General features: G+C 34.5%; 5 protein-coding genes and 1 pseudogene across 11 annotated transcripts in view; 2 read left to right on the top strand and 4 right to left on the bottom strand.

The window, feature by feature from the left end:
- Positions 1-4,574, bottom strand: part of LOC132045457 (mediator of RNA polymerase II transcription subunit 16) — a 17,100-nt gene extending 12,526 nt beyond the window's left edge. For 3 of the 4 annotated variants that reach the window (XM_059436077.1, XM_059436072.1, XM_059436065.1), the window contains exons 1-3: positions 4,097-4,574; positions 749-817; positions 441-529 (exon numbers count right to left, since the gene is read on the bottom strand). In XM_059436077.1, the coding sequence (XP_059292060.1) occupies positions 441-529; positions 749-817; positions 4,097-4,404 (466 nt within the window). In that variant the 5' untranslated portion in view covers positions 4,405-4,574. The remainder of the gene's footprint in view (positions 1-440; positions 530-748; positions 818-4,096) is intronic. The other variant, XM_059436049.1, reaches the window with a different exon arrangement.
- Positions 4,575-17,649: 13,075 nt separating this feature from the next.
- LOC132045499 (cold-responsive protein kinase 1-like) lies at positions 17,650-25,332 on the top strand. Of its 4 annotated transcripts, none has more exons than XM_059436091.1 (8): positions 17,650-17,688; positions 18,533-18,696; positions 19,443-19,555; positions 19,913-20,123; positions 20,204-20,438; positions 21,555-21,705; positions 22,613-22,915; positions 25,055-25,331. In XM_059436091.1, exons 2-8 carry the CDS (start codon positions 18,624-18,626, stop codon positions 25,073-25,075), a joined length of 1,107 nt encoding a protein of 368 aa, XP_059292074.1. In that variant the 5' UTR covers positions 17,650-17,688; positions 18,533-18,623; the 3' UTR covers positions 25,076-25,331. The 4 variants fall into 4 exon arrangements, with proteins under 4 accessions (XP_059292074.1, XP_059292081.1, XP_059292071.1 ...); XM_059436098.1 differs by lacking the exon at positions 17,650-17,688 and adding an exon at positions 17,787-17,807; XM_059436088.1 differs by lacking the exon at positions 17,650-17,688 and adding an exon at positions 17,901-18,159.
- A 338-nt stretch (positions 25,333-25,670) lies between these two features.
- Positions 25,671-29,845, bottom strand: LOC132045522 (clathrin light chain 1-like). Its single transcript, XM_059436112.1, has 3 exons — positions 29,396-29,845; positions 26,449-26,602; positions 25,671-26,317 (listed from the first exon to the last, which is right to left on the bottom strand). The coding sequence occupies exons 1-3, from the start codon at positions 29,779-29,781 to the stop codon at positions 25,886-25,888; spliced, it is 972 nt and encodes a 323-aa protein (XP_059292095.1). The 5' UTR covers positions 29,782-29,845; the 3' UTR covers positions 25,671-25,885.
- A 3,772-nt stretch (positions 29,846-33,617) lies between these two features.
- LOC132045592 (RNA polymerase II C-terminal domain phosphatase-like 1) lies at positions 33,618-44,906 on the bottom strand. Its single transcript, XM_059436181.1, has 17 exons — positions 44,145-44,906; positions 42,699-43,175; positions 42,228-42,438; positions 41,987-42,144; positions 41,827-41,897; positions 41,558-41,663; positions 41,323-41,406; positions 40,542-41,129; positions 40,377-40,440; positions 39,356-39,486; positions 39,202-39,255; positions 38,327-38,423; positions 36,901-37,136; positions 36,719-36,805; positions 34,948-35,013; positions 34,783-34,856; positions 33,618-34,426 (listed from the first exon to the last, which is right to left on the bottom strand). The coding sequence occupies exons 1-17, from the start codon at positions 44,421-44,423 to the stop codon at positions 34,315-34,317; spliced, it is 2,895 nt and encodes a 964-aa protein (XP_059292164.1). The 5' UTR covers positions 44,424-44,906; the 3' UTR covers positions 33,618-34,314.
- A 12,301-nt stretch (positions 44,907-57,207) lies between these two features.
- On the top strand, positions 57,208-67,914 carry LOC132045529 (wings apart-like protein 2). Its single transcript, XM_059436115.1, has 13 exons — positions 57,208-58,068; positions 60,032-60,131; positions 60,758-61,094; positions 61,714-61,826; positions 62,338-62,466; positions 62,565-62,658; positions 62,762-62,872; positions 63,740-64,344; positions 64,614-64,864; positions 65,332-65,485; positions 66,585-66,682; positions 66,768-66,849; positions 67,416-67,914. The coding sequence occupies exons 1-13, from the start codon at positions 57,395-57,397 to the stop codon at positions 67,497-67,499; spliced, it is 2,832 nt and encodes a 943-aa protein (XP_059292098.1). The 5' UTR covers positions 57,208-57,394; the 3' UTR covers positions 67,500-67,914.
- Positions 67,915-68,444: 530 nt separating this feature from the next.
- LOC132045567 (uncharacterized) lies at positions 68,445-71,403 on the bottom strand (annotated as a pseudogene).
- Between the last annotated feature and the right edge of the window lie 686 nt (positions 71,404-72,089).

Here is a 72,089-nt window from a genome sequence, read left to right on the forward strand (position 1 = left end):
CAAATATTTATGATCATTAGACAATTCAAATGCGAACTTCATTTTGGAAACTCCCAAGATATCTTAGTATGAGCACTGATTAGCAATCTAGCACACTTTCCATAGATGATGGTGGAAAAAATAAAATTTGAAAAGAAACATTAAGAATTCTTTAATACTCTGAAGGTCCAATCCACTTCTGAAATACTCTGATTTTCCTCCTAGTTGCAAGAAAACCAAAGGAGGAAAAGAAAATCTCATTCATAAAAGACTGCTGGGCCTAAAGCAGAGGGCCTCGTTTTTTAGGTTCTAAACCCATTTGCAAAAGGAAGACAAGTCCTTGGCCATTATAAAAGAAACAAGGAATGAGTAAACAAAGTTGGCCCCAAAAGAACTCCAAAAGAAGGCACACAATGATATTATCCCAGTAACCAAAACACTGTCAAGTCATTCTACAATACCTGCTATAACATTGAACACGGTGCACTCAGTTGGTCGCTCTGGAATGACTATATGTATAGGGATCCAGAAAGGTAGATTTGCATTTGAACTACAAAAAAAGTTACAAGTAATAAGAATAAAATAGTACATGCAAAGATATAAAGTGATATCTCGAAAATTTGAGAATTTAACCCCATCGACTTTGACATTGAAAATTTGTACATCCTCTGCATCTTTTAGCGGAAGCACTGGACATTTCGTGATATCTAAGCGCAGTAAATCACAGTGTGCTGAAATAATTAACCATGATGGAATTCAAAGCTCTAACCTTGGAATCCTTGCACATGTTTCGGACGCACAAGCTATTGCATTTAGCTTTCCACACCATGCAACAGCACTGAGAAAACAATTCAAAAACAAAAGACAACATATTTACCCATTCGAAATGAAAGCAACTGCCAGAGTAACAGAGAAAAGGGGAGGGGGGGAAGAAGATAAACATATGACTGTTGAAGAATGAGAAATAACATCAAAAGCATGCTCTTGATAGCGAAAGTATAATAAATGTGTGACAGATCATGAAAACTTTTAAGCATCGGTCTAATTTCAGCATCAATCGTATGATACAGATAATATTAATACAACTGTAGAAAACCATGTTTTGTTGTGAGGATTTCTACTTTTTTGTATACTTCTTGTGTACGGGCACTTTTTATGTCCTCTTTTTATGAAAATTATTACTTGACCAAAACAAAATATTAACACAACTTCTAGTATCAAAAATAACTATATCAGATTGAACTTACTAATTTCAGCACATCAAATTGAATTGAACTTACTAATTTCAGCATCTATTGTATGATAAAGACCCCAGACACCACTTGTGGGATTACACTGGTGTATGTTGTTGTATTGTGTGATAAAGACAATATTAACACAACTTCTAGTATTGAAAATAATTAGACTATCAAATTGAATTGAACTTACAAATTTCAGCATTTATTGTATGATATTGACAATATCATCACAGCTTCTAGCATTAAAAAAATTCAAAATGTAGTTTCAACAAGGTCAAGAAACGATAACTTCAATTTGCAAAATTTAAAATTCAATTTTGGATTAACCAATGATTGAGAAATAACTACTTTGCAGCATTCAATCTCATATTTAAATGGATCAGCAACTGTACCTAAAGAGTTTTGGTTTTGGGGGGTTGTTTTGGGTGGGGGCTGGTGTTGGATAAGGAAAGGGAAATCCCGAATTTGAAGTGCATCACTCCACACATGAGGTAATAACCCCTGTCTTTGAATCATTTTGTTGCCTGGATTTGCTGATAATCTTATGCCGCTGTATGCATTTTCTACTGCTACCAATGACTGGTTGAAGTCAATTTGCATTGCGTAATAAAATTCTTATTAATAATCATAGAATAGATCTAATTGTCAATCAAATAAAGACCAAACAAGTGAAAAAACCCCAACCCAACACCAAAAAAGATGATGAGTGAGCAGAAGAATTATTGTTCATGATTGATCTAGCAACCATAGTTAGTTGGTTCACTCATCAGGTAAACTTTCATTATGTGTTCCCTGGTTGCACCCTAAGACACTGACTTGATTGAGTCTCTGTCTACTAAACAGTTCCCTGGTTGAAGAAGATATAAGAATTTTAATAAGTTTCGGATTAGGATCGGTAAACTCTTCTTTTCTTATACGTAAAGACAGCAACCGTTTTGTCACCACTCAACTTCCCCAATCGTCCAGGAATTCTTGTCTTTCACTTTCATGTTCTTTTACAAGAACCTCTATGATTAGCCACAATCACCCTTCATATTCTTGGTTTTTCCATAACAAACTAAGACACTGATACAAAAGGAAGGATGTGTTCTTTCCCTGTTCTCTGAGTCAAGAACAGTCTACACCATCATAGTAAGCATAGTCACAGCACAGGAGTTGGAAATTTCAAATGAACATTCCTATGGGCAGCCAATACACTCATTTCATAATGAACATAAGGAGATAAAAGTTCCTTTTGAAATTGGTAGCTTGCTACAAAATTTTGGACTTGCTGGAATCTTTATCAAAAAAAAAAATATAAAAAATAAAAATAAGACACATCCGGAAGGTTTTTGACAAAAAGTATGTCTTAAACATTATACTATGGATATGCAGGGGAATGTTAAACCAGGAATCTTCACCACCTTATGCAATGTAGCAAGATAGTGACTTGGTCGACTGCGAAACACATCAGGGTTCCAAAATTGTATACTATTACGATGCCCTCAATCGGCGATCGTTCAGCGGACTACTTTTGTGATGTTTGTCACATGAAGAAACTCCAGTCTTATTCTCTCTAAGTTCCCTCCATTGAATGGATAAAAATTAACTCCTTTTAGGAATAAATAACAAGAAAAATAGAGGTACTTCAATATCGAAGATATTGAGAACTCCTCTGATCTCTTGTTAAAATCACTTGACCTATTGTCTTATGGAACTGCTGAGAAAGGAAAAATGAATACCTATTGAAGACATAAGACGTAACGGTAAAGAAAATTTGAAACTTCCCAGACTAGCATGCAACTACATTTGCCAGGATCTGTCCAGAAAATGAAAGAACTCTAGGAACAAAAATACTGATAGTAATTAAAAAAAAAAAAAAAAAGCATCGAACTTTCCCTTTGTCGTTCTGTAAGACCATAATGAAATCATTTCTTCCATATTACAGTGAAAAAAAAATTCAAACATAACGATTTTTTGTCTAATTTCGTTTTGCATAGATGAATTACTGCATATATGAACAAACTATAGGGTCCAATTCCTTTATGATACATCTGGACATTAAACTTCAGTGATGAATACAAGGGGAGCATAATGTCTTAGTAGTTTTGGTCTAGGTGAGCTGCAAATGGTTAACACTTTGATTAGCACCTAGCTATCACTGAAGCAGTGAGTTCGACCAGCTGCAACATAGAACTCCATTGAGAAACTTTCACCACTTCAACAGTTCAACTGAGACATTCCAACAAGTTTTCCATTTTCAACATAACTAACCCCTTTTAACTAAGTAAATGACTAAAGTCAACTTTTTCTGCTTTTCTCAAAGTCGATCATTTCCTTGCTTCATTACACAGTTCCAAGCTAAATTTCATATAAGAGAAGCATTCTAATCAAGCGAAAAATATTGTTATCCTCTTATAATTAAATTCTCCGAGATGTATTTGTTATTGTTCCAACAAGTTTCCCTTTTTCAACATCACTAACCAATTCTAACTAAGTAATCCTAAATAAATGACTACAGTCCATTTTTTCTGCTTTTCTCAAATTCGATCATTTCGTCGTTAGCTTCACTACAAAGTTCCAAGCTAAACTTCATATAAGAGAACCATTCTAATACAGCCAAAAACACTGTTATCCTCTTCTAATTAACTTCTCCAGTACGAGCTTCGCATCCTAAGCAAACTAGTCCGTTTTTTCTGCTTTTCTGATATTCTATCATTTCCTTGCTTTGTTAGCTTCACTACAAAGTTTCAAGCTAAAATTAATATAAGAGAACTATTCCAATCGAGCTAAAAAGATCATTATCCTCTTCTAATTTAACTTCTCCAGTACAAGCTCCGCATCCTATTATTGTTATTGTTGTAGAATTACGAAATTCAGGATCAGAAAGAAAAGATCACCTGAAATTGCGGCAAAGTTCGGGAACACTCATTTTATGAAGCAAATTAGACCTAGGTTGTTTAAGCCTGATACAAAATACAGTAGCTGGATTAACAGAATCCTCCTCCATCGGATCATCATCGATAGACGAAACCTCCTTCTCTGTCATCGTCGCCACAATTGCAGCCGTATGATCGTCTTCTTCCGGTTCCTTATTAGAAGGTTCTAGAGAATTAGTAGTAGTAGTAGTAGTAATAACAGAAGAAGAATCTGCCTCTTCAGAGTCTTTTATAACAACAGGTGGTTGTTGTTGATTGTTCATTTGCATATAACACCCTAAAAAGGTCCAAAATATACCCGAATATAAAATTGTATACGTATTATAGTGAGAGAGAGAGAGAGAGAAAGTGGGTGGGCGAAAGAAAGTCTTCACAATTGAAGGCGACAGGAATCACTATGTTGTGTGTCACTGTGTGTGTGTGTGGGGTTAGGGTTTGGAATTGGGGGGAATGTGATTCTGAATGTGAATGTCACTACAAGTGAGGATATTCCATTTGTTTTACAAGAAAGTGGGGGTGTCAGCGTTTTTATTACTGTTATCTTTTTAAGGCCAAACACGCCCAATTGCTTCGCTGCTACGGTTTCTAAAATGTTTTTGGGTTCAGTTGGTTGAGTGGGGCGTTGGTGCTGCTCTACTGATTCCTTAGTTGGCGGAATAAGGAGATTTTTTTGGAGTATTATTTAGTTATGTCGGATTTAAAAAATAAAATTAGATTATTTTGGGAATTTGGGTATTTTCGTTAAGAAAAGGTATATTTAAAAATTTTAATAACGGAATGAATATTTTTGACTCAAATTTATAAAGAATGATATTTTTAATCATTTTTTCAAAGTAGAGGGATAGTTTTGACCCTTTTCCCTTTAATTATATTAACAGACAGAGGTACTTCTCTCATAAAGGTTTGCTTTCTCCTTATTTTACTGCATAAAGAATCGCAAATTTATGCTAATTCTTTTTTTATTTTTATTGGATGTTTGGCCATAAGAATTGTGAAATTTGGGAAAAAGTAGTAGTATTTATTTTCAAGTTGGAAATGATATTTGGAAATTTGAGTTGTGTTTTGGACATGAATACAAATTAGAGTTATTTTTGTGAGCGATTTGGAGTGAAAATAGCTTTTTGTAGTTTTTCGAATTTCTAAAAGTCTTAAAAATTATATGTCCAAACAATTTTCTAAAATAATATTTCGGAAAAAAGTGAAAACTATTCATGTCCAAACAGGCATTTTGTGCGGTATTCATTTTGGAACCTAATTAGTTCGAATTCACATTAGAATTTTTTCATTATCATTTCAAACCCAAAATATTTGATTAAAGGTAAAGAAATTTTATTCATCCTGTCATAATGGTAATTCATCCTAATTTTTTCTCATGTCCGTCTTCATGCTAAACTATTTTAATCTGACTTCCTCGTGCATTTATCTTACATCTAAAGGACAGTTCGATGCACAAAGCATTCCGAGTTAGCAGAGTCCGAAGAATGACCGCACTTTAAGGGGTGTGATGTAGACAGCCTACCCTAATGTCTGATGTCAATGGCTTTGCTAGATCACTTTCTTTTGGTTTAAACTTGTCTTTATAAAATGGTCACTACCCTCTCAAAAGAAATTGCAAATGGCATGGTCTAAATTGTACTATATAAAGATTGCAATTATATATGTTGTGCTAAACACGTGGTTGGCACTCAGCCTGAGCCGCTCGCTTTTGATATTGCGGCTGATCAGTTGTTCTTGACAGGGTCCTCTCTTACTGTAAAACTTTAAACTTATAAATTATATTAACTATTTTAATTGCTCTATAGGTTTGCCCTCGTTCAAGTAAGTTTTGCGAAAATGATCTTGGTGTCGCACATCCCAAAGAATAGAAAAATTACGTTTGTTCAATTTGTTCAGAGTTATGACCGGGCGGAGCATAATTAAGGTACTATCTTCATTCTATCTATCATGATAATTGTTCACAAATACTAGGATTGACAAAACTTGCATATGTTGTACAATTGTTGGTAGAAGTTTGTATGTATTTAGGATACATATTTGGTGTACAAATGGATGAAAAGAGAGACGTTATTTTCTCACTTCAACTCTTGTCTTCTTTACCTGCATGTTCAACCCAGCTTGATTTTGTTGGATAAAGAAGCAAGATGAGCAAGGATCAATCAATGGGAAAATCCAACTGGTAGCATTGTATCCATTTAGTGTGAAGCCCAATTGTATACTTGACCCATTTTATAACTAAACTTTTTGTGAACCAAATTGAGATGATCTTCAAAGTAACAGTTAAAAAACGAAGAACGTCGAATATCCATTATCAAAATGGTGTGGAAGTCAAAATCAACACTCAAATATTTTATATCATTCTTTTTCACCAAGAAAACTGTAAGATTTTTTTATTGTGATTATTTAAGGATAAGTAAATTCATAAGTTCCCACAAAGATAGGAGTAAGGTTTGTGTATATTCTACCTCTCCAGACACCACTTGTGAAATTACACTGGGTATGTTGTTGTAGTTAAGTAAATTCATAAGTTCATAATTTATGTTTTAGAGAATGCTTAAAATGATATAAACATCTTGGATGAGTTTGAAATTTCTTTTTATCGTGTTGGGCGTAATTCATCTCCAAATAAAAGTTGTGTTGTTGTGGTCAAGCAATAAATACCTCTTTCTTTGTTCTTTTTCGGAAAAAAACTTGTGGAAACTATTGCTCCGGTGCAATCTAACATTAAAAGCTATATTATGGGAGATGGACTACTGCTTGGGTACGGGGGTGCACAATACTGAATAGACAGTTGTAGAAAACCTCATCTCCAGAAAGAAGACACAAGTTTTGTTAATCATATTCAAACCCCTTTAATTTAGTTCTTTAATTGTGCAATTGAATTTACCCGTGTAACTATTTTAGAGTTTATCAATGAAATATTTAGCTCTTTTTAGCTTAATTTAATTTTTAGCTAGATTTCTCCTCAAACTCCATTTTGTATCATACTCCTACTAGTTAGTTCAAGTAAAACTATGATAGTTTGTTTCACAAATAGATAGGGCCAATGATGAATCTAGCTTATCAGTTACACGTTTACGTGAATTCAGTAACTTTTGCCCATATTCTGTATGTTTATTAAAAAGTTTACTAAATATTTATAAGTATTTAACCGTGATATATTATGGTACTTTATAATACGTAAATTTCAAATTCTAACACCGTATAAAAGCTTTTTAAATCTTACAGATTAGATCAGATTTGAGGTCCAAATTATATTTTATATCTAAAAATTGCAGTGAGAACTAAGCCCGTTTCGGGCTAACCCTGTTTTTTTAACTTGGGGCCAGGATTGCTTAAATCGAACCTAAGCCGAACCTAACGATAATTGGTTACGTAATCCCCGATATTTTAGGAACCGAACCGGTTCCAAACAAGAAAAATTTCAAATTCTAAATTGGCAACGGTCCATTTGCAAAAATGGCGGTTCAAACGGCCATTTTGTTAATTTTTGGCCCCCAAATTTTTTTTTTAACACTTTAACCCATCCCCCACCCCTATATAAACCCTTCTTCATTTTCATTTTAATTCACACCAATTCACTCTTCTTCATCTTTTCTCTAAATCAATCTCTCAATTATAATTATTTTGCAATAACTAGCCACAAAGTCTTATTATAGTTTCAACTTTTAATTATTAATTTTGCAATTATAATCTAAAAATTGCAGAATTTGAGAACTATTAGCAATTTAATTTACGCAATTTAATTTACGTAATTTAATTTGTTGTAATTTATTTTCTTGTGATTTATTTGATTGTGATTTAAATTAATTCTATTTAATAATGTCAAAGAGATTTATGAGACATGTTAGGGGTGCGCTTAAGTGGAAGAAAGATTAAATGGTGGGTAGGCAATGCAACAACATTTTACCGACACTTTTAATGAAGACTTAAAAATGATGAAACCAACCCCCCGAAAAATGGATAAACATAAAATTTGGAAATTTATCTAAATTATGGTCACCCATGAGAACCAAACATATGGATGCTTACCAACGGTGAAATTTTTCGTAGAAATAGCTAAAATGGTAGCTTATGATTGGTATGGGGTTTGTTACTTACATTGGGGAATCGGGAATGTATTGAACTCTTAGAAAATTTTAATAATGCAAAGACAATTTTATCTAGAATTTTAGCCTACTTCGAAATAGCTAGAGTTTTACAAGAGTATAAACATAAAGAATTATTTTTGAAAAACTGAAAAACTTTATTTATATTGGGTTCCCTTTTAAATCCTTGCCAAACACATGTCAAATTTATACATTTTTAGAAATTGAAGCGGGAAGCCATTTGGAGAGTAATTGAAAATAAGATTAGGGAAGAAAAAAGTTCTTTAAAAGTTTTACATTGAAATAAGACGTGAATATAACTTTTATTTGATGCACCCAAATGTAGATAACCGGGATGAGGTGGACGTCTTAGCAGTCAAGAAGTGATGGATCTTATTTGAAATCGGAGACCATAGACATTCATTATCCCATTTTTTAGCTTAAGTACTAGTTTTCGAGATGGATTAGATATTGCATTAAAAGTGGACGGACCAAATGGAAGACTAGATATTTATTGACGGGGGAAATTAACGAAATGGTTCAAAATGGTGATTTTATTTCTACTATTTTTTACAACTCATGTATTATTTGCAAGTTAAAAAAATACAACTTGCAAATAAATGTTATCCAAGAATGAATAAAAATAGTAACTTCTATTTACTTGTGTTCATATTTTTACTTTTATTAAGTTAGGAATATACCTAAAATATACTAAGAATATACTTATAAGTATATTAAGTTATATAGTATACTTAAACATATATAATATATATAGTATATACTTATAGTAAGTATATATAGTATATATATTAAGTTATACATATATTTAGGTATATATGTATATATAGTATATATATTAAGTTATATATATATTTAGTATATATATTAAGTATATATAGACAAGTATATATAGTATATATATATATATGTATATATATTAAGTTATACATATATTTAGTATATATATTAAGCATATATATAGTATATATATTGTTATACATATATATAAGTATATGTAAGTTATACATATATATGTATAACTTAATATATATATAGTATATATATTAGTTATCATATATTTAGTATATATATTAAGTATATAATATATATAGTATATATGTATATATGTATATATATTAAGTTATACCAGTATATATAGTATATAAATATATATCTATATAAGTCATATTTAGTATATATAGGTATATATATTGTTATACATATATTTAGTATATATATATTAAGTTATACATATATATAGTATATATATTGTTATACATATATATAAGTATATGTAGTATAAAGTATATATACTATATATAAAGTATAGAACATATATATAAGTATATGTAAGTTATACATATATAAACGAAAAAAAGGTTATACAAACTTTAATTATAAAGAACAAGTAAATATACCTACAATAACAAATAAAACAACAAAAAATAAAAAAAAACAACAACAACATACCCGACCGGTTAAACCGGAACCGGTTAAGCGGTTCGTTTTTTTCCTGGAATCTAATAGGTTCCATAACCTGGTTCCGTTGGAAACTTATTAACAGGCTTAGTGAGAACTATTAGAGATTGGGTTAGGTAAATGTCAATTATGAGACATGTTAAAGTGAAGATTAAATGGTTAATACGTACAAAATTCCCAAAATGGATAAACATAATCTAAATTATGGTCACCCACGGCGCTTACCAACGGTGAAATTTTTCACTAGGTGGGGAATCATTAATGAGAAGATTCTAGATCGCTAACGACAAAAGAATTATTAAAACTGAAAAATAAAGGCCAAACAATGGATTTAAAGAAAATAAGAAGAAAAAATCTTTTAATAGTTTTCAGTGTGGATCTTATTGAAGTCATTTAATTTTTAAAAACTAAATTTATTTTAATGAAAAATCATTCAATTTTACCTAAGTGGAGTACCAAAGTAACTAAATAATTTTTTATAACAAAAAATCATCTAAATTTGCCTCGATATCAAGGAAAGTACTTGGAGGAAACAAAAAATACGCGGTGACAATGAACATAATATTATTGTTATGATATTTAAGCAAAATTAAATGACTTTTTCGTTGCAAAAACAAAAGTTTAATCTAATAATTTGGTAAAATAAAATAAAAATTGAGTAACCATCCTTAAAATAATCTCTCTAAGTCATCTTTTTAGGATTTGTGAATTTTTCATAAAATAGAAATTTTGGAATAAACAAAAAATTCTTATACAAACTTAAAGAACAAGAAAACAACAACAACAACAACAACATAACGTGCCCGGGGAGGGTTAAGTGTACCTTACCCCACCTTGAAAAAAAATGATTCGACTCAAAAGAAAACAAGGGAAAACAATGGATTAAAGAACAAGAAAACATTTTTAATAGTTTTCCGGCAAGATTTAAAAAAAGAATACACAAACGAACACATTTTTAGCTCTGTTTGCAGATCATAAGATGAATATTGGATCTGATGCAATCATATTTTTGTAATCTAATAATGAAAATGATTTGCAGTAAACGTAATTCTACTTAACTTTTGTTTCGGTATATATCGCAGTTTAGTCGAGTTATAGCTTCATCCTTGTCTGACTGACATAAATATGAAATTTACATTAATTTCTTGAAAGGCTTGCGTGTAAGCGTTATGTATACTACTACATAGAATTAAGATGCTTTAACATAGTATAAATATTACATATGCATTCGTCCATATAGTATAATAAAATATCCAATATGTATGAAGGAGTTTGAATCTGGACTGAGTTCCCACAAGGTGCAAAATAAGGATCTTTTTAGATGAAAGTTGATTGGGAAGAAAAATCTTAAATTATGTTAAACCAAAGCCACAGGACTTGAATCAACTTTGATTCCATTGATTTTTGAAGAAATAGCCAACAGTTTTGGCTTGACTGAGTCGTAGGTTTTGGTTAGTCATTGTCCATTTATTTCTTTTCAGTTATTTAAGCATGACAACCATCATTATTACAAATGTTATTTTTTCTTATAAGGAAATATATAGACGCTATATCAAACTATAGTTCTGTCATTCCTTGAAAAACAATTAAAGATAGTTTAGTAGAATTGTCAAATTGGGATAAGTTATGTACTTTATCGGTATAAAAGATTTATACAATTAAATTGCTTAAAAGGTTATTAAATGTAACTCTCGGTAACTATATTGATTGATAATCAGGAATGATGGTAAACTAGCCATCATATATTCTTTTACTAAATATAACATGTTAAACTACAATGATTATGTAAAAAATTATTTAAACTTAATCTATATTAAATCGTAGACTATAGTTCTGTCATTCATTGAAAAATAATTAAAGAGAGTTTAGTAGAATTGTGAAATTGGGATAAGTTATGTACTTTATCGGTATAAAAGATTTATACAATTAAATTGCTTAAAAGGTTATTAAATGTAACTCTTTGTAACTATATTCTAACTATATAGAAGCACGGATGGATCGTCGTCCGTCCCCACCCCCCCCCCTCCCCTCCTCCTCCCAAAAAAAAAAAAAGGCTGGGCCCCACACAAAACACCAACCAATTTAAGAAAAAAAAAGTGGATCCCATATTAAAAAAAAAATGTCAAAAAAAAAGTGCATCCCATATTAAAAAATCAAACAATATTCATGTAATTTTCAAAGTATTTCATTAAGTCAATAATGATGGATTTATTGTCACATGCGTATCAACCCATTAGTGGGAGCAAATGAAATTATTGTACAGCAAAAAATATAGATCCCATATTATTGCTTTTCTTCAAAAGGTTAAGTAGCCAAACCATATAATTTTTTTTTTTAATTAGCCTAAAATCTAATCTAGATATTGAACTGTTGTATTTGCTATTCCGTCATGTCATTTATTTGTTATGTTTACTAAAATAAATATACTTAAAATATTTATATTTTAAAATAAGATAGAATTTGATTACTTTTTCATTTTTATTCTTACTCTAATAAATGTGAAAAGAGGTTAATGTCGTAAAAGAAAAAATAATATCAAATGGAGATCAAATAATGAATAAGGTAAATTAGTCAAATTATAATTCTACAATTCTAATTGACGTTTCCTTAAAAAGCCATGCAAAAGACAATATGACAAGTAAAATGAGCTAAATCGAGAATATTTACCAAAAATAAAAAAATAGTAGTTCTTCGTTTAAATAGAAAATCAAATTTCTACTTTGTTTCGTTTTAAACATATAAAATTAATTTAACAATTTGAATCAGAATCATCCAAATGAAAAATTGAAAAAATAATAATAAGTATTTTACACCTTTAAATTAATCAAATTATAACTAAAAGTATCAACTGATGCTTAAATATTGCCATTGTTTTATCTCAAAGAGAGGAAAATAATTTCCTTTTAAACAAATCTTCTCTTTTAAAAAGTATTAATAAATTTTTGCAGACTTTGTATTCATAGCAAATACTAATATAATAAAGTTTTTGATACGGAGCAAAAACTACAATGTTATATTAATCGTGTTTATTAAATTTTTACTTTGTTTCGTTTTAAACATGTAAAATTAATTTAACAATTTGAATTAGAATTATCCAAATCAAAATTTGATAAAAAATAATAAGTATTTTACACCTTTAAATTAATCGAATTAAAATTAAAAGTATCAACTGATGCTTAAATATTGCTATTGTTTTATCTCAAAGAGAGGAAAATAGTTTCCTTTTAAACATGTCTTCTCTTTTAACAAGTATTAATAAATTTTTGCAGACTTTGTATTCATAGCAAACACTAATATAATAAAGTTTTTGATTTGATACGGAGCACAGACTGCAATCTTATATTAATCGTGTTTTGAACATAGTGTGTGTATATATATATATATGCATAAAAACAGTGTAAAGTAATAATGTCAAAAAAAAAGTACATCTCGTATTAAAAAATCAAACAGTATTCGTGTAATTTTCAAAGTATCTCATTAAGTCAATAATGATGGATTCATCACACATGCGTATCAACCCATTAGTGGGAGTAAATGAAATTATTGTACAACAAAAAATATAGACCCCATATTATTGTTTTTCTTCAAAAGGTTAAGTAGCCAAATCATACAATTTTTCTTTATTTTTTTATATTAGCCTAAGATCTAATCTAGATATTGAACTATTGTATTTGCTATTTCGCCATGTCATTTATTTGTTATGTTTACTAAAATAAATATACTTAAAATATTTATATTTTAAAATAAGATAGAATTTAATTATTTTTTCATTTTTATTATTACTCTAATAAATGTGAAAAGAGATTAATGTCGTAAAAGAAAAAATAATATCAAATGAAGATCAAATAATGAATAAGGTAAATTAGTCAAATTATAATTTTAATTGACATTTCCTTAAAAAACCATGCAAAAGACAACATGACAAGTAAAATGAGCTAAACCGAGAATATTTATCAAAAATAAAAAAATAGTATTTCTTCGGTTAAATAGAAAATCAAATTTCTACTTTATTTCGTTTTAAACATGTAAAATTAATTTAATAATTTGAATTAGAATTATCCAAATCAAAATTTGATAAAAAATAATAAGTATTTTACACCTTTAAATTAATCGAATTAAAATTTAAAGTATCAACTGATGCTTAAACATTGCTATTATTTTATCTCAAAGAGAGGAAAATAGTTTCCTTTTAAACAAGTCTTCTCTTTTAAAAAGTATTAATAAATTTTTGCCGACTTTGTATTCATAGCAAACACTAATATAATAAAAATTTAGATACGGAACACAAACTAAAATGTTATATTAATCGTGTTTTGAGCATAGTATATATATATATATATATATATATATATATATACAAACTTATGTATGTTTATTAGCAATATAAAATATATATATATTATCACTATCCTAACACAACTATATATATATAAATACACTATAATTTAAAATGTTGGGCCTGTGCGCAGCACGGGCATACGCCGTCTAGTTGATTGATAATCAGGAATAATGGTAAACTAGCCACCATATATTCTTTTACTAAATATAACATGTTAAACTACAATGATTATGTAAAAAATTATTTAAACTTAAAGTTAAAGTTAAATTATTTTAAAAGATTTTGAAAGGTGAAAATCATACTTTTAAAGTCAAGGAAAGACGAATCACACTTGAGACGTGTGTAGCTTGGTAAAATTCCCCAACTTCAAATTAGAATCACACTATGCCCCATTTTATAATTATACTAAAGCCTAATTGCACTTGAGGCGTGTGTAGCTTGATAAAACTTTATAAGAAATTGACATAAAATTAGAAAAATTGTAAGTTGACGTTGGTACATTTATGAAAATAGGCTAATGTTTTGACTATTCCCCTTTGGTTTTGGAAGTCTTACTTGACGTTCTAGATTGCTCAACCAATTCATTCATATGAAAATTGACCTAGTTGTTTATTTCCATTCGGTTCATAATTAAAAGAATATGCAAATCGCTGTCTATGTATTCAAGAATTATGAAACTCTAATTAATGCGACTTTAACTAACGATTAATAAAATAAATGAGGCGCTCTTAATTAAACAGATGCATTGAATTTTGGGCAACTTACACTTTGATTTTCTTTTTTAGGCATAATTACACTTTTGCTAATTACATTTCGTAGCTACAGTAACGTGTATTCAAATTCAGCTGTATTTTGCTTTATTCAATTCGGATGTATTTAATTTGGTTATATTCATTCGTAATAATTTTTGCACTGTATTTAACTTATTGTGTTTAAATTCGGTTGTATTCAAACAATATAAATGCAAACAAATACAGGGATATTCAGCTGTATTCAAAATTCATTGTATTCATTTGTATACAAGCGAAAAATACATAAAGAAACACACTATTTTACACTAGAAAAATAACGAATACACTAAGATTTGAGATACAAGAAAAAAATGTACTCAAATTTAAAATACAAGAAATAAAATACACTCACGTCATAAAATACATCGCCGAAGATTTTCTCATCTCCGGCAACGGGTCGTCTGGTAAGGATCCAACAAGAAACCATTTCTTTCTATGTATTCAACAAAAAAACAAATACATCTCAAGCAACAACAATGATAAATACTCATTTATGAGAAATACATTCAGATATGAGCAAAATACACTTTTATCTTCCCTCCTCTTCTACGGCCATAAAGACGTCTAAATACCTTTTTCCAATGTCAAACGCTTCTTGAACCATATATATCCAAACAACTACTTGATGTGGAATAGCATGGAGCAACAGGCATTTAGGTAGCAATAAGCTGATGAAGCTCAATTTCTCATCAAAAAACAGGAAGAACGTGCATAAGCCATAGTCAGATCTGGCCACGGCGAAGTCCAAATGACTGGCTGCGGCTGGCCAATGGAGAAGAGAGAGTGAAAAAGGAGAGAGAGTTGAGGGAAAAGAGAGAGAGGGATTTGAGGAAAACGATTGATACAATGAAATAAGAGGAGATGGTTTTGAATTAATTATCTTGTGTAATTTAAATACAATATTTAGCTATAAAATATAATTAAACTAAAGTGTAATTACTAAATATAAATATCTTTATATGTTCTCGACACTATGTTAAATTTACTAAACTTTAGCGTCATCATTTGAATGCCAAAGTCAACCTCGGCAGCCAATGAATCAATTGAGTGTTAAATGACGAGTCCTTGTTTGCTAGACTAATACCTTGTTTAATTAAATTTTCGAAATTTGTTTATTTTAAAATAAAAATGTCTTTTATTAAAAATATTTTTCGCCATAAGTATTTTCCGAAAAATACTTTGAAAGAGTGACAATGTATTTGACTAATTAGTTTAAAAAACACTTTCGTTAATATTATAATTATAACAATTACTTATACTCGATCATAATCTAAAAGTGCTTGGGGAGAGAATCTATTTTCAACTTCTAAAAACAATTTTTGTTACTACTTAAAATGCTTATGTTTTGCCCTATAAACTTGGTCAAACACTTTAACTCTCATATAACTATTTTAAAAAAACTACTTTTGACTTCCTAAAAAGTTGACCAAATAGAATAAAAAATATTCTTCATCAATTGTTGAATTTTGAATTCTTAAACTGAAGAACTGAATAATTTCTCGAGTACTTCTTATTTTTACATCAAATAACGGGCTGAGAATTAAAATTTGGTAAATATTTTAAGTCAAAACTTTTGACGGGTTAGTGCTACCTACTCTTAAAAGTATCACTTACCTACTCTTAACAAATTTTGGTTAGTTTGATCTAAGCACAATTTGACTAATAGTCTGTTTGGCTAAATTTTTGGGGGGCCAAAAATGTTTATTTTTAAAAAAAATGCTTATATTAACAACCATGGCTACATTGTTCAATTATAAATCGAAATTTTGTAAACTTATTGTAATTTCACACCACTGTTTCTTTTTAATTTTTAATTGTTTACTTTTTCTATATAGGAGTATTTGTGGTCTACAAATAAGAAGAGTAAAGAAAGAAAAAGTAAAAAGGAAAGGTGTTTAGAAGGACTTTTATTTTTCCAATTTTGAACGGAGGGGTTAATGAAAGGAGCCTAAAATCACATGGAGAAAAAATATTGATTTTTTAAATTCTTTAATGTAAAACTAGGAAAAAGCAAGAATGAAATAAAAATCTATGTAGACTTTCGAGTGACGGGTCAATGATAGAGTTACAAGTCAATAAAGAACTTTAGCAATAGAGAAAATACTTTAGGGAGTAATGTTGATACAAGAATGGCTTAACACAGTAGTTCAAATAGGAAGTTACATGAAAGTTTATCTGCATTAAATATTTATATCAAATCATATTGACTTATTATGATTAAGGTTTAATAAAAATGATAAGGGTACGTGTTAGCAGGGTCCGGGAGAGGGCCACACTCTAAGGGTGTGATGTGACATTTTAATCTAACGCATTACTTCTATGCTCGAAATACGATAAGAGAAGTCGACATACAAATACTCGTTATTTTGAAAATAAAAATCCGTAAGAATAAGATTTAACTAAATTATATAATCTACCTCAACTAGTTTGAAACATTTTATGTTACTATCACTAAAAAGATTAAGGTGATCATTTGAGCTTAAAAAATGAAAAAAATTGTGATAAGAAACGCTTCTCTTTTTAAAATTGAATAGGCCGTACGGGCCCCTTGGCTCTGAATAAGATAATGAGAATCCAAAAAAGTAAACAAAGGACAGATTTGTTGTGATTGGAATGGTGGTTGAGGAAATAGCGTACGAGTGAAAGGGTGGGAAAAGGCAGAAAGTGGAAGGAGTCACTTTCATTGTCATAGTTTCAAAATTTTCCTTTAACGTGAGAACGCGCTGATAAACAAATCATCCATACAGAAAGAAATAGCCAACTATGACTCTTCTAGTTTTCTTCTTCACCACCTATTCCATCAACACTGCTTTTTCTTCTTATGCCATTCTTCTTTCTCACTGCTCTTCCAATTTTAAGGTAAGCAACAACTATTCTTATTTATTACTATTTACTATTCATGAGAAGCTTCAAGTTGTTTATCATTTTAATTTTCTCTTGTAATGGAGCTAAATTCTATAGTAAGCTTAAGGCATTAAGTGATCAAACTCCTTGCCTTTTGACTTTCTGTTTTTTTATTATAGAAATTATGTAAGCAACCTTAGCCAAATACTATCAATGATTTTGCAGTGATGGAGCTGAATCTATAAGTCATCAAGCAATCAAATTCCTTGCCTTTTGACTCTGTGTTACATTTTTGATAGAAAATATGTAGATAGTCTTATTTCAGCTGCAGCCACAGAATTGTGCTTTCAACCTCATGCAATTTTACTGAGTTCCTGATACAAAATGAAAACAATTTTTGGGATCCCATATTAACTTTTGTTGAATTGAAATTTTTTTATAACTGCGGTGTCCGGGCCAGCTTAATTCCACGACCACCGACAACAGGTGCCAAGAAATTCTGTCCACCAAGGTCAGGACAGATGGGAAGATATCACCTAGTGATTTTGTCTCTGTTGGGATTCGGAACTGAGACCTCATGGTTCTCAACCACTTCATTGACCATCAGGCCACACCCTTGGGTGCTTGATAATCATATTTATTTTGATTATTTCTAAAGTTCTAGACAATTGTTTACAGTACTTTTGCTATGCACGTTTGATTTATCTGCACATGTTTTTGTGCTGCTTCTGCTGTTCTTGGAGCAGGAAGCCAGGAAATATACATCTGAGAAAAAAAAATGTTCTGCTTTAATAATTAGTTTGACAAGCTGAAGAAGGAAAACTTTTTGTGAAAAAATAGTTCTTTCTTTGTTTTACAGGGTATTAGTGGGGAAGGATAGCATGTAATTTACTCCTCAAGAGGCAATATCAATTGATTCAGAATATTTATCCAGCAAAACACAAATTGACATGGGTTGTTGCTTCTTTGGTGCCGGGAAAAAGGGTGGTGATCTTGTTAATCATGATACAAGAGATACAGGAGGTTAGTGCCTATTTGAAACTGGGATGCTAGCTTATGAGTTGTTTTCTGGTTTTATGAATTTATTGAGGAATTGTTTGCAATTTTATGCCCTTGACATTGACACTAAGATACTCATGTTTGGACTGACCCTATTATGAACTTGCCTAGGCCCAAAATTCCAAAGTTAACTTGATTTATGTATTAATCAGAATAATGGAAGACAACATAAGAGTAGTTTTGAAAAGTTAGTTTTATTTAAATATAGGAAATATGTTCAAAAATGCCCTTCTACAATCCAGAATTGAGCAACTTTCTCATCCATGACGCTTTTGGATCTAAAGGCGAGGTAAGATTGGACCAAACCTCAAAGGGAGGGTAAAGTGGCACCTTTTCAAATACTACATGGGCAATCCCTTTTCCCTATAATATACTATATTTTGTAAATATTTTAAACTCCATACATAGTCAATACCGTCACATAAAAATATGTCGCAATACCATCAATTTCTTCTATGCTGCAATAATATTGATCACATTCTTTAGAGGATGGCAAATTCCATTTGGCTGTTTTCTGGGGAAGCAATAAAATTTCTATTCTAACTCTTACAGGAAAATTTGTTAGCTTACATTGTGTTCGTGGTACTAATTAGGGGCCTTAAATGCTGCTGCTTAAAGTTTCTTATTATCTCATTTTATGCAGAGCAAATAAGATAATTAGCCTCTATTATGCATTTTCATATACCATAAGTATCTTTTATTTTTCGCAGGCAACTCCATTGCGAGGACAAGGACCTTTTCATTTAGTGAATTACAATTAGCAACCAACAACTTCCAACAAACTAATAAAATAGGACGAGGCGGTTTTGGCACAGTATACAAGGTACAACTCTACTCTAAGAATATGTCTTGTGCTCTTTGATGCCTGCGTTTTATACATGGATAACTTTTTTTGTGTCTTTTGCATAGTGCTGTTTACAGTGTTACATTCTTGGATGTTAAGGTTCGTTTTAAGTTACAGGAGCAGACAGATATCTGAAATTCTCAGGAATTCTGCATTACTGGCTTCTTATTCTGTTATTTGATTCTCATAATTATCTCCCCTCTTCAAAAGAGTTGTGTAATACAGTAACTGGCTTTGCTTCTGAGATAAAGACTTTAGTAAATAACAAATTTATTTGTCTTAAATTAAAATGATATGGTTTTTGGTGTTGGTTATTAACTCCACTGCAATTTGTAGGGAACTCTAAAAAATGGAAAAGAAATCGCTGTGAAGACACTTGCGGCGGAATCAAGGCAGGGTTTGCGGGAGTTTTTGAATGAAATCGAGACAATATCAAATGTCAGACATCCAAATCTAGTTGAGATAGTTGGATGCTGTGCTGATGGAAATAACCGGATTTTGGTCTACGAATATTTAGAAAATAGGAGCCTTGATCGAGCACTGTTTGGTAATTGCAGAACTTCTGGTGAAGTAAACGATTGACTTCTGAATTGTGGAATGGCTGATAATGGTTGTTTTCCTTTGCAGGTTCCAGGACTAGTATTAACTTAGAATGGGACAAAAGAGCTACTATTTGCTTGGGTACTGCTCAAGGTCTTGCATATCTACACGAAGAACTAGTGCCACATATAGTGCACAGGGACATAAAAGCTAGTAATATTCTGCTTGACAAGGATTATACACCAAAAATTGGAGATTTTGGGCTTGCCAAACTTTTCCCAGATAGCATCACTCATATCAGCACAAAGATAGCAGGAACAACGTATGTCATTTTCTGGAACTGTAGTTGACTATCTCTATATTTTGCGTAGCTGAAATGGGACCTTTTGGCTTCATTGGGATTTGGGTTTAGGATGTAATCAATAGTTAAAGATACCATGAGATGCTGTGGGTTTCTGTATCTGTATCTGAAATAAAAAGGAGTGGGAGACATACCAAAAAAATAAAAAGGAGTGGGAAACAGTATCTGGAAATGGACCATGAAGTAAAAAAGTAAAAATGAAGCTTTGACAGATGACATTCATATAACTAGAGTGCTTTGTCGTTTTTTTTTTTTTTTGGTTTATGATTGCCCCTTGTTGTGGTCACTGTTTAAACATGGGTGAAGAGTCCACATATATGTGCTTCCAGAGAACTTTAGTATATGAAACACATCCATAGATAGAATCAAACTCAGGAAAACAAACTAAGTTGTTTAGGCTCGAAAGCAATATTTGCCCCCGCTATGCCTGATGATCATTTGAAATTTCCAATTTCCTGATGATCTGCATTGAATTTAGAGATAGAACTTTTAGATTTCAAAATGAACATATTATAAGAACACAAAGAATGAGATAACTTTTCATTTACAAAAATAAAAATGCAATAACTTTAGTTATATATGGAAAATGTAGAAGTATTTCTGAGTAGTTATTAAAAAAAAATGCAATAACATGCTATGCACATGTGTACGGTTAGTGATAAACAAAAGAACTAGCTGAGGAGAATTTGTTTCAAATTAGCCATGATCATTGGAGCTAGGATATTGGTTCTATTTGCAACTATCTTCTAGCACTGATGCTACTAAATAGAGCATAAAATGATTAGCCATACTTGCATAGAAGCAATTGAATGTACCTTATATTACTTTTTTCTTCTTTAAACTTTATGGCGTTTTGCGTCTTACCTTGAAAAGCGCTCAACCATCAACAGGCTATGTTGAAACTCACAACTTACCGAGAACTTGCTTTTTTCCCTACTATTGTATCCATTTTTTGTCAAGTAGGATCAATAGCAGATTCAAACAGACATGCTTTAAATTATTGAAGCACCAATGATCTCCAACAGATTTACTGGAAGCGAATTTCTGACTTCTAAACTTTTTCTCTCTTCCAAGCAGTGGCTATCTGGCACCTGAATATGTATTAGGAGGACAATTAACGATGAAGGCTGATGTTTACAGTTTTGGGGTCCTAATACTGGAAACAGTAAGTGGCAGGAGCAGCAGCAGCAGTATTTGGCAGAGCGATAAGATGTCACTTCTTGAATGGGTGGGTCAGAGTTTTCTAAGTTCCTTACTTTCCTTTGTAGGATTACATTCGTTTCCTGGTGTAGCATCAAGAGTTTGTTGCATGATTCATTTTGTATTTCCAACTAATAACCATATATTCTGGTCCGTGTTATTGAATCTCTGAACACTGCAAGGACAATTAGAGATGAGTGCATTTTATGAAGGCAAAGTGAACAGAGGTGAATCCATCTCTAATTATTGTGTGATTAAGCTTTTACTCCCCACAATACAACTGTTGAGAATTATAGAAGTCCGATAAGTTGATAAAATTCTTTTCTAAATGGAGAAAAATGATATAAAAACTACTGTTTGAGTGAAGGGAAGCTATGGAAATTTTGAGCTGCTCCAACATTGTGTTCATTAGGTAAAAAATGCTAGTACCTTGTATCTGCTGGAGCTTGTATTCAGTACCAAAAGTTCATATTTATCTGGGATAAGGAGATATAAAATTCCAAATGAGCTTAGGATTATGTCATTGTTCAGAAATTGTGGGCTTTCCTTTGTGGATTGTGTTTGGTTGAGGCAGGAGGGGAGGGTTAAGGAAGGCCATAGAGAGGGATTCCTTGATCAAGTCTTTTTCTAAGAAGTTAAATGATGACTATTTGCTTTCCAATCTCTCTTTCATTGGATGGTGTTCTGATGCTACTGTTGTTTCCAAAGTTATTGACAAGCCAGTGTTTCAATTGAAGGAAGATATATCAGCAGTAAGATAAATTCCAAAATGGATTGATTTTTTCAGATCTGTTAGCTGAATCTGACAAATTTATGGCTAAATAGTTACCAACCTTCACCGCTGATTAGCTATTTGTACATGCAATTTTCTCCCTTACCTTTTCTTTCTCCATACTGAGTGATCAAAATGACCTAAGTACAAATTATTGCATCAGGCCTGGCAGCTCTATCAAGATGGAAAGCTATTGGAGTTGGTGGATGAAGAATTAGTTGATTTCCCGGAAAAAGAAGTCGTCAGGTACATGAAGGTAGCTCTTTTTTGCACCCAAGCAAATGCAAACAGAAGACCAATGATGAGCCAGGTTATTGAGATGCTTTCAAGAAATATCCGACTAAATGAGAAAGAACTTACACCACCTGGTTTCTTCCAAGATTCTGGAGAAAGCATGCAATCAAAATCGAAGTTGTCTGAATGCAGTACTAGTCAACAGAGTTCTGTACCCCCCCCAATCACTCAGGTGACCCCTAGATAATCATCCTTGGTGACCCCGGCACTTGAATCATTCTTCCTGTAAGATTATTTGCAGCTTAAGGTGACGTTTGTTTGATAGTTTCTAAGATTGAGTTTGCAAACTTGTTTAGTTTGGATAACTTTTCTACTATGAAGATTTCCGATTTAGTTTTTCAATCCTTCAAAAAGTCAAAACTAATTTTTCGAGTTTCTGAAATAGTTGGAAAACTGAATTTGAAAATATTGAAAGAAAAAAACTTTTTTCGTGAATGTAGTTCAAACACTTTCAAACGTTGAGTTTGCAAACTCAAATTTTAGAAAATGTCAAACAAACGCTACCTAAGTTTACAGAAGATTGACAATGCAGAATTAGTGACATAGGAAGGCATTGCCAATGTTCCTTGACAAAATTCCATAAATTCATGTGTTCTATTTTTGCTAAAAAGGTTTGTCCTTCAGTGCTGTAGTTTTTTGGGAGTTTCCCCACCCTTTTTCCCCCTTTACCTTTCTGTTTCCTTTGTGACTGCTACTATAGGTGATTATGATTGCAGTTAACAAACGCTACACAAGTCAACGAAAAATTAAGTTGTATACAGATAGATTGTTATTACAAATAATAAAACGTTGATCCACGTTTTACCTCTAAAGTTTTTTTTTTTTTTTTTTGCCACTAAAAAAAAAAAAATTTAATAAACTTTTTTTTTTTGTAACACTTAGTGTGTTTAGTGACATGATTAATCGTGTGTGAAGACTCCGAAACGGAAGGCATTGCGGATCGTCATTTTAGGGGTTGAAAAGGTGCCGTAAGTTTTGTAGGTTATTTTAGTCAACTTTATATGTTGACAAAATTCCATAAATTCATGTGTTCTATTTTTGCGTAAAAAGGTTTGTATCCATCATCTTATAAGTGCTGTAGTTAAAAGGCGTCTGGCGTTTTCATAGATCCCCGAAAAATACGCAAGTTCAAAAAACTTATAAACGGACATAGCTTACTAAAATAATTCCTTTTTCCTTTTTTGGAATTATATTTATATTCAAACTAATGTTTTAGTTAACAAAATAAAACCTTAAAAAATAAACCCTTTTCCGAACGTCTACGTATCCCCAGTGCTCTATATAAAATATTACCTTTCTGTTTCCTTTGTGACTGCTACTATAGGTGATTATGATTGCAGTTATTGAGCCCATAACTTAAATTGTATAGTGATCCTTATGTACAAATTTTGTTTTGGGGGAGGGGGTTGCTATTTGGTAATTGATACTTCATTAATTTTTGATTGACAATGTAATTGCACTCAACACATTGGACATCAACTTATGTGACTTTAGTTTTTCAATCAACATGTTAATTGATATATTTAAATGTCTGATACAACAATTCATTGATAAAACCAACAGAATATTAGAATGATCCTAATTGAAATGCTAACAATTTATAAGACACATATAAACGGGACAAGCTACCTTTCCATTTTTTTTTTTTGGGCCAATTCTCGTATCCAACTTAAGTGTAGACATGACTCCAGAAATTACACAACATCGTATTTTCACCACTCAGAAGCAAACGTCACTACTCACTATGAATGGTAGTTTACACCATATCAAGGAATTTAATTTTATTACTCCATTAAGGTGAGAATACCTATCACATTATTATAGTTAGATGATAAACACTTCCTGCATGTGTTCTCCAGAAGCGTATACTTCATTATGGATCACATATTTTAACTATTTGATAAGAATTATTGACAGGAGTGTTAGCAAGTGAAAGAATACCCAATAAATAACACGTAGTAAGGGATTCTAGCCCTTGAAGTGGTCTGTTAATAGCGACATAAAATTTGATCCATATCCAGTTAACTCAGACACGTGCGTGCTTCTGTTCATTTTTGCCTTCTTTCTTGCCCCTTCTGAGTTTTGGGAGGGGGAATGAGAGAGAACAGTGATTTTCTACCCCTTTTGTTTCCAGTTTATGTCATAACATTTTCTATTTAGCCCGTTCTGAAAAAAAAAGACAGTTTTCTAAGGTTGAAAATAATTTGGCTCAAACTTCCTTCTTTACACTTAATGGGATGTTTCTATAACCACATAAATGTTATGGAATATTTACAGTGATTTTGACCTGGAGTGGAGCTTTGGCTTTCAGCGGCTATTAGACACAGATTGACGAGTTGACCTAAACGAGTAAGAACAATTGTTGGAACGAGATTGATCACTGAAGAAATGCTAGCTCCTTCTTCAACTTCTGGCCTGGCAAACTCCAATCACTCACTTGTCCTCTTCCTACTATGGATGCCCCCGCAGGATGGAGAAGTACTCAGTCAAACAACTAACACGAAGCATTTGACAACCGCAAGTTTATTTTGTACCACACAAATGCTACGACATATTTATGATTACATCAAAAGCGATTCTTTTCTTTTTCAATTTTTGTATCTATTCTATCTTTACCACATTAATTAAAACGGAAGAAATATTAAATTTTTCCGTTTTTATTGTTTATTACTCCTATATTTTGATACATGACTACCCAGTCTTGCCCTAAGCCCACCCCCACAAGAAGAACGTAACAAAGAACGAAAATAGACGCACTATCCAATAAGACCATTGTCGTCTGTAGATGGAAGGCAGCTCGAAGGTAGAGGTCTATAATACACTAGGCACATATCCAAGACCACTAAAGAAGCCCACGCTACAAAAGAATCGGATCGACACACCACAAAATCAACTTTCAAAAAATATAAGTTTCTGTAACAAGAAAATAGTGAATTCACCTCCACTAAAGAAATTCCTAAATGGTACAATAAACAAACTCAAAGACATTCAATGCAACAAAATGCAGCTACTGTCTGTGAATAAAATAGTAGCAAAATGGCACAGAATATAGTAAGTGATACAAAATTCATAAACAAAACAGTATTCTGTAAAGGACAACACATTACACATAAAAGATTAATGAAATTAGGCAGAATATTGATCATTCCACAGCAGTAGGTTCTTCTGATGTCTGAGTAACTTTGGCTTCACTGGGAGGTGCATCTGAAGTTGCAGTTGGTGCTGCATCTTTAGCATTCTTGGCGTCTTTTCCATCCTTCCCAGCTTTGGCATCCTTGGTGTCCTTTCCATCCTTTCCAACTTTGGCGTCCTTGGCAGGAGTGGGAGGGGGTGGTATCATATGAGGTGGTGGAGTGTGCTTAAGCTTCAACAGTATGTGGCGCATCCTTGAAAGATCGGTAGGTTTCCCAGGTTTAGGCCCTTGGACCACTGTGATGGATGGCTTCTTATCTTGATCCTTCTTTCTTCCCTTCTTCTCAATGCTGGGCACCTCCTTGGGAATGAGCTCCGCTATGGCTTTCCAATATTGCTTGTCAGCTTCTTTATGGAACTTTTCTTGAGTAGTCAAGTACATCTGTTAGAGGGGAGGCGAGGGGCAGGAAAGAACTAGTTAGAGATTCAGAAAAGCTTGTAAGCAAGAGCGGGAGGATCAAATATAACTCCAGTTTGTAAGAGAGACTATGGTGGAGATCCCTAAAGCTTCACCTTCTCTTTCTCGCGGTTAGTTGTCTTGTTGGTCTCAATATTGAGATTTCTTTTCTCATAGAATGCTTTCTTATATTCTTCACCTTCCTCAATAATTTGGTTTCTGATTTCCTTTTCCTGCTTCTCCTTCTCCTCAAGACGGATAGCATTAAGCCTGCATCCCAAACCAACAAACAAATGAAAACGGAATTTAACAACACACATATATATGAGCACGCCTCCAATATTCCTACAAAAAATTGCACAAACGAATCTTAACTTGTTCTAGTATATGCAAAGCAATAAACCTCAAAAATGTGTCAAAGACTCATGTGGCTACATGTGTATGACAGCTCACTATTCGTCCTCTCAACTATCAGAGTTCGAAAAAATCCGGCCAAAAAGAGTCATGTGCTGCTGCAAGGAGATTCCTTTCCTTCTTTTTCTTTTTTTTCCCGAGAAAAGCAAAAAGAAACATCGTTTAGATTGTTAGAATCCCCTTGAGGATATCCTCTGCTCCAGTGACAAAGTCATTCTTTGTCTTTTGTTCAAAACTCACCTCCTAATACAAGTCATTAAAGGGATCCAAAACGCACAGCGGAATAAAGTGCATGCTCGCACGGGACTCAGTGTACTTCTACAAGATGGTTCTTTGTCCATCAATATGACAGCAATTTTTTGCCTTATTTTCCAAAAATACCCCTCACATGAACTACATGTTTTTGGTGTAATTTTGACAGCTGGTGATAAAAAAGGACGGACAGCTTGCAGTTCCAGATACATGAAGGACTTAATATGAACATAAGAATACTTGGGAATGTTATATTGTATTTGTTGGAATACAGGATGAATTTTTTGTATAATTTACCTCTAAGCCTCTCTATCACGATATAGATGAACTGCTATGGAATACAAATGCAAGGCTGGTTTTAATCCTGCAAATAGCACCACTAGAATGCTATGCATCAGCCCATGTCAGCCCTACTTTTTTTTTTTTTTAAGAGGTAAAATTTTATTAGCTCTACCTGTTATAACCTAAGTTGTGCGGACTCTTCATTTTTGATGCCGCACCCATCTCGACACGGTACGGGTGCGGGATACGTCTCGGATACGGTCAACCAACTTCAGATACTTTGATGGGAGTCCATGGAATTTGGGGGGAACATTGAGATTTTGATTTCTCAAAATGAAAGATAAAATAGATTTAAGACATGGGAAATGACATGCCTTCAATATTATGCCTTCAATATTATAGTCTTTTTGTCTCATATTCATTGCTTCATGTTTCAAGCCAAACAGAGAGAAACCAAGAGTTCTAGGGGTCATGTTCTTTATAGCTCTATTTTTATAATTTTGAATTTTCTTAGCCGAATCCCCGCACCCGTATCCATCCATACCTGGATCCGCACCCCCGAATCTTAAGTTTTAGATTTTGCCGAATCCGACACTTTGGATCTGTACTAGTATCGGATACCCGCACCCGAGTCCGAGCAACTTAGGTTATAACCCCCAATTTCTTTTTTTATCCTCTCCACTAAATCCCTCAAACCCAAAAAAAAATAAAAAAATGACGAAATACCAAAAGGTAAAAGAGTTAATACATAACCAATTACTCTCAATAAAGAATTAATCAACGAAACATGGCATGATATTTTCATAAACGAATATTCCAGAATATGCTCTCTTAGAACTAACAGTAGAAAACAAAGTCGAATCAACTTTAGATCTCAATAAACGATGAGGTCCAACCACTAATTCTGAACTCTATATCATCTCATCCAAGAACCAGTCAAATGTGCGACTGGGTTCCTATTTACACATACAGCTCCTTCAATTAAATAAATTGATCTTTTCTTAAACATCACAATCCAAAAGATTGAGTAAATATGAGTTGTGATGTCAAGTAATGAAATAGTTCAGAAATGTGAACAACTTTTAAGAGTGGTAACGATGAGGAAAGAGAAAATCATGAAAATCTAAGGGAGAACAATTAGTAAAGACGTGCAAACTTTTAAACCTTTTCCTAACTTACGCATATCTCATTTCAAATTTGTGCAGGTTCTCGCTCTATGCACACCGATCCATACACCAATTCTAGAGACCGGAGGAATCAGTCTAGCTCTAACAATGTCTAGTTAGATCTAAAGATACCTAATTAGTTATACCCAAAAAAACACTTACGAATGCTCTTGACACAAGCTTTACTTAATTTAGCACTAAAAATTCACTAGCTTATTGGGGAAAAATAAAAACCCACTACAAACTTATTAGTTTGCTATGGCAAAAAGTGGAAGTTTTGACACCATTCAATGCAACAGAAATTCAACACCAATAACGTTCTCACAAATTTATCTCAATTGATGAGTAGCAATGAAATACTCAAAAGGTAAGACCTACAAAATTGATGATTACTCTCACACCCCTGAAAGCTCATAAAAATGAACACAGAGGAAAATTAACAGATCTATAAGTATCAACAACAGATCTGCTAATTTAACCGTAATATAAAAAATTTACAATCACAGTTTGATGTCAAAAATTTCACTACAGAGCTTACAAACTTTAAAATAGAACTGATCTTATCGATAATCGGACATTTCAGTAATTAACAATAAGCAATAGATCCGTCACTATTAGTTAAAACCTTAAGGAACAGCTTAATTTCGATATATATTTTCACTACAGAGCTCACGAACTTCAAAATAGAACTGATCTTATCGATAATCGGGCATTTCACTTAACAATAAGCAATAGATCTGTCAATTTTAGTTATAATCTTAACGAACAGCTTAATTCTCTATATTTTCATTTTGCTAATATAGTAAATCAAAATAAATTCGCAAAATTAAGCAATAGATCTGTCAATTTCAGTTAAAATCTTAAGAAACACCTTAATTTCGCTATATTTTTGCATTTCAGTAACAACATTAAATCAAAATAAATTCAAAAAAAAAAAAAAGGAACAAACCTTCGCCATTCACGTAGCGCAAAACCTTCTTCACGCATTTCATTAGGAGGAGGAAGAACAGGTCCATCAGAGCTAAAAATTCCTTCAGTATCATCACCTAGATCATAGGGTTTACCATTCCCATTAGAGATCGGAGCTCCAAATGGATCGGTTTGGTTATCCGACCCGAACCCGTATGGATCCGGACTGTCAACTGTATGAGACACGTGTTCCACCGTCACTTCTTCTTCTTCCTCCTCATAGTCTCCTACACCACCAGAGCCGCCGTGGTACGGCGGCGCGTATGAGCCGCCGTCGTAGTCGGCGTCGTCGAATGGAGTTGATGTAGCCGGCGCCGGTGATGGTGATGAGTCGCCGTCCATACTGAACGCATCAAATGAAGCCATTTTTTTCTCTTCGTTTCTTTCTCTCTCTAGATATGTAAAATTAATGGCGTTTTACTTCTCTCTCTACATGTATATATAGTGTAAAAAATGTTGATGTATGTTTCTAGTGTTTAGTTTACAGACTTTTTGTGGAGTAAAGACTGATTTTCTTTTTTTATTCAAATTTGATCAAAAGGGGGAAATTGATGAATTTACTATAGACAAGGGTAAATTATTCCAAGAATAAAAAAAAATCTAGATATAGTCAAGTTTAAGTAGTTGGATGGACATACTGTTGAGTAGAGAAGAATTTATTTGTGGTTATATATTTTACTTAAAATATAGGATAATCTTTTTATAAATATATGAAATTTATTCGATTTTACAGGGAATTGAAAGGAAAAGATAAAAAAGAAAGACCGTTAACTTCATGTTCTAATGAAATTGAGGCGCGAATTCGAAAGCGGAAATCGCTAGACTTGGATCTCGTCGAACGAGAAGTTAGAAAATAGAAATCAAATCCGGCACATCCTAAAAATTGGAGTGAGACTGTTTTTCTTTTTTCTTCATTTTTGGTCAAAATGAATTTACTATAGACAAGGGTAAATTAATGCGAGGAAAAAAAATTCTAAATATAATCAATTTTAAGTAGCTGGGCGCAGATACTGTTGACTAGAGAATATTTTATTTTTGGTTATATATTTTTACTTAAAATATATTATATAGTGTTAGTTTTTGACAAATATATGAATTTTGTTGGATTTTATGGTTAAGTTCCTACTGTTTAGTGCCCTTTTTTCTTTTCTTTTTTCTGTTTATGGAGTGAGACTATTTTTCTTTTTTCTTCATTTTTGGTCAAAGGTGAATTTACTATAAACAAGGGTGAATAATTACAAGAATAAAAAAATCTAGATATAGTCAATTTTAAGTAGTTGGGTGGAGATACTTTTGACTAGACAAGATTTTATTTGTGGGTAAATATATCCACCTTAAATATAGGGTTAGTTTTTATAAATATATGAATTTTGTTCGATTTTACAGGTGCTTGAATTGAAAGAAAATAATTGAAAAAGAAGGATAGTCAATTTTGCCTTTTTAATAAGGTTAAAGCACCATCTAGAAAATGGAAACAATGAGATCTAGAGTTTCTTCAAATGAGAAGTGTTCAGATGGCACAAAATCTTAAAGGTTTAATTATTTGAATACTAATTATGTAAAGGGTGAAAAATAGAAGAAAATACTGGGTTAACTTCTTTGGTTTCGGACCATTACTTATGTAAGAGAAATAAATACTGATTGCCATGAAACACTGATATATCATTAATGATAGTCACTTTGTTACAAATCTATAGATTTCACTCTTTCAATCAAGTAATGTCTTTTACTACCCATAATATAATTGAGTAACTAAGTATTTTCTATAATTGAAAAACATTATAATTGATTTATTTTGCACATTCATTAAGAGCCTCTATTAAGAATATGTTTCAAGCTACTCAGTAGATTTTTATGCATTAATAATATGACAAATTTACCATGTAGTACGTTTTATTATGATGAAACCTTTTTTAAAATTTGTTATTAGATATTTACCTTTTTGAATATGCGGTTAGTTTTATTTTCCATTTTCATCCACCTTTCAATAAGAATGAATCTTTGACATTTTAATATAATCTTATTAGTTAATCTTATTATTTCCCTAGAAAGCCAATCCGAAAGAAGAAAAAAGGAACTATCCATCACCTACCCTACCCTCTCCTTTCCTTTAATCTAAAAGATAAAACATTAAAGACTCTCAACTTGTATAATTTTACTTTTAACTAACTACGCCATCTCTTATTTATCAAAACTTAAAAGTTGTTATATCACAAACGTGTTATTGTGTTTCGTGATCTTTAATTCATTCTATTTGACGATCAAAAAGTAATTATGAAACATTCTTTTGTGTCGGTAGAATCATAAAAAAATTAAGGTGATATAAAAAGAATGAGCTTAAACCAAGGAGTTAATGTATTTACAATTGAATTTAAAAGGTTTCGAAATAAGTACGAAAGCAAAGTGATTTAACAAGTAATGTTGTAGCTATTCTATCTTCTTCTCTCTGGTTTCGTTTTTCTTTCCTTAATTTGTTTGTGCATGTTTTCAATTACTTGTTTATCTTTCTAGATCACCCCAATTTCTCAATAAGCACGAAAGCGAAAGAAACAACAAGAAGACAAACGAAAGAACATAATATGAGTGAATGCGAGATAATTTAATATGGAAGACAGTATATATAAACAAATTATACAATATGACGTCTCCAAATTTTTCACGTCCTTTCCCTTTCGCCGTTATTCCACATATTTATATCCTTGCACTTCTCCAAGTTAAGGGAAGAATTAAAGAAAAATAAAAGTTCAAGACCAACCTCCAATACTTTGTTTTTGTATGGACAATACAAAGAGATCACTCAAAACTACTTCTTCTTTTTTTTCCTATTCAGTTGGGATCAAGAAAAGAGATGATGAAAATTGAACTAACACACAGGTAGTGCTGCACTTCCAGCGACCCTACTAGAGATTATAAATTTTTGAACCAAAATCCAACTTTGACCGCTAATTTACTTACTTAATAGGCTGAAAGAAAGATATCCGAAAAAGAAAGGGTGAATTACGTATATATACATATTAAGAAGAAATATTTACGAAACGTGACGATAGTTTTCTATTTACAAAACATAACATTACAAACCCTATAACAAACATACTTTTAAAAAAAAAAAAAAAAATATTTTTTATTTATTTTTAAATTTTTTTTTGGATTAAAAATTTATGTATGAAATGTGTATATCTGGCTCAAGGCTTAAAAAGTTCGCTCAAAATTTAGTGTATGAAAACTGTATTTAAATGTGTATATCTCGTTCAAGGCTTAAAAAATCACCTCAAAATTGTGTGTATGAAAACGGTATGAAATTTGTATCTCGCTTTCAAGCTTTAGAATTTCGCTCACATTTTCGTGTATAAAGTTCATGTTAGATTTCTCTAAAATTAATACAACTACAACAACATTGTATACAATTTTGATACAACATTCAAGACTTAAAATAATCGCTTAAATTTTTTGTATGAAATGTGTATATCTTGCTCAGCCTCAAAAAATTCGCTCAAATTTTGTGTATGAAAAACGTATGAAATGTGTATATCTCGATTAAGGCTTAAACATTTCGCTCAAAATTTTATGTATGAGAATGGTATGAAATGTGTATATCTCGCTCAAGACTTAGAATTTCATTCACATTTTGTGTATGAAAAACTATATTAAAAATTTCGCTTACACATACACATTTTCCATACAGCTTTCATACACAAAAATTTAAGGTAATTTTCTTAGGCCTTTGAGCAATTTTTTTTTTAAAAAAAATATAAATTCTTTTAAAAAGTTCAAAACAATTTTTAAAATTTTTTTTTTAAAAAAAATTAGTTTTTAAAAAATATTTTCTGAAAATAAATAAAAAATATATGAAAATCCGTCATGTTTTGTAAAATATCATTATATTTTATAAATAAGAAAAACTATCATCACAATTCGTAAATATTTCTTATAACATGTATATATACGTATTTTACCGGATTAGAAGATATCTCACTTGCTTTTAATCCAAAACAACCTTCAGTTTAAGTTCCTTTCCCAGTTTATATATTTCCTCTTCACTTTTCATCATTTATTTCCTTTTCCTCTACATATAGAATGTCTCCAGAAGTCTGAACTCACAATATTCAAAAATAAGTCTGCTTCGATTTTCTCAGTTTCATTTGACTTGCTATCGTTCAAGTTTTCACCTCTCTGTACCCCGAAGAAAATCACAATTGGGTAGATTGTGTGCAAAAAATTAAAAGTTGCATTCATCAATTGGCGAAGGTTACACTGGACAGTAATTTGTACTTCGGGAGTACTAAAAAAATGCAAAAATTAGACTACAAAAAGCTAATAACAGCCTAACAAAATTTTCCGCTCATCCTATTTTGGAATCCAAACAAGGAGAGAGGAAGCCCCAAAAAAAGGTCAATCATATACTCAACTAGCTATGAAATCGTCAAAATTGAAGTATCCTCAAGAACCAATTGGACATAGCCAAACAACTTTACATTCCACCGCCATTTTGCCTATCAAAATACAGGTTTAAAAAGGGAATTCAATGCATGCAAGAACTCCCCAAGTATGTAGCTTATTGACGGCATCTCGAATAAAGAAGTGAACATCATTCCAAGCTCACAAAACCATGTGAAAAATAGCAGGACATCCACAGTTTACAGATTTGAGCTGCCTGCAAATGGCAAAGAATCCCCACCTACGCTCCCAAAGGGTGATTCAATTTTTCTCTATCAGTCCAGAGACTTGCTTCTATTGTGGGAGCGTATACTGGATATCGTCGAGCTGGAACAGCAAGGACAGCGATTCGTAGCAAAGATCCCAATTGGCTTCACAAATCACGGTGGCGGATATTCCGATGTATGTTACAATCTCTATGCGGTTGATGTACAAGCAGAGGTAAAGAATCTTTATATATACAGTTCATGGCATAGCGGAAGGGTTCTTCAGGAATCTACCAGAAGATGGTACTCGCTGCACACCCCGAGAATACTCAGGTCTCAATCTTTTGTTGGAAAATCCCTGCTGCAATGACCTGGATCAAAGAGCAACATTAAATGCATGTAAAGAAACAATCAGAAGCTAATACTGGTGTGGCTAAACAAAGCCATGGAGAACATGACTCCAAAACATAGAAAAACTTTTCACCAGAAAACCTCCTGCCCTTAAACAAAAAGATCCTAAGGGGATTAGGAACAGATGGCAGCAAAAAGACAAATTTCAGAAGAATCTGACTATAACACCTCCCCTTCCCACCCCCACACCCCAAAACCTGACAAAAAACATTTCCACTTATAGGTTTGCTCTGGATGGCCACAGGAAAATTCACCTTCCAAATAGAGGACATTAAATTAGTCTAGTATCAAAAGTGAAATGGCTGAAATCACTTGCCTCGGAGAACCCTGACGCTTGTTAGAAAACTGACCCAGCTCTGACTTTAAAGCAACAAGAGCCCTTTCAGCAGCCTAGAGAAACAAATGTGCAGCCCAAATTTTTAACTCAAAAGAGAGAATCAATCAAAGAAATTAAAAACGTAGTCTCTAAAAACTAAGGCACCTGTGCTTTAGCATCATCCCATGTTGAACCAATTCCTTTGCCAAATACTTGTCCATCTATTTCCACCTGCAACGTGATTACCAATAAACAAAAGTAAGCAAGCAGAATGTCAGCAAGGTAAAAATAGTTACTCCATAGACATGATAACTCTGCCATCTTAAGTGCAGACTTGTCTCTTTAAACTATGAGAATCACTACTTTGCCAACAAAAATTATAAACCTAACCTCCACTCACCAACCATCAACATATGAATTTCTAATATCAAAGAATTTCTAATATCAAACTTGATATTTAGCAAAAATTGCTTTCCAGAAAATGTCATTTAACCTACATGAGAGAGCACCAAATGCGAAGTTTTTCTCTTGTTGCAGGACAAGAAAAGTGAATTTACAGTAACATCCTGCTACAGAGCTCTAACAGTAGAGAAGTACCAGAACAGTAAGCCACAGAGAAATATTGAAGTGGTACACAGCACAAGGTAGATAGTTTTATTTTTAGCTGGCAGCGCATGGATATTTGCTTGATACAGGACAAGTTGCAAAAGCTAGGCTATTCATCATCAATAGATGCATCTATGAGAGGAGGAAATAGAGGGAAAACAGTCAAATTCAAGTGTGACACAGTTTCAAAAATGTTTCCAAGGTCAAATGGACAATGCCAAGATCGACCAAGGAGCTATTTAAAAGCTGGAGATTAAGACTTCTTAGTAAGGGGTCAAGGCCTAACTCCCTCTCGACCACAATGGTGGCTTTCAATATATAAAAAAAAAAAAAAAAAAAAAAAGGGCTGCTGGTGGGAGGCTCAGAGTTTTTTTTTTTTTTTTTTTTTTTTTTTTGATGACGTGGGAACCCAGAGCCGCTACCCTTCGGGTGCGCACAGGGTAAACCCAGCTTCTGTGCAGTAGCTTGCAAACCACACAGAAGAGGTCACCCGTACTAGGCAAGCCCGGTGCGACGAGCTCGACCCAGAAGGCAAATCCCCTACTGTCGTAGGTAGGGGGTTTCGAACCTGAGACCTCCATTATGAAAGCCCCATGCTCAACCAACTGAGCCACCCTTGCAGGTAGGAGGCTCAGAGTATGTAGAGAAAGAGGATATAGAAAACATTACATGCTCATATTCTCTGGACGATATGGAAAGAAAGAAATAGCAGATTTTGGAGAACAAACCAGAAGCCATCAGCAAATTTAAGTTCAATAGTTATGTTTACTAGCATCCTCGTGTAAATTTGAATAAATACAGAAAGCATGCTAGTGGGAGACTGTCTCTTGAACTTCTGCTTCACGTATTCAAGCGTGAAGCTTACACTTGATGCCGTCCTTAATTAATAAAATATTTTGCTTAGTGATTATTAAAAAGGGAGAGAGAGAAAACTAAATGCAAAGGATAAAAGATGACCCAGATCCATTACGCGAATGAAGCACAAGGTAGCAGTAAATAATGCAAAATAATAAATGGTATATCGCCTCTAAATCATGAGTCAGAAAAGATGTAAAGAATTCGAAAGCCATAGGAGAAATTTACATAGGCTTAAACAAAGATGTATTATTTTGCTAGCGTTCTGGTGCAACCTGGTTATTGTACAGGACGTTGATGCAACTTTAGATACAATAGAGTATCTGCCAAGTTGTAGTTATGTTTTCTCGCCCTGGCTTCGTTGAAAACATTTATAAAATCTTTGATTACTAATCAAAAAAAGAAAAAAAACTACAGCTAGGCATTTGTTCAATTAATCAGCAATAGCAAAGAAGAAAGGGAAGTAAATAGCAACCTGGGCATATATTTCACTTTTCTGGCCCGGAATAGTTGAGAGTTGAGGCTGAGTTTGGAATGCCAAACCAAGTCCTTCAATCGCACACTGAAGAATCAAAAAAATCAATGGGATAATCCAAGACCTCAAAGGAAAACTGAGGTAAATAAGGCACAGTAAATAGCAAGTTTATAGAATCTTACTAGTTCTCTTAGGGCGCCAACTGAACCCACTGACTTCTTAAAAACCTCAAGCCTTGGATCCAACACTCTGGGGGGCTCTGATGCAAAAGAATGTGAGACACGATCCTCCCTCGGATATGATGGATACCCAAAAGAACTCATGTTGTCAATAAACCCATTATCACTTGCATTTGGAAACCTAAATCCATCACCCAGTGTGGAACTGGAATCAGGTTTGAGACGTGACAAGTATTTGTCTGTAAAAGCAACATGAAAATGTCAGAATCATCACACTTATTTGGCAACATAACATCTGACCACGATGAACATCAGAATCCATGGTTATTGCATATGGCCTGCTAATAAAGAAACATCCCTCTGCTTTGCCACTAAGCACCCAATAAGACTAGTAGAGTGCTTATTCAGCATGAGCAAAGATAGTTCGTTATCCCTTCGTTATCCCCCCTCCCCCCAATCCTCTCCAACCACAGTATCTTGTGGCTAATTTATATCTATACCAAATTAGGCAACAGTTAGATAACTATGATCTCTCTTAAAAGTCAACACAAGGATTCAACAGTTAATATCAACATAATCAACATAAAAATGTCTTGAGTACAAAATGAAGCAATGTGATCACTAACTATTCTGTCAAAGAAAGAAACTTTCTCCTCTTTCTGAGTCCTCTTTCGGGGAAGGGACTGGTCACCAAAAACCACAGACGTTGTTTATACAATAATTACTGAAGCGTTATGCACACCATTAGAAGGATGACTCGTTGAGAGAAGGAAAAAGCAGAACCTATGCAAATACTGCAAAACCTCCTTTGTTTACATTATTTAATTAGGAGGGGAAGATGATGTGAGGCCCATTTACAAGTGATAAAGGTCAACACCAGCTGGATAATAAAGTATATAAATGGCAGTGCTTACATTGGAGTAACAACCCAACAAACAACTTTTTTTTGTTTTTGTTTTTTATATAGCCTAACGAAGAACTAAGTAGCAGGAAAAGTTGAACTTTACAGCAACATGAAAACATTTAGCATGACTCTTTTTATTCCCACCAGAGCTTTTCAAGCTTACTCTCAAAGTTCAAAAAGTTCAAATAATTTTCACAATAGACCAAACGAAATTCACCACAGCAAAATGTCACAGTTAAGTGGCATCATTTACTGAGAAATCTTATAGACAAACTCAAATTCAGCATAAAATGATAAATCCCAATCCTCTGAAAGACTGCACAGGGGTACTCATAATTCCAAGTAATAACAGCATCGGTTCAGACTTTACTCTATCATCAGGTTGCTCAAAGTACACTCTATAACTGTGGAAGTACATATTGGTTAGCTAATACAAGATGATGGAATCTAATCACGTAATGCCAACTTTTGAACAAGTCAAATCATTTCCTACTGTCAATTATGATACACAACAACACAACTTACCAGCCAGATTCATAAGAGATTCCTCAGCAGCCTGTCGTTGTGCTTCCTTTCTCGTCCGGCCAAATCCTTCTCCAATTTTTTCTCCTGCAAACGACACCTATACAAGCAATAACCATGACTCAATAAGATGGTTAGAACTTAGCAAAAAAATTGCAGGAAATCATATAGGAAGCTCGTCCAACAATACTGATGGTTTCAGAAGAGGTAAGGGTAGGCTGAAGAAGTTTTGGGGAGAGGTGATTAGACATGACATGGCCCAGTTACAGCTTACCGAGGACATGACCTTAGATAGGAGGGTATGGAGGACGCAGATTAGGGTAAAAGGCTAGTAGATAGTCTCGTTTATCCTTGCATATTAGTAGTCGCATTATCGCGCTATAATTTCTTGTGCTTTGATTTCTGCTACTGTTATTTCTTGTACTTTGATTATCTTATTTTATCTGTGATAGCTAACTATTCCTTTGCAAACTGCTTCATCATGGCTTAGTCGCTTTCGTTATTTTCATTTCAATATCGCTTTGAATTTCTTGGCCTTATCTGACCTCTTTTTATGCTTTCTATTGAGTCGAGGGTCTTTTGGAAACAGCCGTCCTACCTTGGTAGGAGTAAGGTCTGCGTACACTCTAACCTCCCCAGACCCCACGTTGTGGGATTTCACTGGGTTGTTGTTGTTGTCCAACAATACTGATGGTGAGAAATTACAAGCACAAGAAGCGTCGACATTCATGCAACTGAAAAATGGCTTTACAGAGCTCACAAGCGAGACACAACAAGGTTCATAGAGACTTGCAGATTGTGGTCCATGCTTCATTAAGTAGAGGGGAGACATAAAGCTCATTGGAATAGTAGATAGGGGATATATGTGCTCAACATACCTCCAAGGAGAACTGCAGTTCCGGACTTGAAAGTACACCTGATTTGAAATCGACCTGCATGTATTTGCCATAAGCATTCAGAGACCTCACTAAGAGGAGGGGTGAGAACTTCATGTTAGTGCTGCCTGCTGACTGGGCATAGGGGAAGAAGTACCTTTGTTCCACACTTGAATGCAATATCCTGTAAAGCTCCAGCAGGTGTTTCTAAATATGGATCACAATGTCCAGGTTCAAGGTCAAGATCCCTGTTGCTGGAAGATGACCGACCCAAGGAGATTTCCTCACCTGTGAAACTAGAATTGTCAACAACATGATTTTCTGAATAGAGATTAAGCTCGTCTCATATTTTCGTCCAATGACATCACAGAGTTGCATCAACAGTCTGTTATCTGCCTTTTTTTTCAATTGTCCTGTGTTTGTTTTATTAGAAAACAAAGTGCAGTTAATTAGCTTGTACACATTAAAAACAGTATTATTAGATCAGCACTGACGATATTATCTACATCACCTATTCATGGGCATGTAGAATTTCAAGCCTGATAAACCTAAACATCATCCGCGAGGATTCATAAAATTGACCCCAACTTGCTCGGGATTGAGGCATAGTTGTTTTTCTCATAACCGTTGTATCCAGGCCAGCTTGCACGCATCACAACTAATTCCACGGAATAATGGCTACCTCCCACCCCATCATAGGTACCAGGTAACTCTGCCCACCAGGGCTTGGGCGAGGCTTAGTTGTTGTATAAACCTATGCAGAAAGATGCACCCTAAAACCAAATCATATTTCCTTTCCATTAAGGAAGAAATATGGGAGGAGGCTAAGGTTAAACCAAAGTACTCAGCACGAGCCCATACTGCTTAGTTTTGTTTCTCTGGTGTTATAAGAGGTCATACTCCACAAACTTTGTAATCTCGTGTAGAGCAGCCACCCATTTTGTATTTTTCTCAACTGTTTCCACTTCTGAGTTTGACGAGGATTATTGAATTACAGAATCTATTACTACAAAATTTCCAGTACTTGACAAGCTTTCAGATAGCAACTTGAAGGAAAAGTGAAAAACTAAGACAGTCTTAATCCAACATATATAACAATTACAAACTGTCAAGTTAAAGATTCAAAATGCTTAGGAAAGTTTTACATGACGGTTCTCAAGCATGGTTCATGACTATACCTGGCATGGGATGAAAGCTAGGTTGTGACTGGTTAAATCTCATCCTGTCATCCCGAGGGATTACCTGGAAAAAGAACAGCAACAAATCAAAATACAGTTCAGCCATAAGTTCCTCATGATAAATGAATTTTCAAAGCTGTAGGCACTAACGAAAAGATAACTTACCTCTTTTGGCAGCCTCTGGCTCTCGAAAAGAACTCTATCAGATGGCACAGAGCTCTCCATTTTGGGAAGAAATGGCGGATGAGGAGGCCGATGTTTGTTAATATGCATAGACTCTGAATTTAAAGGAAATTCCTTGGGAGGTAAGGCTCGATTAAGTTGCCTAGGGCTCATCTCTTCCTCAACTGGAAACCAACCATGTGGCTGCACCCGAGGTGGTACAGACACTTGTAATGGAGGAGTCCCCATAGAAAACTTTGGTTCACTTGCTACTTGATCTCTCGTGTCTTGACCATGTTGCAATATAAGTAATCTCCTCCTTGTATCAGGATCTAATTCAGATTCTGGCACCTCACCCTCTTCCCTAGCAGGAGAACTTTGCAAACTTGTATCCTGAGGACTTATATGAGTCACTGATGATTTAATTACAGAAGTCACTTGAGGGAGATGCTGAGCAGGAAAAGACACCACTGGCCCTTGAATGGTTGGTTGTGAAATAACAGGTGGGACAGGGTGCTGGAGAGCTGGTGCAAGTCTTGGATCCAAATTTGTCACTTGAGACGGAACACTTGCTGAAGCCAACATTGTTTCCTGAAAGGTCAATATAACTAAATATTACACTACAGCATTTGTCACTACATGCTAGAAGCAAAATAAACTGTCCACGGGAATGAACTATCAAGAGAGAGCAGAATAACCACATCCAGCGCTTCTGAACTTCAAGAAAAATGTGGATACACATACCTAAACTGAGTATAAGAACTCAAACATAACAATATTGTACCTTTAGTCTCCTTTCGACCTCATTATCAGCCATTCCATCAAATCCAAGTGAATCTTTATTCCCATTTGCAGCTGAAGGATCATCCTGCCCAGCAAATAATATATTCTCATACAATATTCATAAATTTTTTGTTAAACGGGCGCAAAATTTTATCATCCATATTGGAGATAATCATAAAAAGCTAAGATCAGTCCTTGAAGAGAAATGGAAACTTTTAGATATCATTCTCACAAACCTCCGAAATCAAATAGTTGCTAACATCAGGCGCAGAAGGAACTTGCTTAATTTCATCTTCATATGCAACTTCAGATATTCGCTGTAATAGGCCTTCATCAAAATCTCTGCACAAAGTCAGGCCAAGTAAGTGAAACTAATTTAGCTACAATCAGATAAAAGAAACTGACCCAGACAGACAAAACCAAATCTAAATAAAATCAGATAAAATAAGTTGGACAACAAAGATTATTGACACCAGGTAATCTCTAGGATCTCCTAAAATCTTACTTGAAGAAACCACCTCTGACATTGCAGGCTACATTTCTGGCAACACAAAGGACAGGAACAGAATTGTTGCCCTACAGTATAATTTTTCAAGTGCTTCAGAATGTTAACATACAATATAGATCAACACCTCAGGAAAACACAAAAAGAATGCGGTACATACTTCAGCTTGAGGTGCAAAATATGGAGCAAATGCAGGAACAACGTGCACTCGTGGTTGATCCTTCTCATCCCACACTTTCAAGCGATCATCAATCACCAATGCCATCTTAGGATGACAATTTCCACTTTGGAATACATTGAACAAAGATTTCCTCAAGCCTACAACACAATCACGGGAAATGAGTGATTAAAGAGAAAAAGAATGATGGCCCTGGTGAAAGCTAGGTAGTTTAGAAACTTGCCAGACTTGACACAGACAATACGATCCAAGAGTTCTTTTGAGTTAATCAAGTTTGAATCTGGATCAAGAAGCCGCCACATTTCTAAAGCATAATCTCTTTCAGCCATTGTGCATACATAAACTTCAAAGCGCTTCCGACCCCTTGCAGTGAGATAGCTTCGGAGATCCTCCCATGCAGGTCTCAATCTCACGAGAACACTAGTATCGCGGATCTGCCATGGAACAGAATTTGTCATGCATCCCCCAAAAAGGGAAGATAAAGCTTCAGACCATAAAACAGTTTAATGCAAAAGAAAAAGGGAAGAGAGAAATCGGCAGTCGAATCGCTGGACCCTTTCAGTGGTAAAGGTAGGATTAGAAATGACTTGCATTGCACATCTGGTAGTCAGCTAGTCATCAGAGAACCATAGACGACACAATTAATAATATAACGATAACAAGGTATAGACGACAGAACACAACATACACATACCATTGGATTAATACGAGTAAGAATAATGTTTCTATCTTGCAACCTAATCAGGGGTCTGACAATAGGTTGGTGATTATCAGACAGCGCCGGGAAAACCTCAGACTGAGATTTGATCACCTTTCCATTGTCAACAACCTGATCATTTTCGGCATATTGCTTTAAAATAATTTTATCCTCCTGATAACGCTTGACCTCAGCCAGCATAGCAGAGGCACGCTGCGGATCTGACTCTGAATTTATTTTCCGCTGCAAGGCCTCTATTCTATCCTCAAATGAACGCATTGTGTTGGCAACTATGAGTGTCTCATCAAGATCAAATACAATGCCAAGACACCTGAGGTTTAGCATTGTTAGACAAGAATCATAAAGCCCTGATGCAACCTTAAATCCCCAAAAGCAAGGACACTGTCCGCCAATATTTCTAGACTGCATGGCAACTAAATGAAGCTCCTCTCTTCCAAGTGACATCACTGCAGTCTGCATAAACAGAACGTAAGCAGTAATAACTTTGATAAGCAAGCAATTGATTTAAAAGAGAGACAAAGAAAAAGAGCCCAAATAAATACCACGTTTAAAAGGAAAGATGTCTCACAAAATCTAAGATACAAATGGCACATTCACAGAAGATGTATTTGTGAAAAGTTTCAGCATGTTTGTCTATTTGCAACAACTACAGTAGACCTTTTCTTTTTTTGTTGATAAGTTACAACTACGGTAGACCTTCTACATTATATATTAACAGAAAAAACCAAAATAGACTTTTTATGTTCATCATATCCGAACACTACCACTTGTAAAAAACATCAAATACTCTTGAGTCCTAGTTTGAATACAGACCCCTTTAGCAAAAATCTCAGTTTAATATTTACAAAATAAACACAGGAATAAAAGTAATCTCCCTAATATTCAGTAGCTCTTCAAATAAATCTCAGCTTGTCCAATAAATACATGGACAGATTGTACCTTAAATAAAACCCTATCCATTAATCAACCTTTTTCTCGACCTTGTACTTATCCTATTTACAGCAAAACAAGTAATCCATTTAGCATTAAAGTCACTAAGTTCACATATATGTAGTCTAGTAGAGTTCTTCAATCTTCCAGGAATAGTAGTCTAAAAGTCCAAATTCTTCAAGAAACATACAAAAGGGTACAATCCAAAAAAGCATCGTTCATTGTCCACTTTATCCAGAGTCCAGTTCTTACAATTAGCATATTTTTTCTTTTTAGTATTTAGTATCAAGAATTTTCCCAGACCCCACTTGTGGGATTACTCTGGGTATGTTAGTTGTTTAATCAAGAATTTAATTTTCTGGAATTTCAAGTCCTGGAAATAGATCTTTTTTGTTTCATACCAGTCTTGGAAATAATTCAATTAGGGGTTTTGTTAATTTATTTTAATTATGTCAAGTTCAAGTTCAATTTGGTACATGGGGTATAGTATACCTTGTTATCTCTGAGACACGTGGAATGCAAAAGAAAGAGCGGCGATGATGAGTCTTGGTTCAACAGCGTCTTTGATGATTTTGTAGGTTCCAATTTGAAGCTTATTCCATTTCCATTTCCAGTAGTAATTGTGTGTAGCACTGCAAGTGGTGGACATCTCTCACTTGATTGCGAATAGTGAGATATTCTTATTACCTTCTCCCCCCATACGACACCGTTCAATTCCACTTCTCCCACTAATCTCTCTCCTTCATACAATACCACCACCGATTTATACATTTTTTCTTTCCCTTCTTTTTTTTTTTTTTTTTCCTTTTCTGGAATCACAAAAAATAAAATTCAATTTTTATAGATCCTTGAAATTATGCTTAAAATCGGGGGGAAAAAAGGTCAGATCTCATCAAATCAATCAATCAAAACGTCATCGTTTACAAAGTTCATTCAGATTATACCAGATTTACCGAAAAAAAAAATACCTAAAAGAATGAAATTTTTAGGGTTTCTTATAGAAGATGATGGTGATGAAGATTGATCCTGTTGCTGTTTCAGTATAATAGAAATTAATAAGAGAAGATTAATAAAAGTATAGGGTTTTTAGATGAATTTTGTGATAGTAGTTGTAGTACGATTTTGATGTAGATGATGACGACGATGTTGTGAAACCCTAGATCTCCACAGAGAGTGAAAGGTCAATTTTGTAACACGCTCTCTTTTTCTCTCTCTATCTCTAATATCTCTTTCTCTTACACATACATGCTTATGCTGATGATGATATAAATAAGAGAAAAGAAGAAGGAAAAAAAAAAATAGCTGTTAATGAGGTTATTTATTTAATTCGGGGAAAAGAATTTACTTAGATCCTTTTGTTGAATAGAAATTACCTTAAGTGCTTCAGTTACGTCACGTATGTAATGTGAAAAAGAAGTAATTAAAACAACAAAATGTACACTGTACCGGAACCCGGTTTTAGAATATGATAAATTAAAGTATCTTTCGGTTGGTTTTAGAGTATATTTTTTGACATACTAGTTACGTGAGGATAAAAAACTATCAGAGTAATACTACGACTAGAGTTTTCAGTATGTTTAAATTAAAGAATAAGTTCATAGACATGTTAAACCGTTAAAGAACCGTTAAAATATCAATTAAACGGGTTATCTGCTAATGTGTGTTATCGGTTTCACATTTCACGACAAAACAAAAAAATGGAACTCCTCATCTAGTGGAAGTCCGTATACTTTCTATTGCTCCCAAATAAACTATGGGATGACAACAAAGAAGCATTTGATAAATAATATATTCACAATTGAAAATCAGATATTAATTTAAATTATTCATTATATATCCATACATCTCCTAATATTGAATCAAGCAAGATACTTAAATGATAATATATATATTGATGGATAAGATGATTGGTGCAATAACCTAAAAAACAGGCATTCGAACCGATAATTCATTAACTCGAACCATTAACTTCTTATCAAGAGCTTATACTATTTTTTATTCAGACCTTTCCAGTCACAACGGGTATTATAAATAATATATTCACAATTGAGAATCAGATGTTAATTTAAATTATTCATTATATATCCAACTTCCTTGATGGATAAGATGATTGGTGCAGAAAGGGAGCTTCTTATCAAGAGTATACTATTTTTTTATTCAGATTTTTCAGTCACAAGTGTTTGTCTTGCTAGAGAGGTTGACAAAGAAGCTCGCTGTTGTATGCAAAACTTTTTTGTGGACTAGATGAAAAAAGACCACTAGAAGACTTCATTAGCTTGGGAGACCTTGTACTACCCTAAGTAAATATGAGGGATTAACTTCACTAACCTTGAAACTTGGAATAAGGCTACTATATACAAATAACTATGGAACCTGAGCCTGAAAAATGATAGACTATGGATGAAGTGGGTTCATGCTCATTATGGGTAAATTAACATATTTGGGAAGCTAAATGTACTCAAGTATTTTGTCTAATCCAAAAGATTCTTAAGGCTACAAAGTACATCACACAACTCATATGCAGATGCCCGACCTTATGTCTATGCAGCAGTTCTCCATCAGCAAGATGCATTATAAGCTAAAAGGTGAGTTTGGCAAAGTTACTTAGAGAAGATTAGTATGCGATAAGGCAGATGCTCCTAAATAGATCATTTTATGAGGTTGGATGCTCACAACAGATTATACACTAAGGACATGCTAGCCAAGTGGGGACTGAACAGTAACCCTTTGTGTCCTTTTTTTTTTTGTTAATAAGAAAACCTTGAACAGTAACAAGGACCTTTTGTGACAAAGCTATTCGGGACACGAAGTCGAGATTTGACCTTTGATTTTTTTTGGTTAATAAGAAAACACCAAAAGTGATATATTTGGAAGTTGAAAATCATGCAAAAATAGCCATGTGAATGGGGAGATGGATCCACACATTTTGTGTTCAATTTTTATTGCTCCAACACACGTGTGGGCCAAGACATTATAAATCCATTCTCATCTCATCCAACACTATGAAGATCGGCCAAAGGAGAGAAAAACTCCATTTTAGCCACTCCAAAAATATTTTGTTGATGCACACTATTTTGAGGGAGCGTGGAAGTGTCGTTGGAGCGAACCCGCTAGTTTTCATTATCGCAAACCACAGCTTGTGAAGTGGAAGGAAAAAGGTAAGAATTTATCATGTTTTATGTGTTATAAAGGTTGTATGCTGTAGTATGTTAAAATGGATGAAAATCATGAAATATAGTAAGTTGGATTCGAGGTACGTGGTTATTCTTGAAGTGTGTGTGTGTTGTGTTGAAGCAATGAATTGAGGGTCTAGTTAGTATGTTATCATGGTAGCAAAGAATATTGAGAATCATCAATATGTATATATGTTATGTTGTAAAGGCGGAATATGACAAAGAACGCTTTAATGTCGCTTTAATGTTTTAGTCGTCGTCGTTATGGTCGAAATGAATGTTTAATGACTCAAGATGATGTTGTAATTGTATGGGCGATTGGAATATTACTCACCTCGGGGTATGTGTTAAATGCGGGTGGCTTGGAGAAAAAGGTGTATAGAAGTCTTTAAATATTATATGGGTTCGGGTTAGTATTTGAATGTATAAGCGTCGATGTTGGCTTGAAGGTAAGCCATTGAATTGGATTTATCGAATGTTGTTGAATGATGGAAAAGAGAGAGTTATATTGTCTTCTGGGAATATTGATGTTGCTAGGTTGGTTGTTGATTGTTTTAATATAAATAAAGGTTGGGTCGTAGAATTAATGGAATTAAATACCTAAATGCCTATAGCTAATGTTTGGCATATTATGACTTGTCATGACACGACCCATAAGCTCGAGGAGGGCCACGAGTTGGATTAGGCATCGAGGTATGTAAAGCGCGACCCTTCTTTCTTTTTGGCATGCCGTAGCCGTAAATAGTCAAGCGACCATGTCCGTGATTATTATTTGTTTCTTGATCTTCGTATGCATGATACGCCCTTATGTCTTTTGTATTATTAAGTTTCATAAGTTGCATAAAAGTTGATTTTTTTTTAAAAAAAAAAAAAAAAAAAAACATCCGAAAACTACGAAAGTCCGGTGGGATCGCTTCGATGCTCAAAAATGATTCCATGATGTATGATGACTATACGGCCGACTCCGTCGACTTTCTTTATGTACTTTGACGACTTTTGAAAGGATACGATATGACTATTATCCCGTGCGATTAGTTTACTTACCTTTAAGTTTATGATAATGATCAATATGATTTTGGTACGTAACTCGATTTTCGAAATTTGGTGTGAGATGTTCCGAGTGATATTCGAAAGAAAATCGATTTGACGTCTTGTTTTGGCTTATAATGACGGTTCGTCATTGTGATTAACATATTAAGTTCGAAATTGTTTTGAACATCGATTCTCGTTCGTATATTCGCGGTTACATTTTTCGCTAAGTCCCGGCCGATTATGTTTTCGCAAGTACCGAAATATGATGTGTATTCGAAAACATAACACAACGATATGATGGTCCGATTTACCGATGCGTATTCGAATTATGATGTGGCTTGGGATTCGCCGAGCCCCTTTTCGTACGGAACCGCAGCGTATATATTCGGGTGTTATGATATGATCCGCACGCCGAGCCCCTTACCGTGTATGTATGCTATGTCGTATGTTACGTATATATATATATATATATATATATATATATATATATATATATATATATATATATAATGTCGGCCCCACATATGATAAGGTACGATGTTATGACGTGCTTCGGTATGTATATGTATGATCCGTAGTTCGGTGAATGCGTGTTGACATTCTCGATCGTTATATTTGTTTTACGTACCTGTCGCACGACGTGCGTGTCGATGACGCAGATTTTGGTATTCTCGTTATTATGTTCACTTTCGTCTCCGCTTCGACTATGACTCGCATTTGTTACTATATCTTCTCGTTTTTGCACACTCGTACATATTCGTACCGACCCCCTTTCTTCGGGTCGTTGCTTACGGGACGGACGGATTCGGTGATCCGCCGCCCAGACCCACATCGTCACATTTACTTGGTTTATATACTGGGGGCCGTTGTACATCAACCCTATTCCGAACTGGACATAGATGTGGGTTATGTACCGGACGCGACGCGCGGAGTCGACATCCTAATAGGGGAGTCGGCGCGCGTATATATGCTTTGACATGTTACCGCCGCACCGGCTTCCGTACGCATACGTGTTTGTACGCGTCCGTTTGGAGCCACGTTTGATATTTATAGACGTATAAGTCGTCCGTATGCCGAATACGCGGTTAAAAGCACACGGGTGCCCGGCCGGCACTAGTCACTTACGGGGGTCGGGTCGTGACACAACTACTATTATTCAGGTGGCACAAGATAAATATGACCGAGAAGGTGTCAGAAAACTATAGTTTGAAAGTATGTGGTTATTCTTGAAGTGTAAAGTCTCAGATGAAATCTGGCAAAAAATATTGCAATGACAGAGTGTACATAGGCAACCTTTGATTTGGTCAGAAGAGCCATAGTGGGCAATTACTCACCTCAGGGTAGCAATGCGAAGACAAAGGTGTATAGAATAGTCTTGAGTGCCAGTAGCTATTTTATCGAGCAAGAGATGAATTTGAGAGTGTTTCAATGTAAATAAAGGTCATCAGTAATGTAATTGTTAGACTAATAATGTCACGACCCAAACTGGAGGGCCATGATAGTATACCACCAAGCAACTATTACGTCAACATAAACATAGGTGGTGGCCATCATACGACTCTCAATAAACTCACAATGAATACGCATATATCAATCGACTCGAAAGACTCATCTAACCGTACATCACGACTATCCCGGACATCATCGACCGCATATAACCGTTCACAAGCCTCTACCGGAAAACATAACACATCAACGTCAGTGTCACGTCCGAACCATGGCTCGGCGCGCGTCATGACCGAGCGTCTAATAACAGTATCATGAAAGCATGCAAGATATAACACGAAGCAAGAGAATGCTTTAACTCAAATATAATAATGAAATGCGGAAACAGATGTTGTGAGGCAAAACCAACATAATTGACTAAAGTTTGTGTCTATAAAACCTCTATGATCAAAATATTGAAAGATTAACTAGGTCAGGATAAGACCCTGACATGCCTCAAATACTAATGAACCAACTAATATCGAAGCCCTGATGAGAGTGGCTCGTATATAAGCGCCGGAATCTAAACTACTGCCGTATCCTCCATAGGTCGTCGCACTGCACCGTATGTAAGGATGTTGACATTTGAATGCAAGTATGATGCAATCGAAGCAATAATAAGGATATGAACAATAAATAGAACTCTCGGAGTAGAAACCACCGTGCAAATATCATGTAACTATGGCCTCGAGTGCCCAATAAATAATGAGATCTCAAACTGGCTCTCTGTGCCCAAAATAATTACATATGCATATGAATCATAACTATCTTTGAGCTAACATAGGTGTAAAACCGATATGTAATCGACTTATAACCCGCATTCGAGACTCGTAGATTGAATTACAAGTCTTTTATATTAAATACGCATAACAAGTATGAACATAATAAAACCGAGCTCTAACCCTAGGTTATGAAAATACTTAGGGCAAAATAATTCGGGATTCCCGAGAATTATGATAACCGATGGAGATGATTAAACAATGTTCCTCATGTAGATAGTATGCTTAACATACCCGGTATTGCTCCCAAACTTGAATAATAATCCGGTATGGAAAAAGAGTTCCAAGGTTTTGCTCTTTATGCTCTTTAATTGGGTTTTTTTGAAACCCTATGTTAAAAATGGTTTATGATTAGATTAAGAGCATATATGATAGAACGATTTGGAAGAGTTTGGAATGACTTACCTTTGTTTTGGATTGTTGGGAGAAGAATACTTCGTTTAGGGATTGGAATTATGAAAACGAAATAAAACAACCTGGTATTTATGTTCCGTCTCGGAAATAACAAAATACGGTGGACCGTAATTCAACATATGTAATCACCGGTTTCCGTTTTCTCCTTAAATACGATCACACTTTACGGGCCGTATTTCAAAATACAGTCCGTATTTAACAATATAAAAATTCCACATGCCAAATTCCAGAATGCACAGTGATTTGGGGTCTCGCTTTACGGCTTGAAATATGAGCCGTATACTAGTTTACGGTCCGTATTCTAGGGTGTAAATCCCCATCTGACAGATGCAGAGAAATTTCCAATTCTCACATTCTTTATCTGGTTTTCTAAGTCTGGGATCATGGTCAAGGCTTAAGTTAAAGGACTGAGGTGTTATAACAGGGCCCCGCCATACCCATGCTGACTCCTGGCATCTCCGAAACAAATGGAGTGCATCAACCGCATCCGCTGAGCTGACATCCTAATAGATGGATCACTAACTTGTATTTCATAACCCGCATGGCACGAAACCCCCCCCCCCCCCCCGAGCAATAGGGGAGTCAGTATGAATAATGTACCGATACGAAAACAAAGATATACGTAAGAATCATGAAAAACATCCGAGATATATGAGTTAATCCGTATATCTCGAATGTATCGTGTGATCGTATATCTAGAAATGTTCGTATAACCGGAAGTGTTTTCGAGGGCGTATGACATGCATGCTTTCTTTCAAAAATCATATACATAGGTCATAGTATAACCGCTTCGTGGTGGAATCATACCCCGATCCATAATGTTAGTGCCGTCATGGAACACGCAATCCGATCCATATATCATATCGGCCCCTCTGTGGGCATCATCATTGTGTACTAACTGATCAGGTGGTAATGCGTATATAATGCCTATCCCTTTCCCCATACCCCACATACATATAATATACACGTATATAACGCCTTCTGATCATGGGTCAATGTGCATATATATAAATGAATGCAATGCATAAGTAAGTCGAATAAATAGAACTCTCGAGTGACATAAAGTCGTACTACCTTCGATAAACATCTTTTGAGCTAACATCTGTATACGTAATCTCAAGACCCATGGGTAAGGAATAATCACAAAAAGGGGTACAGGAACATCAAAGACTAGAGTAATCCTAATAATTCTAAGAGTAGAGTAATATAGAGGTCTGTTCATTCGTTCATATCATAAGGATTATGCCAAGATGAAAGAAAGGATAGCCTTAACATACCTGGATAATCTCCTTCTCAATTCACAACAAAGCTTAACATAATCCGCTCATGCGTCTACAACAAGTGAAATGATATCGTCATAAACAACAAAGGTCGCAACTATCATACTTTTCTAATCTTATAACCTACGAAAAATCGGCAAAGACCTCCCTATTTATACTACATCCCAAAGACCACTAAGGGTCATCAAACAGCCCAACAACAATAACAACGAATCAATATAAGCTTCTCCGATTACCTTAACAACCATATTGAGCGGCAAACTTGTTTTATAAATAACGAAACATAATTTGAATCCAATTCTGGTTCCATAAATCAGTATGCAACCTTCATAAAATCATACTTATGCTTACCAATAGTTACCATATCATTTTCAGCCTAAAGCATCATAAAAACAACCATCAAAACAGTCCATACACCAAACACTTCAATCTTCACTTTCAATCGTAAGTTTCATATGTTTCATTCATCAATTCACTTGATAAACATATAGAAATGCATAACAACAGCAACCATATCATAATCATATTATTTTCCATATTTTTCAGCCACAACAAGTCATGTATATAGACCCACAAAGAGACAACAACACCCTTATGCCATATCAAGTTCTATTTTGTGGTTTTGGACCCAAATAACACAATCAACATAGAATTAACCTTAAGCACAACCAAGAACATACTTTACTTACCTCAAGCAGTAGATATGAATCGCAATCCACAGCTGGTTCAGCTCACAACTACCCTTAATTAGACCACAACACCATAGAGCAACTTCTTGTAGTCTTCAACACTTTGGTAGAGGTTTTGAGTTGTTTGGCTTTGAATTCCCCCTTGAGACTTTGAGAACTGTTAGAGAGGGTTAAGAGGAATGTATGGACGAATTTGGATCGAAATATGAGAAAAAATGGTCGTCCAAATATTTTTTAAAACGAAGTAGGTCGGCCACCGCCTAAGTGGGTCCCAAATTGGCCGACCGCGGTAGTCTCGCGAAAATGCAAATATCTCTCTATTCTAACATCGTATGGATGAACGGTTTAATGAGTTGGAAACTAGACTCGTAGACCTTCAATTTGATAGGTGGATCACCCCGTAACTCCAAGTATATTGGGAGAAAAGCTCAGTGACATTAGACCCAAATTTCAGCAAAATTTATGAACGTAACTTGCGATACTTTTCGCCAACTTTTATTTTGCAACTTGCTTGACTTTAAAACTTAAGATACGAATGTTATATGATTCAAGTACCTTAAAACATGACCTCCTTAGTATATTAAGCACTCCTATTTTGACCCTGAAGTACGGGTTATAACATTCTCAAACTTGCCGACTTTCGACGAAACTTATTCTTCCGATTCATTTGGCGTTCAACCTTCCCAACACTTACCAAACATGATTATAAACTCTCATATACATAGGATGATCATGTAGAATCTCTTATGACCTCGACGAAAATTTTGCTTTCTCAATCTACGTCGATTAACTCACGACGAAACTCAACGTATAAAAGTACGGGGTGTAACAACTAATGCAATAAGTATTCTTTAGGGATCATTTTAAGTCTAAATTAGCAAGTGTGCTTCAACAACTCAACTTTTACCCTTATTCTAATTTGATGCATATGAAAAGTTTAGTTCTCTGGTTGTTTTAGTCTGCTGAATGTTGGGATTGTGTCCAACCTCAGTAAATTTTGACTGTGTTGTACATATACTTTTGGTAATTAAATAATTAGTTACCAAAAAAAAAAAATTAATCTCTGCATTGCAATTCACGTATTACTACTCCATGCATCATTAATTCCTATATAACCACATCAACGTAATTATTTCTAAACCAAACAATCTTAATGTATAATGTAGTTGTAACCTCAAAAGGGTAAATATATATAAGTCATGCACAAAATGTATAGTAGAAGTTATGTTTCATTTAGATTAATAAGGAATAAATCTTTAAAAAGGAGAAGGAGCGAAAAACTACTCAAATTTGAAAAGATAAAGAAAAATATTGGGGGTTGCCTAACCTACTTTTCAATGTCATTCATTCTTTTTCGAATTAAATTGGAATCTGATAACATTAATTATTTATATTCTATAGATAATTGACACAATTCAAGACAATATTATAGACTTTTAATGTTGCGGGTGGCTGACTTATATTGCGAATTAAACTGCCACATTTTCGGTGAAGGGAGGTGGGCCCCCGAATCCATTTTGCCATTAAATAAACGGAAAAGGGTAAAAAATGAACGTAAACTATGCGAATAATACAGTAAGTATTCTTTAGGGATCATTTTAAGCCTAAACTAGCAAGCGTGCTTCAACAACTCAACGTTTACCCTTAGTCTAGTTCGATGCATGAGAAGTAGTTTGGCTCTCTGGTTGCTTTAGTTTGCTGAAGGTTGAGATTGTGTCTAACCTCAGTAAAATTTGATCGTGTTGTACATATTCTCTTGGTGATGAAATAGTTAGTCACCAAAAATATATATTAATATCTGCATTGCAATTCACATATTGCTACTCCATGCATCATTAATTCCTATATAACAACATCAACGTAATTATTTCTAAACCAAATGACCTCAATGTATAATGTAGTAGTAATCTAAAAGGGAAAATATATATAAGTCATGCACAAAATGTGTAGTAGAAGTTACGTTTCATTTAGATTAATTATTCTATAGATAGTTGACACAAATCGAGACGAGATTATTGGCTTTTGATGTTGCGGTAGCTGACTTATATTGCGAATTAAAGTGCCATGTTCAGAGGGAGGTGGGCCCTCATATGACAGGATAATTTTATCCAAATCCATAAATAAACTGCAAAGGGTAAAAACAAACTTAAACTATTCGAATAATGCTCTAAGTAGTCTTTAGGGATCATTTTAAGCCTAAACTAGAAAGTGTGCTTCAACAACTCAACTTTTACCCTTAGTCTAGTTTGATGCATAGAAAGTAGTTTAGCTCTTCGTTTGTTTTAATCTGATGAAGGTTGGGATTGTGTTCAACCTCCGTAAATTTTGACCGTGTTGTACATATTCTCTTGGTAGTCATATAGTTAGCTACCAAAACAAATTAATCTCTGCATTACAATTCACGTATTACTACTCCATGTATCATTAATTCCTATAAAACAACATCAACATAATTGTTTCTAAACCAAACGACCTCAATGCATGTTAATATCAAGTTGATACTTCTAATGTGAAATCAGAAGCGGATCCACGATTTCACGATCATGGGCATTGCATTTAATGGATTTATTGCCACTCATAAAGACTGATAATAAAATTATATCCATTCGGGCTATAAATTTATTTATTTCAATGTAATATATCTTTATTTTAAAATGGCTAAACTAGCCAACAAGTTCAAAATTAAATAAGACTCTCTCTCGATTACATTCTATTGAGTAAAAGTAGAAGGAAAAAAAAAAATAACTTCAAAAGAATAAAAAATGTGTTTATACCAGTCACCTAAATTGGTGAACAAATATAGTTTGATTTTGATTGTTAGATAGTGTTGGTTTATTATTTGTATATTTTATAACTTTTGGGGGCTTAATTTACATTTTGATATAAAAATATCAAGATTATTAACAAATATTCAAAAGCAAATTAGCAACTCATCACAATTAGCATTCTGCAATAATTGGATACTCTTATTCTAAATTAAAACAGACAAAATTGAAAGCATTTGAATAAAATGAAGAATAAAAGTGGAGAAAGAAAAGAAAAAGAACAACTAAAGGCTTATGATAAAAAAGGAAAAAGAAAAGAGTGGTATAGTCAAAATAATAATTAAAAAATAGGGGGCAGGAGACCAAATAAAACAAAACAAAACAAAAACAAAAGAAATAAAAAAAAACAAAAAAAAAAAACACAAAAAATGTCAATCAAGGGTTAGAATGGGTAGGGGAGAGCATAAAAAGACTCGTCAGATTTCGAATCCTGATATCGCCAAGGAAGGAATAAAATAGACGTCACAATCAGTGCACCAGTTAGCATTTTGTAACATCGGTGCCAATGATAATATGTGACTATTTATTGAAGACATTTCCATGTATATGATTTTCTGTCGAAATCGAAATTTTCGGGTGCCGGTGACCCCTTTCCTATAATATGGGTCCGCCTCTGCATGTAATGAATATATATTTAAGAATAATTGAGACCTAAAAAGATAAAAAATGATTTCAAAGTATATTTTCATTTACACTAACTATTATGTTTGACATGAAAACAAAAGTTCTTACCAATTGGATTATGAATTGCTATTAAATATATATTTTGGGTCATGATTTTAAGATATATTTTTACATATTTTCTATAAGAATTGTCACACTTTTTTTTTTTAGGAATGTTTAGGCAACTTACCGAATAATCTTATATTGAGTCACATTGTTTCCTTTTTCGCATACACCTAGCCATATTCAAATGGTGTTATGAAGTAGGTTCTTCCTCTCCTTATCTCTTAATAGACCCCACTAGTGAGTTTTTGCTGCGGTAAGATGAACATGACATGAGTTAGGTCATAGTGAAAATTATTATTAAGTAGGCGTTTGGTCATGAAAACTAAATATTTTTCACTTTTTTTGGAATTTTAAAGTTGGAGTGGAGGATGGAGTTGTGCTTGGTTATAGTTTTCGCAAAGAATATTTGGTTGTATTTGGAATTTTCATGACCAAACGCTCATTTTCAAATAAAAATAAAAAAGAATTCCGGGAAAAAATGAAAAATTCTCATGGCCAAACAAGTCCTAAATACCTTTTTAAATTTAGACAAATTATAAAACACAAAATAATTGTAAATAATATTTTATTATTTTCAAAGAAAATGTTGTCGAAATGCTTAGCAGATATGAATAATCTTTTCCTTAATATGATTGATCTTAACTCAGGTAAATACTTACCTCATTGAATACTTACACTAACTTATTATAGTTAACTACTTTAATGAGGTGATATATTTATTAATTAATTTTAATTAGATACTACAAATCTATACATAAATATATATCATGCATATAATTTTAATCTAGATATCAAGTTTGAATAATTTTTTACCACTTGCTTAATTTACTACAAATCTATAATTTCATATTTCATGATCATGACAAAGAAATGAAGAATGATGGCTTGTTTGCCCATTTTCTGTTATATTGGGCTTTGTTCATCTACATCTGTGGGCTTTCAAATTTTACCAATGAGCTAACGGAAATTAACGGCAAGTTTAGTTCTGCAGTAAGTATCTAACGGTCCCCACTAGGCAGGTGGTCCAAGTCTCCAAACAAAACTATACTAAAATCGTACCGTTCAAATTTCAAAATGAACGGGTCAGATCCTTCAAAATTAACGCTTATATTTAATCAAAACAATAAAAAAGTCCATTTTCTCTCACTCACACGCCTCGAAGTCCCGATCTTCGTTTTTTCAAATCTTCAAATCATACCAGCAAAGAACACACTTTCAATAAACCCTAATTTCAATTTCCAAATCACCCCAAATTTTCAATTTTAATTACGAAAATACCTGAATATTAGTTGATCCAGTGATAGGAAATTAGGAATTTTGAATTCTCCATTGGAAAATGATCGTTAGAACTTACGGCCGGCGTAGTAGAAGCATGTCTCGAAGTTACTCTGAATCAGGCTTAAACGACAACGTTTCACAGGAAAATTCACAAGATATTTACAGTTTTGGGTTTTCATCTCAAGACTCTGTTCACTGGTCATCGAATTTCAATAATTCGCAAGATCCATTTGATGTTGGGTCATCTCAGGAATTGACTATTTTGCCCTCAAGAAAAGAGGATAGAGAGGATTTTGAGGGTGGTCATGATGATGGGGTTTTATGGAAACCCAAGAAAGTAAAGATGTTTGATTGGGAGCCTTATGGTAGTTTGAATTCATCACAAGAATCAGATGAATTTTTAATGGAATATGGTAGTCTTGAGAAATTTGATGGGGGTTTACAAGAACCGAAAAAGGCGAAGAAGACTGGAAAGGGTAAGGAAAATGGGGTTTTGTTGAAGAAGAAGAAGAAGGTGAAATCGAAGGATTTGGGGTTGCCTTCGTTGGGTCCAACGGCGACGTTGATGGAGACTCAAGAATGTGGTGAGATGATGGAACATATGGATGAAGTGAATTTCGCGTTGGATGGTTTGAGGAAAGGGCAGCCTGTGAGGATAAGAAGGGCGAGTTTATTGTCGTTGTTATCTATATGTGGAACAGCTCAGCAGCGTCGCCTTTTAAGGGCTCACGGGTAGTTGAAATTTGGCTTTTAAATATTGTTTAGTTAGAATTTTGATGAGTGTAAATATTTTCTTGTTTTGATAAACATAAATCTTGATTTCTTGAAAGCTCAGTTATGATAGTGTTGCTTAATTTTCTTAGGTAATTTGTATATACATGTTATAGGACATACATACATAAGCATTTCCAGATACAGGAATTTGATAGCTGAGCGAAAAAATGTACAAATTATCTTTCAGTCTTATGCAAATTTTGTTTGAAAAAGGAAACTAATAGGGATGGTAATAGGGCAGGGGAACATGGTCAGTGATGATTCATATAGCCGAACCTAAGTTGTTTGGGTCGGAGGTGTAGTAATAGTTGTTGTTGTTGGGGCATGGCACTAGGGCAGGGGAAGCTTGGCAGATCAGGGGTGGGAAATTCTTACTCGGTGGTGGAGGGAGATTTCATTTTTTTAAATGTAGCGTGTGATGCGTAATTATCTTCCAGTTTAATGTTTTGATATCCCAGTTCTTCCTTTATTTTAAACAACTGAGATTCTAGAACTCATAATGATCCTACCTCTCTACCCTTCTCCACTTATATAATAGACTTGGTGTATTAGCCGGGATATGAACTCGTGTTGTGCTCTTACCACACTTCCCGCGATGAACTTCCTTTTTTTGTTGAACCAGAACCTTGAGGAGATCCCTGTCCCTCCTTTTAACATCCGTAATTCATCCTGCTCGTACATAATAATTGGATGTCACTAGTGTTTATTCAATAGACTGAAACTTTAATTTTCTTCTCGAATGAGAGATTAAACACATAGAGAAGAAACAATATTAGCTGATTGCTATTCTTACAAAACAACCTCTAGAAATATAATAAATTAATTGAATATGATGAAAGCAATAAAAACGAAATAAAGGAAAAATATATTAATATTCAGAAAAAAGAGAGAAATTTATTTTAATGAGGTGGAACAGGGCAAGGTGGTGCAGAGCGTTGCAGGGGGGTGAGGGGAGCATATTGTGTGTGGGTTGAAGTAGGTTTAGGGGAGGCTTTCCCCTGCCTTGCCTCACCTGCCCCCATTATCTTCCCTATAAATGAAGCTGCTTGAGCTGATTTATTGTGTTCAATTGGATAAAAATCTTAGCTTTTAATCAAGTGACCAATGACAACTTCAAAAGTTCCTTAGATAATATTCTGTTCGGGAATTTAAGGTCTAGTTTTGCCAGCTTGTGTCAGAGTATGTATCCAATAGTAAGAAAAGTTGTGCTAGCTGGCATCACAACAAGAAGTGGATATGTCCAGCAAATGAGCGTCGGGAACTCATCAGTAATTTTGAAGCAGTTTTGGAGCCCGTAAAGCCAGTTTTTGACATAAAGTCGATATATAATTAGTTTTATTTACAACAACCTTGTAGTTGGTTTTTTGGGAGTTCATAGAATTAGGTACACCTAAACCCATCGTATGAGGACCTCTTTGGCTTTGTTTTGTCTATGGAGAGGATACCCGACCTAGGTTCATTATGAAGCTTTTACATTTATAATTGGCTCTGAATGGTCCTATTGTCCCTTTGATAGTATTATGAATAAATGGGTTAGCTTGGATATGTTCAGAAATTGCCAGTTAAAGTTCCATGACTGCCAGTTGATGGAGCCTTCAAATGAGTGTTCCATTTAATTGATAGTCTAGTAGGTAAATCATCAAGTCTGGAAGTACGAGCAGACTACTAATAGCTGAGATAAATAATATTTTACAACTTATAGCTGTCATTGGTAACCATATGGGGATGGCGTCTTTTTTTGAAATAATTCGACATTTTGAGGTCTAAATTTCTGATTTTCATAATTCCAATAACTTTGATTGAAGATACATATAATCAGCTTATCCTGAATATATAGCATTTTCCTTGAATTTAGTGGTCTGATTGCTAATTATTAACCCTTATTCCCCATTGGAATAACTTGCCAAGATTTTGATGTCAGGATGGCAAAAACAATTATTGATGCTGTTTTGGGACTCAGCTTTGATGACTCACCTAGCAACCTTGCTGCAGCAGCTCTATTCTACATTTTGACCAGTGATGTAAGTTACTTCGTCTCTGTAGCAGTGTAGCCCTCCCATCTGTATGTTAGTTCTAGGTTATTGGCTTATTGCATATTCTACTTGATTTGTCAGATAGGGAAATGCTTTTTCCCCGCTCTAGTTGGAACACAGTGGGAAACCCCCAATTAAGCAAGTGCGTGGCATGCACCGATTCATTAAATTTGAAAGATTGGACAATTATGTTTTGGAAGTTTTGAAGTCTTTATTCTGTCTGCTAGATGAGTAACTTTTGCATATGTGTGATTGGAAATAGTCTCTTCTCAATTGACGTCAAGGCCTCAGTTTTATATCAGATTTATTCTGTTAACTTGTCTTCTCAGAAATGAGAACCATGGAATTGAAGAAAGAGAACCCCCCATTTTCCTTTCCTTTTTCTCTTTTTGGTGGTTTGCGAGCAACCATACCATGGATGCTCCTTCATCAATTGATGTAATATTGTGTTTTAACTATTTTAAACTTCATAAAACTTTCTTCCTCCAAGTTAACTTTCCTTATAAGTTGTATCTGTATGCTAAAATTACTCTTTGATTGCTTAATTTGGTTCGTATTAAGTTATCTGGGAACTTTTCCATTCCTTCTGTTTTTGATCTTCCATTTTTTTCCAGGGAGGAGACGACCACCTTCTCGATTCACCCAGCTGCATTCGCTTTCTTATAAAATTGTTAAAACCAGTTGCTGCTCCTGCTTCCACAGCAAAAGCTCCAACTATTGGGAGCAAACTTTTGGCGATGCGCTTAGATGCTGATGTTTCTCAGGATTGTGTAAAAGGGCTAGATTCTACTTCCTCTTCAATAACCCGCAAGGTGCAGGACGTTCTTGTTTCTTGCAAGGAAATAAAGCCAAATGATGGAAATGATGGACACAACAGACCAGAGTTAAACCCAAAATGGATTAGTCTACTGACAATGGCAAAAGCTTGCTTGTCTACTATCTCTATTGAAGGTTCGTTTGGCACTTAAATTGGTCCTTTGAGGGATAATATCTCTTTGTTCGATCTGTCTTTTCTTCTTCCGGTACTGGAAAATTCAAGGCTATTTACTATATATTTATCCTTTAGGATGGGTGGGTTGGTTGCAATTTTGTTATAATTATTGAAAGTTAATCTGAGTAGCTTGCAATTCTGTAACTTTGTGAGATTGCATTTTGGTTGCTACCTATGTCTTCTCCCAAGAGATAAAAAGACAGAAAACTGAAGAGCTAAGTAGCCCTATGCTTTTTTTTTTTTATATATTCACGACTTATATGATGCTTTCCTGGTTATTTCCTTAATTTACATTTGTGTTATTTAGTGGCTGTTTCTTTTAGATGCTCTTGCTTTCAGAACTTCAGATCTGACTCTTTTTCTGTTTCTGGAAATTCTATCATATAATGTTGTAGAATCTTGTAGTGATAAGACCCATGTCTTTTTTGCCAGTCTTACTTTAAGTATGGCTTACAATTGAATCATTTTTAAGAATTCACGTGGATACTCAGGCTACCTTGACAGTGATCTGTATTTCATACCATTTTTGCATAATATAACATATTTTTCTTTTTCCTCTTTCTTTCTGAATTCACTCAGATACTTCTGGTACTATGCGGAAAAGTGGGGGCAATTTCAAAGAAAAGCTGAGAGAGCTTGGAGGACTTGATGCAGTCTTTGTGGTGGCAAGGAGTTGTCACTCTGTTTTGGAGGTGTGAGCCTGTATGTTATTTTCTGTGTTGTTATTACCAGAGATGTCCCTCATAAATTTGTGACATGTGAAGAGCCAACAACATGCTCTGTAATTCCTCTTATATTTAAGCTCTGAGTTGGAGCGGTGACATGTCCATTTTGGATTTAAAGCACGATGTCCTGTGTGCCCCATCACCCCCTTCGTATCCTTTGTTTTTGTCCAGAAGGTTCAGATTGTGATTATGCATATATATGCATGTCGAAGAGAATTTCTATGTTTGTTGACATTTATCTAGATATTTTGGTGTACATATGCAATATGTGTGACTTCAAGGTTGTTATTTGAGTTATCCTTCTTGCTTCTTAACTCATGTTGTTATCAATAAGTGGAAATTTAGATGGGCATTTTGATGTAAGCTGTGAGCTTTGTGAGAGTGTTTAGATAGTGAGTATTATGCTTAACAGGATTTTCTCGTTTGTGGAGAATGTCAATTATGTGGAGCAGCTGCCCTGACATTACTTTCTCTGCAGGGGTGGTCAAAGCAAAGCTCACAGTCTATCTTAGATTCTAAAGATAATGCTGCTGTAGAAAGTCTGGTGCTACTCTTAAAATGTTTGAAGATCATGGAAAATGCGACCTTTCTTAGTATGGACAATCAGGTAACATCAATATACCTTCCGACTTTACGTTTGTAGTAGACTGCCTTTCTGTATCCTTGAATTCTTGGATGTTCAGTTCACTACTGGTTTTGTTTCAGAATCACTTACTTCAAATGAAAGGGAAGTTTGATAGTCTGAACTCCCCAAGGTCTTTCACAAAGCTAATCTTAAGTGTGATCAAGATTCTCTCAGGTACTAGCCTCTTATCTTGTCTTCCTTTAGTCATTTTCATGTTGCCATTTTTTTTGTCCCTTGGTTTATGACGCTTCCTCTCTGTTAACTTGTTCAAATTTAGGGGCTTCCCTGCGTAGAACTTCTTTGGAAAGTTCCAATGATGGAAAAGTCTGTAACCTCTCTGATGGAACTGCTCGTGCTTCAGAATTACGTTCACTATCAGACAACAAGGGTAAGATGTTTCAACTTATCCCTGGATAAACTTTTGTTCCATATCAATGTGCTGATTGTAGCTTGCGAGGTCAAGAAGAAAATCATGGCGTTGTTCTCAGAAGCTCAAAGTTCTAGTGACAAAGAAATATCCTCTCCACATTCTTCTCCTCTTCTCTGGATTCTCTCACCCATGAATGTGGTGTGTTAAATTATAATGCAAGAAACTACTATAGTAGGAATAGATTTTGTGGTTTGATGGCTGACTTTGTTTCGCTTCGTTGTTGTTATTTTTAATCGGATTTTTGATAATTTAATGATGCACCTTTATTAGATATGAACTCTTTGGCAGAGTAGACTCCACAGTGAAGGTCAATGAAGTTTATCAGGAGGATCCTGTGGAATTTGTCTTTCTAACCAGAAAAAGATATTGAAGTAGGGCAGCTTTGGTATCTCTTGTTTGTCCCTAGTATTATTGAATGCTAAGCATGAAATATCACCTTCCACACTATTCATAAACAGCACTAAATGCTAACAGTAGGCATATCAATTCCACAATCCAACTCTTCAGCTCTTAACTTTGTCAACCATTCTAAAAGCAATTTAGTGCTACCATTTGGTAGTTCGGCGAGGAAAAGCTTTATTAAATAGGAAGTGGCCCTGCATCCCATGGCTATGGAAGTTTCTCTTCAGAGTGAAGGGGTCCCATAAAAGTCTTTTCTTCCATCGGATAAATATTAGCCAACTGCCCAACTTGAATTCTAGACTTGGTGGAAGTACGGTGGAAGAGCTACCAATCAAACAGAACATTCCTCTCTGATTTTTTTATTAGCCAATGAAACCTTAATTAGCTTCAGATGTTGAATAATTTCTCATTTTGAACTTGTAGATGGTGGTTGTCAGATTTTGTGCATTGATTCTTCTACGACATGCTATACAAGTGAAGGTTCCTGTTCCCAGAAGAACTTAAGTGAAACTCAAACTGATCAGATTGGTTCGTCCAGATCTAATTTAGATTATGCTAGCACTTCCACCAGTGATTCGTGGCAGCTTAAATTGAGGATTGAATCCTCCAAGTCTGGGTCATGTAGTGGAGCTTCTGAGGACTTCGGTTTTGGGGTCAACAAGAATTCATCAAGAGTGAATTTTTTGATTGGTGATAGTCAAAGAAGTAATGGAGAAAAGAGTCTTGAACTTATGGAAGAGAGTCAAGACCCTTTTGCATTTGATGATGATTTTGAACCTTCACGATGGGATTTACTGTCTACTAAGCAAAAGCCATCGCAAACTCAAATTAGGCAGACATCACTTCTTGAACGTGATGATGGATGCCAATCTCTCATTGTGCGAAGCCAGCAAGAGTCAAGTAGCCAAGAGAACAAACAAGAGTCAAGTAGCAAGGAGAACAATCAATCTGGTCAGGCCTCTTGTTGTTCTGATGCAGATGCGGAAATGTCGACCCTTCTGGCAGATTGCCTTCTCACAGCTGTTAAGGTGATTTACCTCACTTAATGTTAATAATATATGTATGCTATAATGAAGCATGGAAGCATTTCTCTATTCTCTATGGTTCTTTCAGTTGTTAATTATGGAAACACATCAATTTATGTTGGAATGATATAGTTGTACAGGTCAATGTTTGTTGGAGAACCTTTGAGTCGTTACTTGTCTTCATTTTGTTTCCAGGATTGCTCTAGTATGCTCAAATTTTCTGCAATCTCTTGATACGCGAGTCTCTTAATACATATTCAATCAAATGACAGGTCCTGATGAACTTGACAAATGACAACCCTATGGGCTGTCAGCAAATTGCTGCCAGTGGTGGACTGGAAGCTTTGTCTGCTTTGATCGCCAGCCATTTTCCGTCCTTCAGCTTGCATTTGGATTGTAATGGGTCATCAAAATCAACTGTTGGGTCTGACAGTGATGGCCATCTCAGTGATCAAGAGCTAGATTTTCTTGTTGCTATTTTGGGTTTGCTTGTCAATTTGGTGGAGAAGGATGGCTGCAATAGGTGAATATTTTTCCTTTGATTTATACTTCAAGTTGTACTCTGCAGGCTTTACATGATCAGCTTTTGCGACTATTTGGTTATTATCACTGTATTTTGGATTGCTTTCCTTGCAGTTATTGAATATTGAGAAAGTGACTGATAATTTATTGAAGTTGTTTGTAGTTTGTTCTTGATTATTGATGCTTGCATATCCTTCCTTATTTGGAAGTGGTTCCTACTCCCATGGTCCCACCTTATAGTCTACTCCCACCTTAAAAAGAAGGAAGTACATCCTGTAATCATTAATTCAACCATTTTACATTTTGTCATTTAGTAGTAGTTTGCTTATACTGGTATGCAATCATGTCAATTTTGTCTGCCGAAAGTGAGTTGTTATTGCGATTTTCAAGTCTCAGATTTTCAGTTGCAGATGATAAAACACTGATGAACAGTTGCACTTATTAAACCAACCTTTTTGCTAATGGCAGGTCTAGACTTGCAGCTGCTAGTGTTTCATTGCCTGGATCAGAAGGTTTGTTTGAGGGGGAGACCCAGACAGATGTAATCCCTCTGCTATGTGCAATCTTTCTGGCAAATCAAGGGGCTGGAGAGGCTGCTGGGGAAGGAAAAAGTTTGCAATGGGTATTTCCCCAAATATTTTCTTGTTTTTTTTTTTTTTTTTTTTTTTTTCCGTCTAAAAGTCGAGTGCTTTTTACTGATTGCATGGCTATTTTTGTGTTGTTTGGTCCTGAGTCTGGAATCGTTGGGTTATTTCATTTTGTCCTCAGTTATTTATTCTCCATGTGATTCGCAGAGAAGTCAATCACCTAACGGTAAAACTAGAGGGGGACTCAAAAATTGATTCCATGGGCATGCTTTATCAAATTCTACCTAATTACACCGTTTGCTGAAATAATAACTTTTTGGTTTAACTTTTAGAAGTATGGATTGAGTATTACATGTGCACGAGTTCATCCCTGGAACAACATAATGGAGAGTTTGGGGTCTCGAGGTGACTCCAGAGCTTAAGCCTTTGCACATAATTCCGTTTCGGTATTGAAACAGGATGTGATATTCTTTGGCTAATTTTAAGAACTAATTTTCGCGATTACTCAGTAACTCAACTAGTCCTTTATATTCCAAGCTGGGTATAATTTGCTCACCACAAATGAAATGGTTATTAGTTTTGTATTGTTATTCCGAGGTCTAAAATGCCCATCAGACCAAGTGGTCAATAAATACATTGATGTTCAAAAATATTAATTCTATGTCTGGAGTGTCAAGTATCTTCTTTCTAGAAACATGCTCTTTAGGTATTAAGTATATTCTAGTTCTATATTCTCAAATTGAATAACTATACTGAATTTTCATTAATCGTTTTCCACTTTCCAAATCTGCTCAGTGATGCCAGTTTTTGATTGTCAAATTCAACTTGCCTATCACATCACCAGAATTTTAGCTTCATGCGCCCTAAAAGGGACAGCGAGCTTTGCTACTTGTAGCCTGTAGCCATATAAAACCCACTTGGGCTGGGGTGGGGGCAAGAGAGATAAACTAAAAGATAGTGGAGGAGTTTGTTCAGTCTGTTGAATTGGTTCCTAAATGTTTTGAGAGATTTCAGCTGATTGAACATGAAAGCAAGGTTAAACTGATCTTACCATATACTACCACTATGCTAGATTATTTTCAGCTTTGACCATGTCGTTACTAAATTGAATGTGGTTGTCTTTGTCTTGTACAGGATGATGAAGAGGCTGTATTACAGGGAGAGAAAGAGGCTGAAAAAATGATTATTGAAGCTTATTCAGCTCTCCTTCTTGCCTTCCTTTCAACTGAGAGGTTAGTTATGTCTTTGGAATTACTTTTTTCTCTGTTATCTCTCACTTAAATGGTTTCTTATGTTCAAAATCTTTCTTTGCATCAGCAAGAGCATACGGCAGGCAATTGCTGGTTACTTACCAGATCATAAATTGTCCGTTCTTGTACCTGTGCTGGAGAGATTTGTGGTATGTGATCTTGTACTGTTCTTTGAGTTGATAGCATATGACAGTAGAAATTTTATATTTCTCTCCCAACTTTTAAAAATTGCATTCAATTTTCTCCATTAGGACCCAAGGGCTTGGATTCATGATTTAATCTTTCATTAACCTGGCTAGCAAACTAACTGAGACAAGGGTGCTTGTTAAATTGAAATTACCGTGGCTTAATGATAAATGAAGTGGGTGAGAACCATGGGAGATCAGGTTTCAAATTTTAGTAGGGACAAAAAGCACTAGGTGATTTCTTCCCATCTACCTAGGCCTTGGTAGGCAGAGTTACCCAGTACTTGTGTTGGTGGGAGGTAGTAGTACTAGGTGGATTGTGTAGGTGCGTGCAAGGTGGTTCGGACACCACCATTATGACAAAAAAAAGGGAAGTGGGTTGACTAAACTGCAGATGGGGAAACTCAGTTTCAAATACCTAACCGATTCTAACAGTCCGTCTTACTGATTGCTACAAGAAAATCTGTAACATTGACGCTGCTTTCCTACTGATTTTTATATGTATATGTAAATTTGTATCGCTTATCCAGGAATTCCACATGACGCTGAACATGATTTCGCCGGAGACTCACTCGACAGTGCTTGAAGTAATAGAATCTTGTAGAGTTCGGTGAGAGCACGAGATCTCCATCGTTTCCTTTTCCTTCGGCATCTTTTCCTCGAAGATGGTAACAATGAGACTTTGTACAGCTTACTACCCTTCTCTGTAGCATTGGTGGTCATCCATTGGTGCATTACAAATCCTATCTCAGGTTTTGTGAGTCGTGGCCCTTGTTTGACTATGATTTCTCTAGTCTTCACAGATTTTTTTTTTCTTCCTATTTTCCAGCCGATTATCACCAGGTGGTGTGTGGGCTGAGATGCTTGTACATGAAGAACGATTATGAATGTGAAACACGATTGTAATTTTTAGTGAAGATTTCTCCATCTGGCGACTTGTTATGCACTTATATTTTCTTTGTTACTAGTTAAACGTGGAAACTTTTATACCTATCTTAATGAGAAGTTGAGAACGGTTGTTATGGCTAAGCTTACAGTAAACATTTCACAAACAATCATCTCAAGTTGTAATTTTACCTTGTTAAGATCGTGATGCTGTGTGTTTGGCACACTGCTAAAAGTTTTTAGTAAAAACACTTCAATCTGTTCTTTTTTTGGCTGTCCAGCAAACTTATATTTGAAAAAAATCTGTTGAGAGGGTTCTCTAAAAGTTGTTCAGATGGACTATGAGTACTGCACTTTTTTTCTTCTTCTCTCGTTTTATTTTTGTTATTTTCTTCGACTGATTGGACTGCGTGCTAATATTAAGAGCACTCGTTTATAATATGAAAAAATAAGAAATTTTAACTAGGGTATGTATAACAGGGGAAAATCATTTGATCAAATATGAGATTGGCACGAACCTTTGGAGAGGTTAAAAAAAAAGAAAAAAAAAAAGAAAGAAGAGGAAGCTAAAGTCCTTGCGTTTGCTGCTTTACCATGTTGGTTTCACAATGAAATGAAATTCCTTTAATGTTTTAAACATTCCACATGACGATTTAAATAATTTATATTGGCACTTGTGTTTCAAAATAATAGCTCCAGGCACTTAACATTCATAATATTAACAGAAGAAAAGAGAGAAGGAACATGGCTGTTTCAAGCCTCGTTTTTCATAATTTCACACATTACTTTAGACTAGACAGGTGTATTCAGGATGCATCGTAGATATTGCAGGGTCGCTGCAGTCTCCAGCAAAATATTACATGTAGAACACAACTAGGACTTGATACAGCATCCCAGTAGAAGGAACGACAACAACAATAACAACAACGATTCGATCCCAAGCAAGTTGGGGTCGGCTATATAATACTTATTTCTTACTATTCTTAGTAAGGAAGTCTAGCACGAGTTGATTAACCTCGTCGGGTAATTGTTCATGAACAAAAGGGTTCCCTTCATGCAGAGGGGCAATTTCCATATTAGGCGCTAAACTTTTGAGTCCTCCGTTGCTAATGTAATCTTCCATTCCTGGAAATTTGAGGACATAATCCTTCAATCCCATAATAAACAGTGCTGGAACGTGAACTGTTGGATCTGTTATGTTGAGCTGTTCAGCGAGTGACCTATTACATGATGAAATTCATAAACAACCAAAAAAAGGAAAAAAAAAAAAAAAAAAAAGAATATATCAGGAAAGTGTTCAGTAGTTAATCAACCGGCAAAACAATTTCTGGAACGTTTTTTCTTTTATAACAGTGGTCCGAGTCAGCTTGTAGACACCTTGACCATCTTACAAAGTACAAGCATTTTCTCACAAGTACAAATACAAGGTAACTCTCATGTCCAATTCCTATAACTTGAATTTTCTTGTAGTTTCATGAATGTTGAGAAATAATTCCACCTCTCCTGGTAGAGAGGCAGGTCCGTTATCCACCAAGTTTCAAATCGTGCACCATTATTTCTCGGAAATTTCTCGCTTATTAAAAACACAAGTGCGTATCTCCTGACCATGACCATGAATGACTATAACAATTGTGCTGGTGTAACGTACGAGTGTGAGAGGAGAAAGCAGTAAGAGGGGACTTTCCAGTTCAAAATATAACCTATATCGCTTGGACCCTCCAAAAATGATGCCGCACCAGTGTCGAATCCTCCAAAGATACAGCTTTTAGAGGATTCAACATACGCGTGGCCATACTTTTGAAGACTCCGAGCAACATAGAATACACATACAGTAGATGTTTGTGCATGATACCTATAAGGAACCTGCATAGCAGTTCGGAATCCAGAGTTCTCATACAAAGCACCATATGCAGCCAGGTCTTCCTCAGAGAACCAACCAAGGGGGCAGAGGAGTTGAAGGTTGCACAATGTCCATGATTTCCTGATCTTCATTGGCTATCGGTATTTCACTTCTGGAGAAAAGAATGTATACATTCCTCACTACTGTTTTTGCGTCAAGGCGACCAAAATCAGCTTCAGCTCTCCCGGGCTCCTGCAAAGAATTAAAATATAAATCTCCAAGATTGCAGAGGAACTATAAAATGATAATCATGACAAAAGCGAATTAGAGATCAAAAATGTATTAACGTACCCCAAATCTCGAAATGTAGAAGCCTTCAGGGAGGCCTTTCCACTGGAGAGGTTGTGGAGGCAAATATGGCACTCCCATACCAATAAATCCAGAGACTCTCTCCTCATAGAGAGTGACAAAACGCGAAATGACAATAGATCCAAAGTCTTTACCAACAAGAAAAACCTACATTATTGGGAAGACAGAGGTGAGAAAGATATAGATGCACCAACACCGACAGAGAGACAGAATAAGAACAAGGATATAATAGTTAACTTATAACAACTAAAATTTAAATATATACAGCAAAAGTTATTTGGTTGAGCTATAAAAAACAAGCTCTGAAGTGGTTTAGCCAACAACTATTCATGCATTTCACATTATGAGCTTAGACCACCTAAGTTAGGTTCTGATCAAATCACAAAATCTCCTGATAGTTGCCCAACAGTAACTTTAGAATAACAAGACATGGCAATGACTATAGTTTTATACAATCTTGAGATAATTCTCTCTGAACCATTTAATTTTTAGAACACTTCAGTAACTTAAACATTCTTTTTATTAAGAACAATATTATCTGGACTAGCTTAGGCATACCTCGACTAGTACTTAAAGCATTCTAATGATACCCTGAGTTATTTCTATTTCTGAATTTAAATTCTAATGCCTCCGACACTGTGTGTGGCCAAGTAAAAAGGTCATTTGCTAAGTGTCTTTGATGCAAGGTGCATAGCAATTAGTACCCTCTCTCATCTTATGACATCCATCAGGAGAGAAAAAAGGGGACAATGAAATAACTTCGTCCTTAGAACAAAGCTATAACCAACTAAGTTAGTCCAAACTACAATAAAAATAAAAATAAAAAAAAATACATACCTTAGAGATATTAGAGCATCAAGAAGTGCAAGGATGTCATTGGTAAGATCAAGAAAGGTGGTTTTCTCGGGTTGGGGTGGCTGATCCGATAACCCGTATCCTCTGAAATCGGGTGCAATAGCTCTGTAACCAGCTTTGGCCACAGCTATCATTTGGTGCCTCCAAGAATACCATATTTCAGGGAAGCCATGTAAGAACACTACAACTGGGGAATTCCCACTTCCAATTTCAGCTACATGAATTTTTAGCCCCTTCACTTCAACATGTTTGTGCTCTATTTGTTCCATTTTTGGAAAGTGTTGAATATGATTTTGCCTTTTTGCTCTATTTGTAAGAAAATGATGAAATGCGTCTGGGATTTTATAATTACTTCATGTGAAGGTCAGAGAAGACAGAGTGATTTTTTAAAGTACTTACTTAGTACTAGTACTAATTATGCATCGTAGTATATACAAAATTATTCTACTCAAATTTGTCCCTTAGTGAAAGCGTGAAGCAGGAGCAATGATGAAAATTTGCACTAAAAATAAAAAAATAAAAAAAGAAAGCGTGAAGCAGATGGAATGGTTCTTGGTAAGAAAAATGCTAAGACTACCGACAAATTCCATATAATTATTCGTGTCCTGCCATACATAATTTATTATGGCTGTTATTATTAGCTAGACTTCCAAGCATAAATAAAGATACTTAGAGCCCGTTTGGATTGAGACTTTATAAGTTCTTTATAAAATGTTTTTCACTTTTTTTGAGTGTTTTGATCACTTTAAAGCTATTTGTCTTAAAATGTTCTCAAAAATTAATTGGGTTTGTTTAACTTATCTAAAATAAACTTTAATTTAAAACACTTTAAATAAAAAAATAAGTTGGACTACACCAACTTATTTTTTTTTTGACTTATAAGTTGTTTTTAGAATTAAAACGCTTTTTTTAAGCCCATCCAAACAGGCTCTTAATAAACTAGTACTCTCTCTGTCCAATTTAAAAGTCCGTCGATCTTTCTTAAATTTTGTGTTTGGTCTAACATTAATTAACTCAAAATTAAATGGCAGAAATAATAATAAAAAAAGGGTTAAATAAACCTCTCGTTATACTTTGATCCAAATATATTCCTTCTGTTATATTATTGGCTCAAATATATCCTTCATCTGTTAAAGTTGTCCCCCTTAGATATCCTACGTGACATTTGATGAGGTGAATGTCATGTGTCATTGCCACCTCATCACCCCCAACTCATTTCCACTCCCTTCACCACTATTTTCACCATTACCGCGAT

Source organism: Lycium ferocissimum, chromosome 2 (assembly GCF_029784015.1).
Source record: "Lycium ferocissimum isolate CSIRO_LF1 chromosome 2, AGI_CSIRO_Lferr_CH_V1, whole genome shotgun sequence".
Lineage (NCBI taxonomy): Eukaryota > Viridiplantae > Streptophyta > Magnoliopsida > Solanales > Solanaceae > Lycium > Lycium ferocissimum.

What these genes read in the sequence shown, in the direction of transcription:
- LOC132045499 (XM_059436091.1), top strand. Translation starts at nt 18,624, where the DNA reads ATGGGTTGTTGCTTCTTTGGTGCCGGGAAAAAGGGTGGTGATCTTGTT. An exon ending in CCTTGATCGAGCACTGTTTG is followed by an intron (nt 20,124 to 20,203) that starts GTAATTGCAGAA and finishes TTTCCTTTGCAG; the next exon opens with GTTCCAGGACTAGTATTAAC. An exon ending in ACAAAGATAGCAGGAACAAC is followed by an intron (nt 20,439 to 21,554) that starts GTATGTCATTTT and finishes TCTTCCAAGCAG; the next exon opens with TGGCTATCTGGCACCTGAAT.
- LOC132045522 (XM_059436112.1), bottom strand. Translation starts at nt 29,781, where the DNA reads ATGGCTTCATTTGATGCGTTCAGTATGGACGGCGACTCATCACCATCA. An exon ending in GCGCTACGTGAATGGCGAAG is followed by an intron (nt 26,603 to 29,395) that starts GTTTGTTCCTTT and finishes TTTGGGATGCAG; the next exon opens with GCTTAATGCTATCCGTCTTG. An exon ending in CTAACCGCGAGAAAGAGAAG is followed by an intron (nt 26,318 to 26,448) that starts GTGAAGCTTTAG and finishes CCCCTCTAACAG; the next exon opens with ATGTACTTGACTACTCAAGA.
- LOC132045592 (XM_059436181.1), bottom strand. Translation starts at nt 44,423, where the DNA reads ATGTATAAATCGGTGGTGGTATTGTATGAAGGAGAGAGATTAGTGGGA. An exon ending in CGTGTCTCAGAGATAACAAG is followed by an intron (nt 43,176 to 44,144) that starts GTATACTATACC and finishes CTGTTTATGCAG; the next exon opens with ACTGCAGTGATGTCACTTGG. An exon ending in AAGCGTCAGGGTTCTCCGAG is followed by an intron (nt 34,427 to 34,782) that starts GCAAGTGATTTC and finishes TCTTTGATCCAG; the next exon opens with GTCATTGCAGCAGGGATTTT.
- LOC132045529 (XM_059436115.1), top strand. Translation starts at nt 57,395, where the DNA reads ATGATCGTTAGAACTTACGGCCGGCGTAGTAGAAGCATGTCTCGAAGT. An exon ending in GTTGTCACTCTGTTTTGGAG is followed by an intron (nt 61,827 to 62,337) that starts GTGTGAGCCTGT and finishes CTTTCTCTGCAG; the next exon opens with GGGTGGTCAAAGCAAAGCTC. An exon ending in TTCACTATCAGACAACAAGG is followed by an intron (nt 62,873 to 63,739) that starts GTAAGATGTTTC and finishes TTGAACTTGTAG; the next exon opens with ATGGTGGTTGTCAGATTTTG.